This window comes from Esox lucius, chromosome 2 (assembly GCF_011004845.1).
Source record: "Esox lucius isolate fEsoLuc1 chromosome 2, fEsoLuc1.pri, whole genome shotgun sequence".
Taxonomy (NCBI): domain Eukaryota; kingdom Metazoa; phylum Chordata; class Actinopteri; order Esociformes; family Esocidae; genus Esox; species Esox lucius.
In genome coordinates this window covers 36631862-36692827 of record NC_047570.1, presented here as the reverse complement: position 1 = coordinate 36692827, position 60966 = coordinate 36631862, and the positions used below count along the sequence as shown (strand labels likewise).

General features: G+C 43.9%; 1 protein-coding gene and 2 long non-coding RNA genes across 6 annotated transcripts; 2 read left to right on the top strand and 1 right to left on the bottom strand.

The window, feature by feature from the left end:
• Positions 1-10793: 10793 nt before the first annotated feature.
• LOC105029582 (tetraspanin-18) lies at positions 10794-36264 on the top strand. 4 transcript variants are annotated; one of them, XM_029123808.2, is made up of 10 exons: positions 10794-11242; positions 19932-20044; positions 29361-29450; positions 29770-29964; positions 30671-30745; positions 31711-31809; positions 32330-32509; positions 34020-34103; positions 34344-34428; positions 35682-36264. In XM_029123808.2, the coding sequence occupies exons 2-9, from the start codon at positions 20042-20044 to the stop codon at positions 34392-34394; spliced, it is 777 nt and encodes a 258-aa protein (XP_028979641.2). In that variant the 5' UTR covers positions 10794-11242; positions 19932-20041; the 3' UTR covers positions 34395-34428; positions 35682-36264. The 4 variants fall into 4 exon arrangements, with proteins under 4 accessions (XP_028979641.2, XP_028979650.2, XP_028979640.2 ...); XM_029123817.2 differs by lacking the exon at positions 35682-36264 and adding an exon at positions 25156-25245 and having other exon boundaries at positions 19932-20028; positions 34344-34678; XM_029123807.2 differs by lacking the exon at positions 35682-36264 and having other exon boundaries at positions 34344-34678.
• A 6521-nt stretch (positions 36265-42785) lies between these two features.
• LOC105029580 lies at positions 42786-44955 on the top strand. The gene is made up of 3 exons (XR_004576606.1): positions 42786-42871; positions 44273-44314; positions 44473-44955. It is a non-coding gene; the product is annotated as an uncharacterized LOC105029580 (long non-coding RNA).
• Positions 44956-46739: 1784 nt separating this feature from the next.
• LOC105029581 lies at positions 46740-56928 on the bottom strand. Its single transcript, XR_004576607.1, has 3 exons — positions 56824-56928; positions 56126-56234; positions 46740-46854 (listed from the first exon to the last, which is right to left on the bottom strand). It is a non-coding gene; the product is annotated as an uncharacterized LOC105029581 (long non-coding RNA).
• Positions 56929-60966: the final 4038 nt, after the last annotated feature.

Sequence of the window (60966 nt, the reverse complement as noted above, 5' to 3'; positions counted from 1 at the left end):
GCCCCCTGGTGAGTGGTCCCAGTATAGGTCATAAACCCCGCCCTCCCCATGTTATTCAATGGGACGCGAGACCAACTAAACAATTAAATTACCCTTCAAATATATTTTTTCCGAAGCTGGTTTCTGTCATTTACTGTAGTTTGTATCACGCTAATGTAAATTCAAGGGTTTGTTTTTAAAATAAGTTTGTTTTTAGTTAGTTATTTAATGCTCTAAAAACGGTGGTGTGACGTCGTGATTCACAGCTGTGATTGACAGCTATCTGAGCCGAGGAGCCACTGAATCTTCGGAGGACTGAGGAGATTGGAACTTTACATTTAATCTCTAAATTTCTATAATTTATATAATTTCACACGGACATAATGGGTTGTTCTGCAGTACATTGTGCTAACCGATCTGGCATTTCCAATCGATCTTTGAATTTTTTTCGGTAAGTTAAATTTATAAGCTATTTAATTAGTAAATAAATGTAATGGGCTAGCTAACGTTAGCTAAAAGACAACAAGCCTCGTTAATAGCCATGTTAATAGCTAGCAGGTGATCGTTAGCTAGAAGTTACCAATTATTTTTGTATTAGGCCTATTCTAAATTAAGGTTAAACATGATGTAAGTTAGGCTATAACATATCGTCTAGGTTTAACAAGCAAAGGTTGTACTGTACTTGGACTTGCGATTGATTACGGTATGCGCATTCTGCGAGGGAGAGTGAGGGCGGGGCACAGGGGTGGGGCCGTTGATTTCGCGGCTTTACGGCTTTACTTCCTTCTCGCTACTGCGCATAACTACTGCGCAGAACTGGTCCCAAGATCGCTATCTGCGCAGACGCAAGTCCAAGATGTCAGCGCCGTATCAGGACACTGGTGGCTTCGTTTTTCACCAATGGAAAAGAGCGAAAGGGCGTCGTCCATTATTTTTACAGTCTATGGTATTAACTAGTTAGCTGACATTATATTGTAAGTAAAATGGATCTGGTGACATCAAAATGACGACAAAGGGTTTAGCTTCTGATTATTTGCCTTTTTTAGAGATTATATCTTGTTTTCACACACACCCAGTATATACACGGATACACACACACACACACACACACACACACACACAAACAGTATAACACACACAGTGTTGGAGGGCTTTAGAAGGGGATTGAGGGATGCTAATGGGCAAGGAGAAGAGGATAGAGAGGGAGGCATGGTTGTCTACACATAATGAAATATAACACTGAATTACAGGATCTCAGTCTATGAGTCAGTCAGAGGTTGATGGGGCTGAACACAGACACACACACGTGTGCGTTGTGTTGTAATGTGTTGTGTTCCTCAGTCCTGTCACCAGGCTAGATGTGTTGTTTTCCTCAGTTGTGTCACTAGACTAGATGTGTTGTTTTCCTCAGTCCTGTCAATAGGCTAGATCTGTTGTTTACAGCAGTGCTGTCACCAGGCTACATGTGTTGCATTCCGCAGACCTGTCACCAGTGCTACATGTGTTGTTTTTCTCCGTTCTGTCCCCAGGCTAGATCTGTCCACTCAACGTTCCTGATAGTCAGTCCTCTAATGTAATGTATGTAACAGCAATAATTAACTCCAGGCTTGCGACATCAGCTTTATAGGTAATGACAATCAAGTTAAATGAATGGAGTTCATATAACCTTCATCAAAACCCGTTGTTGTCAAAGTGATGAAGCGCTAACTACATAAATTGATCCTGGTTTAAAGACGGCATGGTCAGGGTTATTAAAGGATCGTCTGGTTTACATTAGCAGTGAGGTCAGAAGTCATAGAGTTTGGAGTGTCAAGGTCAGTTTGGCATATCTCCCGGCTGTCAAACAGACCCATATGTACGTGTGTGTTCACGTGTGATGTGTGTGTTCACATGTGATGTGTGTGTTCACGTGTGAGTGCACGTTTTGTGTTTTACGTGCGCCTGAGATATCAAACTGACTAAAGGTTTCAGTATGGTGCATGCTTCCCAAATGCAGTGGTCTTCTTTTCTGGTGTTTGAGCGCCACATGTTTCCTTGAGTCAACTTGGAGTCTAGAACCAGAAGGCTGAGCCCTTTTATCGTAATTGGTTAACTTTGACAGTGACGGCAAAGATTCTTGATTCCTGTATGGCTACCTCCAGCTCATCGCCCTTTACTGTCTCAGAGTAAAACTGACAGCCTCCAAACCCTGTTTTAGTTTTTGGAGTAAAGGACGTTGGGGGGAGTTTGGGAGCAAGAACAGCCAAAACAAAGATGCATACTCACTTAACCCACCACTTACAGCCTGATGGGTGTTCTCAGACTGCCCTAACTGGCCCTGCCCTCCAGGAACATTATGGTGTGACTGCTCCTATCTGGCCCCGCCCTCCATCAACATAATGGTGTGACTGCTCCTATCTGGCCCCGCCCTCCATCAACATAATGGTGTGACTGCTCCTATCTGGCCCCGCCCTCCATCAACATAATGGTGTGACTGCTCCTATCTGGCCCCGCCCTCCATCAACATAATGGTGTGACTGCTCCTATCTGGCCCCGCCCTCCATCAACATAATGGTGTGACTGCTCCTATCTGGCCCCGCCCTCCATCAACATAATGGTGTGACTGCTCCTATCTGGCCCCGCCCTCCAGCAACATTATGGTGTGACTGCTCCTATCTGGCCCCGCCCTCCAGCAACATAATGGTGTGACTGCTCCTATCTGGCCCCGCCCTCCATCAACATAATGGTGTGACTGCTCCTATCTGGCCCCGCCCTCCATCAACATAAGCGTCAGTTCCAAATGGCACCTACATCCTGCAGGGCCAGGGTTTGACACTTCACTCAGAGTGTAAGTTGATACACCGTGAAATTCAAGGGCTGCGGAGGCCTTGGAGTCAACAGGCAAATATTTGCAAAATAAATAATTATATCAGGAAGATATTCGTTTCAGCAAAGTGAAAGTCTAATCTGCTTCTAGTCTGTGCCGATTCAGTCGCGGCTAGAAACGTTGCTCTGTCCTTCCTCTATCCATTCTCTTTTGTCCTGTAAACTCCAGTAGCCACGGCGACCTGCCCCTCCCCTGTCCCAGAGTCCTTCATGCCTCCAGCTCCTCCACCGCTGGGCTGGCCTGTCAGGCCTGATACATCACAAACTTGCAGAATAGGACGTGCGTGTGTCCGCGGGGGGGTGGGGGTGGAGGGAGCGCAGGCCGTCACTACTGACAAGGGAGTAGTGTGAATAAATGGGCCGAGACAGACCTCTGCCTGGACACGCACCCCCCCCCGTCTCCGTCTCCGTCTCCTGGCTCGCTGTGCATCCTGGGATGCCGCTGATCAGGACAGGCAGTTTTCATCTCTAAATGCGTTTGTTAAAGGACGGGGAAACTTGGGCATGTTTCTCCACTGCAGCCCTGATAGATGAGGTGATATTGTGCTGGACAACGATTCCTGGTGGGATTTGGCGATGGCCATGTTCTTTAAAAGAAGCAGACAAAACAGTAGCTTTTTATTCCAAGTTTATTTATGTGAGTTATTTCCTCACAAATTGCTTCGTCTGACACAGTATACTTTTCAATACGACTCTCTTTTTGAGACACTACACACACCACACACCTTTTTAATCCACCTGAAATTGCTTCTCTCCTTTTGCTGTCTCCTGGTTTTTGTATGCATTTGGTTGCCAAAGTAAAGCTGCTTATGGCCATCTGGGCTTCATTCAGTTTCATAAGAGCCTTATAATATCAAACACAACAAAACCTAACGAGAGAGGGAGAAAATGAAAAACGGAGAGGGTAGAAGACAGAGGAAAGAATGAAAGGTGGGTCAGGGAGAGAGGAAGATGAGGCGATAGAGATCAAGATGGTGGAAGGGAAAATGACAAAAAAGATGGGGTGCAGGGAGTGGAGAGAGAGAGCCCTGGGACTGAAAAGGGTTTAATGGGAAGAGGTATTTCATCATTTGCATTCTATATGCTCCATTGCATCTTCACCAACCGCCCTGCATCGAGAATACAGCCAGACGTCGTTTCTCACACGTTGTGTAGGTCAGGTGTCTGAATGCCTGTGAGGTGATTGATTTGAACCGTACACTCTTGCGATATTATAACTACTTCATAGACAATAATCGATGAAAAGAAACTGGGACATCTGAATATCAACTGCCCCAATTTAATGGTTGATTTTTAGGGCAACCAGAAGGTTGAACTGAGAGAGACAGTGTGATTGATGGGGGGTGAGAGGGAGGGGGGGGGGGGGGATATTTATACAGGGGGGAGAAAGGGCAAGGCAGTGAATGTGGAATAACACCTCTGACCACAGTGACTGAACCTCTAATAAAGGAAAGTAGGACCACAAGCTGGAAAATGGAACCCATCAGAAGTCCTGGACAGACCAGCCTACACACCTGTTTCCCTGGTCAAATTCAACCCCACAAACTATCCTCTGTTCTCCAAACCACTTTAATGTTTAACCACCAAGGCCACTGATTCATTACGGAGCTCATGTTGCTCCTTTGAGATGGTAAAGAATCGAATTAGCCAGATTGATGTAATGTTTAGTACAGCGTCGACGCATCCCAAATGGAATCCTTTCCCCTGCAAAGTGCACTCACTTCTGACCAGAGCACTATAGAGAAAAGGGTGTCTTTGCAGATGGTGGGAACTGATCTTTTCAGGTCTTCCTGTGGTGGTCTCCCAGCTCAATAGGAGGCAAGGGATGAAGTTCTTGCATTATTTAAAACCACCCTAGCAGGGAGGACAGTTTGCAGTGTGCTTGTGTGTGTGTGTGTGTGTGTGTGTGTGAGAGAGAGAGACAAAGAGCGATGCAGGCCACTTCCTTTCTCTGAGTGCATTTGTATCATCCCAAATGAACACAATAACAATAGACACTAAATAAAAACGAAAACACTTAATGTCTGCTAGAATACTCTTCCATTTATGTTTTTCTAAATGTAGTGGTTTTGTGGCCATTTAGGTGTCTGAAGGACATCCATGCCAAATTTACGGAATTAAAGTGCATTTCCGGAATTAAAGTGCAAGTCACGTCTAGCCAATCAGCAACAAGTATTCAACAATACTGTGGTGTAAGAGCGCCATATTTATGCATATTCATGCAGTGTAAGTCAGTCTTTGCGCGTGTCTGTGCGCATGTGTGAGTGTGGTCAGAGGTGGCCCAGGAGGCCAGTCGTGTAGGCCCAGCTTCTGTCTCAGTGGAAGCAGGTGGGAGAGCTAAGATGGGGTAAACAGGATCCTCAGATCAAAGACAAACAGAGTGATAGTCATTGGCAGATAGACAGGCAGACAGAAAGATAGACACTTAAATAGGAAGGCATACAGAGAGACCGGCAGAGAGAAAGACAGACAGATAAATGAAGAGACAGACAGCCAGGAAGGTATGCATGAAGACAGACTGGCACACAGACAAGGAGACAGACAGATAAATAGACAGGCTGAGAGACTGACATTTAGACAGACAGATCAATAAGGGGACAGACAGGCATGAACGCAAACAGTCAGGTAGGCAGGCAGACATGTAGACAAACATAAATAGGGAAAGACAGGCATATAAAGAGACCTTGACAGGCAGACACAGACATATAGAGAGACATACAGACAGGTGTGGTCTTGATTTGGAGACGTCTTTGATTTCTGTGCGTGTCTATGTGTGTGTGTGTTTATGTGGTGTATTTGTGTGTGTGTGTGTGTGTGTGTGTACAGTACTCTGTCGATACCAGGGCTAGATATGGAAGATGGCCCCGACATGTTGAACGGTATCCAAGCAACTGAGGCAACTGTAATATCCCAGAAAACACTTGACAATTTGACTTGTTTTGGGGTTGTGAGTATTTTACTGTTCATTTCCCTGAGACTTTGTTTGGCGCAGTGTGTATACCGTCTAATCTATAGAGTGATATCATCATCAATATTCATTTTATTCACTTCACTCTCCAGGCTAATGCATGATTGATCGACCAGCAGGCCCCTTCCGGGAACAATGGAGAGAGACATCTAGAACTAGTTAACCTTCGTCAGTGCAGAACACAGACTCCCAGAATGCATCCTGTTCACTTTGTGGTGCATTACGTTTGACCCTCAGGCTTATCATGAAAGGTAGAACACTATATATGGAATAGGCTGTTTTTAACGCATACGGCAGTAGCCTTTATACCTTGCTGAATAACCTTTGACCTTCTCTCTAACCTGAGAAGGTTAGGATCTTGTGTATTCAGCCAGATGCTTAGGAGCTGGAGGGAAGGACATTCCCATCCTCATTGTATTCGGCAACTTCTCTTTGATGTCTTTATTTCTGGACTATGCTTTAGATGTGAGCGGCTTTCCTGATGGGATTTTCCCAAGGATGGGCGAGACTGGAGAGAAGGAAGAACGGGGCGAGTCGGGATACCGTAAGTAAATGTGACACGGTCAGAAGAGGATGAAAAGGCTGGAAAAGAGAGAGAAAAGAAGTGGTGAGGAAGGATTAGAGTAGGAAAAAGCGAGAGAATGTGAGAGAAATGAGGACACGGAGAAGAGAGGGAGGGAGGAAAGAGATGGAGAAGAGGAAAGAGATGGAGAAGAGGAAAGAGATGGAGAAGGATCAGAGAGCGAAAGACAGGGGTGAGAAAGTCAGTGTATAATACAGTAAGACTGAAACCGAGAGAGACAGGGCAGGGAGGAGGGGGGAGGGGAGGGATGAACCTGTAGCCTTTCAGTCTATACCTATCAGCCTGAGGGCTCTAACAGAGCATGTAATTATGCCGAGTCACCTTGATGCTCTTCTCGCCTACCGTCATTATTATCTGAGGTCCAGGCCATTCATTTTTTAGTACATTCCGGTTACAGCAAAGTTAACATATGGAATTGTTTGAAGATGTTCTTTTCAAAGATCATTTGGCAAATGCATGAGGAGTTGGAGGCCCTTGGTTAGTTTCGCCCCACAAAAAAACAATGGACTATTATTTATGATTTTTCAATTATAATCACATGACAGTGAAAACATCCCAATGGCCAGTGTGTTCCCTGGCTGTGTGCTAACTCCATCTTCTGGCTTTTACCTTTTGTGACAGTTCTGCCTCCGGGTAAAACTTGTGATTCAGCCCTGTCCGGGATGTGAGCAGAGGGGAATCAGACACATGGGGGGTTAACAGCAACCCTCCCTCTACATTATAAAGAAGGTTTCGGCAATACTGGGGGCAGTCAGCACTCGGCAGAAAACAAGGGGCAAGAGGACAGGGACAGTGGAGATTCTACTCATCAGACAGAAGACCAGGGGGATCAGGGCATTATGTTTGGGGTGCATATTGTAAAGAATGTGGGGCCTGTTAATATCTAAATATAGGATGAATTTTGTTAGTTAAATTTTTCTCATTGAAGTGTCGCTTGACCTGTTCCCTCTTTTGTTCATCTGTATGTTGTCCTGTTATTCTTTTACCAAAATAAACTATATAAAGACTGACTCTGGGCTCACGGCTTGTTCATTTCTCCAACATCCTGCTCTGATTAAAAGGCTGCATTACTTTTACGTTTTCAAATGAAGCATACCACTGTTTTGTAGCGCAAATGGTTCAAAATGTACAGATGTGTACATTCAGAGGGATGGCTTCATCAAATTCACAAGAGCCTGATGCACACAGTGAATATACAGTGGGGAGAACAAGTATTTGATACACTGCCGATTTTGCAGGTTTTCCTACTTACAAAGCATGTAGAGGTCTGTCATTTTATCATAGGTACACTTCAACTGTGAGAGACGGAATCTAAAACAAAAATCCAGAAAATCACATTGTATGATTTTTATATAATTAATTAGCATTTTATTGCATGACATAAGTATTTGATCACCTACCAACCAGTAGGAATTCCAGCTCTCACAGACCTGTTAGTTTTTCTTTAAGAAGCCCTCCTGTTCTCCACTCATTACCTGTATTAACTGCACCTGTTTGAACTTGTTACCTATATGAAAGACACCTGTCCACACACTCAATCAAACAGACTCCAACCACTCCACAATGGCCAAGACCAGAGAGCTGTGTAAGGACATCAGGGATACAATTGTAGACCTGCACAAGGCTGGGATGGGCTACAGGACAATAGGCAAGCAGCTAGGTGAGAAGGCAACAACCGTTGGCACAATTATTAGAAAATGGAAGAAGTTCAAGATGACGGTCAATCTCCCTCGGTCCTGGGGCCATGTATCGTGAGATCTTGGCCAACAACCTCCTTCCCTCAGTAAGAGCATTGAAGATGGGTCGTGGCTGGGTCTTCCAGCATGACAATGACCCAAAACACACAGCCAGGGCAACTAAAGAGTGGCTTCGTAAGAGGCATATCAAGGTCCTGGCGTGACCTAGCCAGTCTCCAGACCTGAACCCAATAGAAAATCTTTGGAGGGAGCTGAAAGTCTGTATTGCCCAGTGACAGCTCCGAAATCTGAAGGATCTGGAGAATGTCTGTATGGAGGAGTGGGCCAAAATCCCTGCTGCAGTGTGTGCAAACCTGGTCAAGAACTACAGGAAACATTTGATCTCTAATTGCAAACAAAGGTTTCTGTAGCAAATATTAAGTTCTGCTTTTCTGATGTATCAAATACTTATGTCATGCAATAAAATGAAAATTAATTACTTAAAAATCATACAATGTGATTTTCCTTATTTTTCTGAAAAATTACAGACTTCTACATGCTTTGTAAGTGGGAATACACTGCAAAATCGGCAGTGTATCAAATACTTGTTCTCTCCACTGTAACTGCTGCCAGCACAAACACACTAAGAACTATGGGTAAAAGAATGTCATAATGTTATTCTGTCTTTGTTTACAAGACAACAAACTCCTGAGAGTTATAAGAAGGAAATGTTCCTTTGATGCAGTGTCTTCTCAAACTCAATTAATTCTTCCTTCTTAACCTTCTTTCATCCTCTACTTTTCTCAGTCTCTTTCTTCAACTCTCCCCAAAAACTCCCTTTTTCCCAACTCTCATTCCCTCCATCCTTTTCGTACCCAGAACAATCAGACTACCAGTAGGCTCTGTGTGCACCTCAGAAAACACAGCCAATAGCAAGATTGCATTTCCAAGACCGCATGTGTCACACTTTTTATGTTCCCCTTTAATTCATTTCTATGGTCATTGCCTGTGGCCCACGGTTTACGTAACTAGCATGGATCTCCAGGTAATCACAGGAGTGGAAAATCATTGAAGCTACCATGCAGACAACACTATAGAAAATGTCAATCAATTATTAATACATTTCTTGATTAAGTATTCACTAAGTGAAAAGGGATTTAATATATTTAACAATGACAACTGCATGTAGAACGCTGGCATTTATAATGGCACAAAATTAGACCACACCTCCATCAGTATCCTTCTGTCCACCCAAGAGATTAGGATTAATGCCTGTTGACTACAGGCGAGGACTGGGAGGGAGAAATGTCATTTTATGGTGATAAAGCGAAGTCTGAAAGCCCTTCTTTTCCAACATTTTCTTCCAACTTCCAACTTGTGTAGTCCCCTTTCCCAACTTCCCATCAACCCCTCTGGTAGAATTTCCAACCCTAAAACCACAGCATGGCTTCGACTGTCTGACCTACCCAAGCCAAAAAAATAGTGTATTTTTTTGGAAGCAAGTTGTACTTTAGTACACTAAATTGGATGAAAATAGTATTACTTATGAGTATACTTATGTGTATTAAAATGGACACACTCATTTCAATACGTTTGACCTGGTTCCTATAGATTCTGGACAAACGTAATGGCAATAGGCAATATTAATCATTCTGGGCTTAGTCTGTACATTTCATATTAACCACAAAACACGAAGTCTGTGAGAATACTCTGTATTGTCATTTTAATGTTGCCATGTGGGTTGGACCTCGAACCCTGGTTTTGACATGACTCCAACCGGATCATCAGGAAGGAACAACCAAGGAATCTGCAAGCCCCACGTAGTTGATTATGTTAAAATGCCAGGTGACTGGTGATGTCCATGCTAAAACAGCTGCTGTCCTCTATTGTCTCATCTGTTGACCTGGGACAACGTGGAGAGTAAGAAGCCATTCTTGTGTCTGCCTAATAGCCACTGAGTAAGTTACCATGCTATTATACCTGGACTAACACTGTCTCTGTATACGAGCATCTGCTAAATGAAAATTTTTCGTGCACAAGACAGTAGCTTGCTGTGCATTGTTGTATAGGCTACATTTGAGGTATGAACTATCACACGTTTACAGAGAAGTGACAGTCTTTCTTTATATGGTAACTATAAAACAGCAGGGCTGTGTTAAACCCATCCATAAAGCATTAAATCCTCACAGATGTGACGGGAGTGTGACTGAACATGACAGCCGTCTAGCACGCAGGGAGACAGACAGGAAGGGGAGACAGACAGAGAGACAGACAGACAAAAATAAAACATTTGAAATGCCTCCATCCTTTACCTTTTCCCTTAGATTTCTGTTATTCTTTCAATTTTTGTTGTGTTATTTGTTACGTTTTTCTTATTTTCCACATGCTTTGACAATGTAAACTAATGTTTTCCACGCCGTAAGGGATTCTGACAGGAAGACAGACAATGCTCCTATCCCAAACTCTATTCCCTGTAAAATTGCACCACGTTTGACCATGGATGAATAACAGGTTGCTATGTTAGTGTATTTTATTGCTCAGGGCAATTAGTCTAGATTAGAGTGGGAGACCGGAGTTAGACTCAGGGGTGAGAGGAGAGGGAGGGGGAGGTGAGAGGTTAGACCAAATGTCATGACCTGGAACGAATAGGGTGTCATAAAGCCCATCCAGCCTGTCTGCTGACTGCCCATCTGTGCTTAACCTGAAAACATCCCCACAAACAAAAGAACGCAAATAACAAGCCTAATAAGTTTTGCTACTTGCTAGTTTTTGCTACTTGCTAGTTTTTGGATTAGCTACCAAGAAAAGCATTTTAACACGATTACAGTCGCATGTCAGTCCAAATAGCAGTTAAACTGAAATGTTCTTGAAGAGAAAACCGTTTCATTCGAACCTTAAGAATTCTGGTATTTATGGGGGCGTGAGAGTCAAGTATACTACCCCGCCTTTTGGGGAGTACGGACCATTCCGAGGCGCGTGTGGAAAGGTGGTACGGTTTTCTCCAAGCGCAGAATCAACCTCTCGGTGAAGAATGAGCACTGATTCATCGGTGATTATTTCTGATTTCTGAGCGCAGGGCAAAATAGCATTTTGGATTAATCTACTGGATCGTATTAACCACATTTAGAAGTTGTGGAAATAAAAACTAATTTCACCGCCGTTGTTCACAGGGTAAGTACACGCTCGCTCCCATACTCTGTCTACACATTTCAAACATGTCATACAGTGCTACAAAGTTGTATTGAGTTTAACGGCGAATTTGTTTATCTTAACTTCTTCATTGTAGTGTCACTGTTGCATTCAGAGACCCTGCTCAAGTAATTATTTGGATTTGGAACTGAATTTAACATAACGTTTAATATAAAGAAAACACCCCTCGAAGTTCTGAAGTGAAGACCCATTGAAAACGACAATACAGATCTAAATGTGTGGTTTGCCAGTGGCGGGTAATTAATATAAGTCTCTTTCAGATATATAATACATTGTCAATAATAAACACACTCCTCACTCAAAACATAGCTAACGGAAATATATATACCTCTGCTTCTGCTTAAATTAAAACTGTGGTTATAACATGTAATTACATCAGTTAGGCTACTGTATTACTGGAGTGATAGCAGCGACGTGGTTTTCGAACTTGTGTGCTGGGTTGTCAAATATCCCATACAGACAGCGGTTGGTAGAGTAATATACATTAAAAGACGACTTAACCGTAATGTCGGAAATAAACCTTTAAACCAAAGTATACACGGGTATTTATCTATTTACTGTTGTGATGCTGCCTGCCACCCAGGGGTAGTCACAAACACACACATACACACACTCTGTCTCCACACATACATACCCACCCATCTGTCTACAGTAGAGCAGCTCTCTGGGGGTCTGGCTTTATGCCGGCAGGGAGAGACAGTTAAAAGGAACTGGCGTGCGGAGCAAGGGATGAATGACAGGTGAGGGTGGAGGAGAGAAAACAAGGGGATTACTGGAGGTTATCTGGGGGAGAGCGGGAGAGAGGTTAGGAGCAATAGAGGAAATAGAAGAGAACAATAGAAGTGGTCGAGAAAGGGAGCAGAGTTGACATAAGATAGTGAAAGGAAGAGAGGAAAAGAGGAGTTGAGGGGTGGTATGGAGGAATAGAGGATGAGAAAGAGAAGAGTGGAGATAGAGCTGAGGCTTCATTGCCTCTGTGTGATTTAACAGATTGCCTGACTTTTATCAGAAGACAAACCATGAAAAGGGGGCAAGAAGGGATGAGAGAAAGAGGAGAACGAGAGGGTGAAGAAAGAGAGAATTAGGGAGACCGAGGGAGAATGCCAGAGACCGTTCCAGGGTTGCATGCCAGTAGCCAGCAGCTGCACCTGGAAACTGTAACGTGTTCTGATTCCTGCCAGTTCGACAGCTTTGTCTGACAAGTTGCAGCGGCCTGCCTCTTCCTAAACCCGAGTTACAGAGTCCCTGCATGCTTCTCAATAGGGCACTAGTTTTGACCGCAGCCCTGAGTCCGCCTGGTCAAACGCAGTGATCCAAATGGGGGAATAGGGGGGGCAGTCGAGTTTGCGAGCTCCACCTGGTGCTGTAAGACTGAATGGGCGGTCGAGCCTGTTGGAGTAATTAGACGGTTTAAGTCAATTAGGAACCGTGTCATCGCTTGGAACTCAACAGAACTCATGTATGGGAAGGAGACCGCACAGGGAGAGAGACGTGTGTGCGTGTGTGTGTGTATATATATGCGTCTGTAGGATAATCAATCAGTTAAATGTATATTATAGCCTTTTTTACATCAGCAGTTGTCACAAAGTGCTAACACAGATACCCATCCTGAAACCCCAAAGAGGAAGCAGTAAGATGCATCGTGGCTAGGAAAACCTCCCTAGAAGGGTTTGAAGCTAGGATGAAACCCTGAGAGGAGCTAGACTCAGAAAGGTGTGTCAAGTGAAGATTATTAAAAGTAGATTAACTATTAAGGACATTTATCAGTATAGTGTTTAGGGCTGTGGGCAGTGACCACAGAAATTGTCCAGTGAAACTAGATCTGCAACATAACCAGGTGGAATTGGACTGGAGCAAACAGGAGGGCTGTAGGCAGCGAAAGGTTGGGTAGAGGTGGTCCAAGGGCCCAGAGACATGGTCCAACGGCCCAGAGACCTGGTCCAAGGGCTCAGATGGTCCAAGGGCTCAGAGACATGGTCCAAAGGCCCAGAGACATGGTCCAAGGGCTCAGATACATTATCCAAGGGCCCAGAGACATGGTCCAAGGGCTCAGATGGTCCAAGGGCCCAGAGACATGGTCCATGGGCTCAGATGGTCCAGGGGCACAGAGACAAGGTCCAAGGGCTCGGATGATCCAAGGGCTCAGACATGGTCCAAGGGCCTATAGACATGGTCCAAGGGCCCAGAGACATGGTCCAAGAGCTTAGAGACATGGTCCAAGGGCTCAGAGACATGGTCCAAGAGCTCAGTGACATGGTCCAATGGCTCAGAGACATGGTCCAAGGTCTGAGATGGTCCAAGAGTTCAAAGACATGGTCCAAGGGCCCAGAGACATGGTCCAAGGGCTCAGATGGTCCAAGGGCTCAGAGCCTCCTGATGGAGGAAACTGTCTGATGTGTGTGTGTGAGTCTTCGGCTTTAATGGCAGAAATACCAGCAGCAATTAAACCTTGCTGTTTGAAAATGCATCCGTGTTGAAACCTTAGAGTTTTTTAAATATTTAAATTTATTTTATTTTGTTATTTCAGCCATGACTGGTTAAATGGCTACGCTAATACAGTTATGTGAAAAAGTAATTACACTGGGACGTTTTCTATTTTAACATGAGATCTTCATTTTGTACTTTGAAATAATTTCTTCATTAAAAATCTACAGAATTACGTAATGCTGGAAGAAAAAAAAATAGCCCCCCCCCCTTCATGCATGCATAGCACTGCTTCAAATCTCCCCACAGCATTTTGATAAGATTGAGATCTGGGTTTGACGGCCTTTCCCTAACCCTCATTTCTTCTTTTTGAGCCTGTCCTGTTACAAGATCCTTGTTTAATTCAGCTTCAGCATTTTTACCTTCTCAATAATTCTCTGGTAGAATATAAAATTCATGGTTGACACAATGATGGCAAGTTTGCCAGGTTCTGTAGCAGCAAAGCAGACCCACACCATAATGCCACCGCCTCCATGAAAAACTGGGGTTTTGTTTTCAACAAACATGGCATTGTGTTCAAACTACTCCACCTTTGACTCAGTTGTCCGGAACACATTTTTCCAATAGTTGTGGTCTTTACCCAGGTGTTGTCTGGCAGACATCAATTGTGTCTTGATATGCTTTTTGAGAGCAAAGGATTCTTCTTGACCTCTGATGTAGGCCAGATTTGAGCAGTCTCTTTTTTCTTTTTCTTTGAAACATTGATTGTGCTGAATTACATAAAAATGGCTTTGTAACCACTCCCAGACTCAAGGGCATCGATAATCTTTCTGTCTTTTGATCTTGGCATTGTGAGGCGTTATTACACACCCATATGGTTAAGACTCAACCAGACCAAGTGATTCAAATTTTAGACATTTGATGTCATGGTAAAGGTAGGTAACTTTTTACGCATAGGAAATTACATTCCTGTTTATTTTCTTTGTATGAATAGTTTCAAAGTATATTTTTTTGTAATTTGTTAAATTGGGTTAGCTTTTGCCTTTCTCAAATAATGTGGTTGGAATTTAGCTGAAATATGTAAAATAAAATAAAAAAGTTTTTCACATGACTGCATATATTTTTAAATATGATTATTTAAACCTAACATTAACCTGACTTGAATTGAATCTTAATCACACTGCCAATGTGCAATATAACCCAAACCTTAAATGAGTACAGAAGAATATATTTTTGTTCATGAATTTCTACAATTTAGCCCTTTTTTGACTTTTTTGTCACAATATGATTGTTGTTGGTGAATCAGACTGGAGGTCCTCCAATAACCCACAGCCTTTCCAGAGAGCAGTGACACATCTAATTGGATGTGTTCTGAAGTGCCATGATGAGTCTGAGTTAGACTGAATGATTGACAGTGTCATTTCCTTTGAGGGCTCAAAACACATTGACTGACAGTCGTGGAACAGGACATCCATCAGTTAGTACTGATGGGAAAACAATAAGTGAACATACATGTAAAAAGCCTGCACAACAGTTATTGTTCTTTATTAGATGAATTGAAAATGTGTCTGTGCCTATGATGTTTAGCGCGAGGATGGAATGATCTTCTCCTTTCTGTGAAATCTTTTATAATCAGAATCCTCTAAGCAGCTCTGTCGGTCATAATTGCTTTGAAATTGCCACGCGCTGGTTGATATTGTCTAGTGGCAATTGCCGTAATTATGTCAGTGTCGTCCCATTAAAATAGCATTTTCTTGGCCCATAATTTTCCACTAGAGAGCCATAACATATTTTTTAAGTAGTTTTTGTTTAACGATGAGTACCAAGTTACAACCAAACTTCACACGATACTGGTTAAAGGGATAAACTACAGTTGAAACAGCGTCAGAGTGTGATGTGAAACACTGGTGGTTGCCAGACTCAACCTTAAAGCCGGCCGGGCCTTTGTGTGGAAGCATAATAAGGCGGGACAGAAAACCGCCACAGGTGTCGGCCCACGGCCGTGCCTCTCCACTGACAAGGCCACCACTTCCAAGGGATCTTCAAGCTGTGTCGGGCCTGGCCCCAAATGGCATCCTGTTTAGGGCACTACTCTTAACCCGGGAAAGGGCGTAGCGTGCAAGGAAAGGGTTGCCATTTAAGACGCACTCGAAGTTGCAGGGAAAGAGGACAGGGAGTCGTGGTTGGCTTCAACATTGTGTGTGTGTGTGTTTGACATAGAGGGACACATTTCTCCACGTAATATACTAACTATGGTAACGTAGCGCGTCCAGGGGTAGCAGCTAGCTCGGGGGGCCAGGGGGTGTGTCGGGTCACATGACCAGTCCATCTGTCCCTCTTCTTCCTGTTGTACAACAACCACATTCTGCCCACAACACACACACCCACACACACACACACAAAGTACATGGGCCCTTGGTCAATAGCAGCATCTCTATAATGAAAGGGAGTCTTTGTGACACAGACTGCCAAGGCTGGGTTCTATTCTTGCATCACAGCATGGTCTCACTCTGACATGCTGAACCAGGCCGGTGCAATTCCACAGGGGGGTCATTGCCTGAAGGGCCGACCGAACGGCTGACAACGAGGCCAGGCTGGTGCCGCGAACAGGCTCCCGCTATGCTTGCTGATCCATCTCGACCGCTGAGCTCAAACAGGATTATATATATTTTTTGAATACCTGAACCAGATGTACAGGGTTCTTAGTTTGCACCTTTTGGCACTGATTGGTTGGTTTAAGTGTTCCAGGAATGCTCTAGTCTAGCTCAGCTAATGCGTAGAAAACAGAGACAGATTGAACCCAGGTTTGGAGCAGGTGCAATTCCAATGGGACATGGGCCAGTTTGGACCCCGCCAAGGCTGGGCCAAGCTGAGGGGTTCAGGGGTGAACTTGACCTGGGAACCTGGTGCTGACAGTGAAAGACTTGCTGGGAACAGCTTCCTAGTTGGCGTTAACTTTATGTAACAGGTGGAGACGTGAAGCAGGTTTTCAAGTGATGGTTCCTCCACGGGCCCTTTCGGGAAATTAGTGACTTGGAGGTTTATGAGAGTATTTGAGAGTATTTGTGTAAGAAGGTTTTTGAATCCCAAATGTGTATTGCGTGTGCATACTGTTGAGAAAAGTTTATTTTCCAATGCCATGGAAAAACTTTGGTTTCAAAGACTGTGAAAAAGAAATTGTGCAAAACATCTTACAAAGATTCGGCAAGAACCTGTTCCTGATGAGGCAGCAGGCAGCCTAGCTCTTCTGACAGTGTGCTCTTGAATGGCAAATGAAGTATCCTCTCAAGGACAGAAAGCTATTTAATCTCATGTCTCTGTTCATTGCCCAAGTTCCTGGGCTTTAACCAGCATTAAACAATGTTGTACTGACCATTTAGGTCAGAGTGAATTGGAAACTGCCGACGGCCAAACCTATCGCCAATATCTGCCGGGGAAATCACTTAGGTTCTAATGGTAACCGGTAAACTTGGATTCTTGTGTTGACCAAAGGGCAAGGAACATTTCATTTAGCAGAAGCTTTCACCCAAAGGAACTTACACCAGTGAGTTCAATCATTTATATACAGACTCCCGTGGGAATCAAACATACAACAAATGCAAAAACGCTGCTTTCGCTTGTTCATAGTACAACATGTTGTAATCACCTTAAATCAGTTCAAAGTACTAACTGCCTTAGATCAGAAAAACGTTGAGTGAAGAGCCATAAGCACTGTATTCTGTTGAGTGAAGAGCCATAAGCACTGTATTCTGTTGAGTGAAGAGCCATAAGCATTATATTATTTTTTGACTCTGATGAAGAAGCTCCTAGTGCTGCCTTTGTCAGTCACAGGTCAATAGGTATTTGATGTACAGTATTTTAATAAACTTATCATCATTAAATGGATAAATCAATTATCTCCCAACTAACAGTGCGTGAAGGTTCTCTCTCTATCTGCTAATGAGAAACTGATATGACAGAATCTCTATCCCCCTCTCTCTGATGTGTCAAAGCTAAGGAGGGATGTGTAAATGGAAAAACCAGCCACCCCTATCCTTTAGATCCTGTTGATGACATCTGGGTTCTGCTTTAACTCGGCAGTCCATTGTTATGCATATGATCTTCCTGTACCCGCGTATTCTGTGCAACTCATTCAAGTCTCCCAAATGTAATGAGATTAAATTCATCCAAATCAAATTAAAAGCAGATGGTCACCCCTACCCCCTACAGATACAACTCGCTTTGACCCCCATGGAGGTACCTCTTGACCCCCCCCACCATACACCCCTACCCCCAATCAACAGTGCCCCCCCCCCCCCCCCCCCCCCCCCCCACCCACTGTCCTTCCCAGGACAGGCCTTGCATTGCCATAGCAAAACAACAGAAAAATTTAAAATGAAATAACTTTCAGACAAAAGGCTGTCTCTAATGGCTGTATTACCATTCCACCCATTAGATTCAGAACACCAGGTAGATTCAGAACACCCGTTGGATTCAGAACACCAGGTAGATTCAGAACACTCATTAGATTCAGAACACTCATTAGATTCAGAACACCCGGTACATTCAGAACACCCGTTGGATTCAGAACACCAGGTAGATTCAGAACACCCGTTGGATTCAGAACACCAGGTAGATTCAGAACACTCATTAGATTCAGAACACTCATTAGATTCAGAACACCCGGTACATTCAGAACACCCGTTGGATTCAGAACACCCGGTAGATTCAGAACACCCGTTGGATTCAGAACACCCGGTAGATTCTGACCTGGTAGATTCAGACCTGGTAGATTCAGACCTGGTAGATTCAGACCTGGTAGATTCTGACCAGTAGATTCTGACCAGTTTCCATGGCCCAAATGGCACCCTATTGCATGTGTAATACACTGTCTTCACTTCAGCTATTCCCCCCAATACAGGCAATGCAGTTGGAGGGAAATAGCAGAGTCTATATGTTTCCTCAAATTGAGTCGGAAGGAGCCAGCTGTCAGGGATGTCATTACAGCCGTCTTATAGCTCCCTGTGTGGTCCTCATGGGGCTGGAGCTGGAATGCTCTGTGGTTGAAGTTGTGGTTAATTTACCATCCCAACAGTGCTTCCCTCACCATTATGGCATAGCTAGGCGTATTTACAGTAAATACAAAAACCAGATGGTATAATAGCAACTTAACTGTTTTTTATGGGCATGTGCTTATGCAGCATTTTTCTCCCGTTTTGTCACTTATGAAGGAATTAAAGGTTGTCCATGTCCAAGAGAGTTAGAATACGAAGGAGAGACAGAGACAGAAAGACAAGCTGATAGACAGACAGGTAAAAAAGACAGATAGAAAGAGATGGACACTGTAAAGAGAGAAGGAGCGAGAGGCTGTTGGCACGGTTGTCCGTTCTCAGGCTGAGCAGCGCCACACAGCTCAATAGTGTTATGAGAGTCACTGAGGGAAGGAGGTGGTGTTCTGGGCGTTCTGTGTGGGAAGCAGCAGCACTGACTGTTCTGATGAGTCATTGCATCATTCTTACATCATTCTATCTGTCAACCTTCTGTTGAACAGCTCTGTCTCTGTCAGATCTGATCACTCTCTCCCTCTTCCCTCTTTTTTCTCTCCCTCCTCTTCCTCATTTCCCCCTCCCTCGCCTCTCTCTCTCAGTCTGTCTTTGTTCCGTCGGTGACAACTTAAATCTGCTCGCGCTGCTGCGCCTCTGGTTCTGGCTAAGCTTCAGCAATATGCATTCAATACAGATCACAATTCCCGTGATCTTGACTTAGAGGAACTATTAAAAGGGGTTCTTTAAAGAACATACAGGAACATAGTAACAATTTAAGAACTCCCTGAAGGACAAGTCATATTTATTTTTTGAGTGAAATGTTTACATAACAGGCGTAGGATTTTTCTTTCTCCAGGAACAGGAGTATTTGGTCTATTTGTTGATTACTGTACAGTACATAACATTAAAGAATACAGGAAAATGTATCATGATATCATGACATCATCGTGATAGAACATAGCATAACCGTTCCTAGCCCCGCCCTCTGAACGCTTGTGTGAATATTGGACGGGAAAGTGGTCAAAAGTAGAGAACACAGCCATTAGCTAAAGAAGAGCAGTGGGGCGGATTCGAACCCGCGCCACAGCAGCATGTGTGCACTTGAGCTAGTGGCCAGGACCACCGGTCCACCCCAGCATAGCGGAGAGCACCGTTCTGGCAAGGAAATAACCCGGTTTGAAATGTTAATTCTGTCCCCACAGTCGGTGGAACGTGTCGTGAGGTTGGAACATTGAACTCTGACGGCGCCGCTCCCTCCCGAACGCCCTCCAGAACCCGGCCAACCGGAGTCCATAACAGGTACAGCAACAGGATGGTACGCGGCTGCTATTTCTGTTACTTTATAATCAGCGTGCATCCCACAGCGGGGCTTGGAGCATTCCTCCTGACCACATGGGGCGTGATGAGAATTCACTGATTCATCTGCCTTTTTACATTTATAGTTCACTGGGGGTCCTTTCTTGCTTCGCGGGAAATATACACTAAACATTTTCATCGATCCAGTTGTGTATCATATAGATCACTGTCATTTCGCTGTCGCTTTCACTCCTCTTCTCGCTCTCTTCCTACTTTCTGCCTCTCGCTTTTTCTCTCACACCACTTCTCTCTCCCTCACCCGTTCTCTCTCCCTCACCTGTTCTCTGTCTCTCATCTTTCTCTCTCTCTCATCTCTCTCTCTCATCTTTCTCTCTCTCTCATCTCTCTCTCTCTCTCTCTCTCTCTGAGATTGACTACATTGTCAGGCAGCATTGAACAACTGTCTCCCTGCTAGATCAATACACTTAAGAATCAGAGCGAAAGGACTGCGCTGCTCATCGCCGTCTCTCGGCTAGTCAGGGGGAATAATGAATAGAATCTTCCATAGGAAGCACAGCCTTACCTCTGAGTGGTTAACAGGGTAAAGACTGGTCATTTAGACTGTAGAGTACTGGAATGAGAATGGCTGTCAGCCATTACAATGAACAGTGTTAAAGGAGAGAGAGACAGAGAATCAGAGAGTTGGAGAGAAAGACAGACAGGGAAAGAATGACAATTAGAGACAGAGAAAGAAAGAAGTTGAAAAAAGACAGGGATGTTTCTCTCCTCCTGTCAGCATGAATCAGTAGTTAGTGTTTACAGGCCCGAAGGACCCAGCATTGGGAGGACCTGAGGCCAGGCCCCAGACAAACCACAACCTAGAGACATTCTCAGACTGCTAGAGAGAGATTAAACCAGAGAGAAAATTAGGTGGGGTTTTTTCACATGATATTTCAGATACATAGAGAGAGTGAGATACATAGAGAGAGTGAGATACACAGAGAGAGTGAGACACACAGAGAGAGTGAGACACACAGAGAGAGTGAGACACAGAGAGAGAGTGAGACACACAGAGAGAGTGAGACACAGAGAGAGTGAGACACAGAGAGAGTGAGATACATAGAGAGAGTGAGACACACAGAGAGAGTGAGACACACAGAGAGAGTGAGACACAGAGAGAGTGAGATACACAGAGATAGTGAGATACACAGAGAGAGTGAGACACAGAGAGAGTGAGACACAGAGACTTCTCAATGTCTACTGTCCAGACCTTTTTCCATAGGTTACATTAGGTAGTCTATATAATGCACATATTTGGCTTCACAAAGACATAATAACAGTCTGCTTTTCATTTCTTTGCTCTTTATCCACCTCAGTCACTCTTGACTTAAGACATTTCAATAAGTAGCCTACACCATACATATCAATAAGAAGCCTACACCATACATTTCAATAAGTAGCCTACACCATACATTTCAATAAGTAGCCTACACCACACATATTGATAAGTAGCCTACACCATACATTTCAATAAGTAGCCTACACCATACATTTCAATAAGTAGCCTACACCACACATATTGATAAGTAGCCTACACCATACATTTCAATAAGTAGCCTACACCATACATTTCAATACGTAGCCTACACAATACATTTCAATAAGTAGCCTACTCTATACATATCAATAAGTAGCCAACTCTATACATTTCAATAAGTAGCCTACACCATACATTTCAATAAGTAGCCTACACTATACATTTCAATAAGTAGCCTACACCACACATATTGATAAGTAGCCTACACCATACATTTCAATAAGTAGCCTACACTATACATTTCAATAAGTAGCCTACACCACACATATTGATAAGTAGCCCACACCATACATTTCAATAAGTAGCCTACAGTCACCATACATATCAATAAGTAGCCTACACCATACATTTCAATAAGTAGCCTACACCATACATTTCAATAAGTAGCCTACACCATACATTTCAATAAGTAGCCTACAGTCACCATACATTTTCCATCACACTGCATGGCTTTCCAGAGGGCAGCCGTTTAAGATTTGGTTACATTTATATTGCATTTTAGCCGTTTAGACGCTCCTACACAGTTATAAAATAATCTATTGTTTTGAGGATCCTTTGTAGTGTAAATAGACCAAAGGTGGGAATGATAGAGTAAAGCCGGTTCTGGAATAACTGCAGAAATTCAACCCCCTCTGCAGCAATGTCTGTGTTCTCCGAGGGCCTGGATCACTATACCATCCGGGGCCACAATTATATAGATCAGACTTGGGCAAGATAAGGCCCTTTAATCTTTGGGTAATTTCATTGCGTGATACATCCAAAACTTTAAAAATAATACAAAATAAAAATAGTTGACGAGGTCTGCAGATTACGTTACTTTATTTACTGCTGCATATTTATTTTATTTCAAATTAAATGTCCTGTGGCACCCCAGTAATAAGTACAGCAAAAGATTGCATTAAACTTTAAAACTTAGAACATTTTATTGAACACATGAAATAGAAAGCCTCAAAACCCTATGATTCCCTCGTGTCACATAGAAGCTTAGTGCTCCCAAACTGAGGTAATTTCATTAAAAAAAAAAAGATTTGATTCAAAGATGCGTTTCGTTATCTTTCTCAAAATGCATCTCTCATGAAGACAACCAAAGATGCAGGCAGACTGAAGTTTTAATCTCCTTGAAACTTCCCACCTTGGTTCTGTTTTCAGAGGAATGTAAGTAATACATCATTTGTTTGAAGACAAAGATACTTCCATGTTCGTATTAAGCAGCTTGTTGTGCCGTGACTTGTACTGGATCAATGGATCACACCGTCTGGCAACGAGATTAATTCTGAAGCATGTAATATCGCTCCCATTGAGTCATCGTCGACATTTGCAGGGAATTCATATGTATTCATAAGGTCCATTGTTAACATAGCTCAAAACAGAGCGTTAATCAACCCAATTGACCTAAATCAACCTAATCCAACCTAAGTCGACATAAGTTCATCTAAAGCACCCTAAATCCACTTAAATCAACCCAAATCAACCAAAACCACCCTACATCCACCCAAATCCACCAACATCCACCTGTTTCCACCTGAATCAAATGAAACTAACGATATCACCCAAATCAACTTAATTCCACATAATCATGGTCAACGTGTCAGAAGACAAATCAACACTGTCTATTCAATGTCAGCCTGTGTTCAATGTATGACCCGGCCCAGCCCTAAGATTTCTGAAGAGTGAGGCAACAACCAGCACTCCTCCCAGAACACTGTTTAAATCACCATTCCTGATCCAAACGAATGAACCGTTGTTTTCCGTGACACTACCCCCTCGTCGGAGGGGTGGCGGAGAGAGGAGAAGGATTTCACAGTTTGATTAACAGTGTTATAGGCAGGGATTAATAAGCGATCGATCTCTGTGTGTGTGTGGGTGTGTGTGTGTGGCTGTGGGGAGTTACAGTCAGCAGGCAGATGGAAGAGCTGAAACAATTAGATGCTGAGCACCGTTTCTGCCTCCTCAGTCCCTGCCTGTGATTATGAGGAGGTGCTTCTTCAGCGTCTGGCTCGGGGTCTGTGCCTGTGCAACACTGTCCTGTGGAGAGGAGGTGCTTCTTCAGCGTCTGGCTCAGGGTCTGTGCCTGTACAACACTGTCCTGTGATTATGAGGAGGTGCTTCTTCAGCGTCTGGCTCAGGGTCTGTGCCTGTACAACACTGTCCTGTGGAGAGGAGGTGCTTCAGCGAAGCACTCATTGACCTTAAGGTTGCCCACCATCTTGTCCCTCTAAACGTGAAGTATCTTAATATAATATTGTCAGGAATTGTCCACTGCAGGGTTTGGACCGTTGGCGTCACATCTGTTTGTTATTAGGCAGGTGAGAGGCTGTTACAGAGCTGTCAGTATTGAGTCTTGATCCTAGGGTTTGGATTTGCATTTGGAGTCCGGCGACAAGAACCAAAGAGTCAAGTGATCTTAAGCTGCACTGCAGGAACATTTGGTGTATTCTTGGTATAAAACCCTCAAAGGGTTTTGATTTTACACTTCAAAATGTCAGACTTGATGTGCCCGAATGAATAATTAAAAGTTACTGTTGCTGTAGGTTGTTGCTACTTTATATTGCAATTTGTCTCGAGCCAATCTCCTCTCTGTCACCTTCTCAAAGGCCTCAAAAGATTGTGTCTGTTTTGTATCCTTCTTTCTCCATCTAATTGGTATGCATATAAAGACCTTACTGCTTAAAATGATATCTGGCCTGCTGTGGTCTATTTAATGTTCATAAAGCGTGACGGTCTGGTGGCGGACCAGGGAACCGGCTGTGACAACACACTCAGGTGGCTTGCAGAGAAAGAGGAGCAGGACAGGAGGTGTAGAGAAAGAGGAGGAGGGAGGGAGGGAAGGAACAAGGGAGGGAGATGTAGAGAGAGTGAGAGAAATGGCAGATTTATAACAACAGGCTCAGGTGGCTTCCAGGGGGAGGTAAAGAATGAGAGAATGAGAAAGAGACAGAGAAAATTAAGGCAAAGGGAGACTTATAAGCAGCACATTAAAGGCTTCCCTGGGGCTTGTAGTTTATCAAAACATTTAATCTGTTCCTTAAATAGGTTTGAGAGAGGCTAAGAGAGAAAGTAGAAAGGGGGACAGAGAGAGAAAGCAGAAGTGAGAGGACTGGGGAGATAAATAAATAAGAAAAGTTTAACAAGGCATAGGCTTTGGATTTGCATTTGGGGACGTTTGCTGTTTGCTGTCTGACAAAATTAGGACCAAAGAACTGTCATTGCTGGCCATGATAATGCCGTTACATCATTAATAAATTCAAAGCACTAAGCTTGTGAGAACTCTACTGTTCTTTAAGAAAAGATGGAAAGCACTAGTGAGCTCAGCGATGGTAAACTTACTGCTAGTCAAAGACAGACCTCTTCAGTGGACGACCAAAGAATGCTCACCATCATGAAAGAAAAACACAAAGATCACAAATACAGCCGAATGTCTGTAGAAATATGCCTGGCAGGACACTTTGTAAACCAACTATGAACCAAATCAAATCTTGAGGGTTTTCAGTATTTCCGTCGCATTGAATCCATTGCCTCTCTCCTCTACACAGCTTTCAGTCTCCAACCGCAACCCTCAGTTAAGAACCAGCTGCCAGCACGGTGATGTGAAGGAGAAGGAGAAGCTGAAGGAGAATAATAAGGTGCGGAACAAAAGGGCGAAGGAAGATAGACGAGCAAAAAGGAGGAGGAGAGAGGGAGCAGAAGGGCAAAGGGGGCCAGGGGGAAGAGGATGGGAAGCCTCTAAGAGGAGGTGAAGAAGGAGAACATTTGTCCTGTCGGTGAGGCAGTGACCATTTTTCCGGTGACAGAAGCTACACAGACCACTGGCTTCCGTGGCCTCTCAAATGTGCGTTCAAAATCATTCACTATAGGGTGCCATTTGGGATTCACCCGCAGGCTATAGAACGTCAGCAGACAGGGTTCTCCTACCGTGGCTCCATTTGCCCTCCTGCTGGCCACGCAGTGCCGGACAGCTGTTGTAGGGACGGTGCTATGAATACTGGAGCTGGACAGGTGTCTGTCTCATTGAAGAGGTCTGTTGTCTGCGACTGTGGCCCGAGAACAGCCTTGGGGTGATGAAACAGCGCAGAGAGATTGTTTGACTGTGCTCTTGGGGATTTCTTTGGAAAACAATTGATTAGAATTAAAAATGTTATATTTGAACCTCATCCCTGATGGCAACTCCTAAAATCCCAGGATAACCCTAACCCTAACTCCAAGCCTAAAAAGAGTTACATAAATGGGGACCGGCAAAGTTTCAAGGTTTATTTGACAAATGCATCGAACAACACAGCGTCATCCTGCTCAATGAAATTCTTCTGACATGGCACCCGAAAACTATGTAGTGAGAGTTAAGAAAAATAAGATATAAGCAAAAATATAGCCTGACAAAAAAATTAAGAAATAATATACATAACACTGTGCACTAGCAGCAGTTTAAAAAGAGTACTGTAAACTAGCAGCAATCTGGGTAGTATTATTGAATAATATAGATACACATGAGTGTAATAAGCTTATAAAGGGTGGCATAGCACACTACAACTACATAGTGAGAAACGTCCTCACTGGTCACGATTTGCTGTGGGTTGACAACAGTACCCGTGCACACACACACACACACACGCACACTGCCTACAGAAACAAGTCCTCTCACTCAGGGGACCCGCACAACCTGTTCCTGCACACACAAGACACCCGGACAGTGGTTTGGGTCGATGGAGCGCTCCACATCACAGACCGCCAGGACTGAGCTACAGGAAATTGCCTCAGGGAACCGCAGGCTGCAGGATTATTGAAAGACTGCTCTCTGTAAAGAAAGTAGCAGAGAGTCACAAGGGAAGAGGTGAGAGGGAGGACACTGAGGGGATTTGCAGAGGAGAAAACAGAGGGAGAGGAGGAGCGAGAGAGAGGAGGAGAGAGAGGAGGAGAGAGACGATGGTGAGGGGAATTAATTGTGGCCATCTTCTATTTGGCTGTGTTAAAATGGTCCAGCTGCTCCCTGTGCTATTTTAGAGAAGACACAGCTGCAGGGAGATCTGTGTGTGTGTGTGTGTGTGTGTGTGTGGGAGGGGGGGGGTGTGTGAACCTGAAGTCCCCATACACTTATGAAAATGCCTTGGTTCATTACCCCAAATCCCCTCTAAAGGACAGCAATTACCCAGAGTGCTCTTCTTTCCGCTGCCCAGGCACGACCAGTCATAGAGGCAGCATTTGACTGCTGCAGTCGTGGCCTCTGCATCACACACACACCCATGCACACACTCACACACACCCCCACATACACACACATACACACAGACTCACATACACTACCACACACATCCACATACACACACACACACACACACACACACATACACACACCCACACACACATACACACACACCCACACACACACACACACACACACACCCACACACACACACACACATACACACACATACACTGACCCCCGAGTACCAACCTACCTGATCCTCCAGTACCAACCTACCTGACTGTCCAGTACCAACCTGACGCTTCAGTACCTACCTGACTGTCCAGTACCCACCTGACTCTTCATTACCAACCTGACTCTTCATTACCAACCTGACTCTTCATTACCAACCTGACGCTCCAGTGCCAAACTAACTGTCCAGTAACAACCCGACGGTCCAGTACCAACAAAGTAGTGCCCTAGGTCCAGTACCAACAAAGTAGTGTCCTAGGTCCAGTACCAACAAAGTAGTGCCCTAGGTCCAGTACCAACAAAGTAGTGCCCTAGGTCCAGTACCAACAAAGTAGTGCCCTAGGTCCAGTACCAACAAAGTAGTGCCCTAGGTCCAGTACCAACAAAGTAGTGTCCTAGGTCCAGTACCAACAAAGTAGTGCCCTAGGTCCAGTACCAACAAAGTAGTGCCCTAGGTCCAGTACCAACAAAGTAGTGCCCTAGGTCCAGTACCAACAAAGTAGTGCCCTAGGTCCAGTACCAACAAAGTAGTGTCCTAGGTCCAGTACCAACAAAGTAGTGCCCTAGGTCCAGTACCAACAAAGTAGTGCCCTAGGTCCAGTACCAACAAAGTAGTGTCCTAGGTCCAGTACCAACAAAGTAGTGCCCTAGGTCCAGTACCAACAAAGTAGTGCCCTAGGTCCAGTACCAACAAAGTAGTGTCCTAGGTCCAGTACCAACAAAGTAGTGCCCTAGGTCCAGTAGCAACAAAGTAGTGCCCTAGGTCCAGTAGCAACAAAGTAGTGCCCTGGGTCCAGTACCAACAAAGTAGTGCCCTAGGTCCAGTACCAACAAAGTAGTGCCCTAGGTCCAGTAGCTAGGAAACCCTGTTCCTGAAGGGTCACAGGCATTACAGGGCTTTGTCCCGACACATTCAGACCTTAAAACAGGGTGTGCCTGCAGACCTCCGGGCCTGCCTCTGGGCTGTGTTGGTTCCATTTGGGTCCGGCGGTGAGTCAGTGGTGACAGGTGGCAGCAGGTGGCTGAGTCCTTGTAAACACCATCCTGGCTGGAAAAGACAGTTGGTCCTCCTCACACTAACCCTGACACACACACACACACACACACACAAAATGCACACACACACACTGACACAAACGTGTACCGCCAGCGAAAACAAGTCCTCCTACTCCTCCGGCCCACTCAACACATCCCCTTATGACACAGAGTCAGACACAGAGAGGTTGGTAGTTACAGGTCCCAGCTATCCACAAGATAGAAAGACAGACTAGAGAGAGACTAGGGAGAGACTAGGGAGAGGCTAGGGAGATGGTGGAGACTACAGGGAAATGTGAGAGAGAAAATAAGAAAACAAGAGAATAAGAGAGACCTACTGTATCACATCTGTACTTCTATCCCTGAGGAAAGCAAATATGACTCCACCTCAGCTCTCTGACGAAGGCAAACTGTCTCTTCTAACTCCCTGAGGGAAGGAGACCTTTTTTAACTCTTTTTGACAAAGTAGACATGTCTCTTCTAACTACTTCTTAAGGAAGTAGACCTGTCTCTTAACTTTGATGAAGGAGATCAGTCAGTTCAAACTATCTCAGAGGGAAGGAGACCTGTCTCTTAACTCTGATGAAGGAGATCAGTCAGTTCAAACTATCTCAGAGGGAAGGAGACCTGTCTATCTCTTTTAACTCCTTAATGGACGAAGAGACATTTCTTCTAGCTCTCTGAGGGAAGGAGACACGTCTATTTTAACTGAATCTAACCGGAGGAGGCGCGTGCCTTCTAGCTCTCCGAGTGAAGGAGACATGTCTCTCTCCGAGGTGATGATGTAACCGCCGCCAGGTGACGTGATTTCTCGAGATTCTCCAAATGTTTGTTGAACTTAAATCTCCTACCCGGGTGTTCACAGTGGCGGCGTGACCATTCATTTTAATGAAACCCTGGCAGCCTGGCCTCATTTGACTCAGATACAGCAACACTCAACAGGGCGAAGCTGCTAAACACCTGCTGTTTCCATGACGCATATGTCACTCGCCGTGGAAGAGTGTGTACGTGTGTGTGTTTGTGGGATTGTCTGTACTTGGGCACACAGCTGGTCACTAACCTGTGTGTGTGTGTGTGTGTTTCTGTGGGGGTTCTGGGCGTCCCCCCCCCCCCAGACTACAGTCATGGAGGGGGACTGTCTCAGCGGGTCAGTAACCGTTGTGTGTGCCTGTGTGTGTTTCTACAGGGGGAGGCGTCGTCCCAGACTACAGTCATGGAGGGGGACTGTCTCAGCGGGTCAGTAACCGTTGTGTGTGCCTGTGTGTGTTTCTACAGGGGGAGGCGTCGTCCCAGACTACAATCATGGAGGGGGACTGTCTCAGCTGCATCAAGTATCTCATGTTCATCTTCAACTTTTTCATCTTTGTAAGTAAATACTGCTTGTTTACACTTCACAGGTCTGAATGTTTTCCCTGTTTGCGACTTTCAGTGTGTGTCTTGACTTTCAGTGTGTGTCTTGACTTTCAGTGTGTGTCTTGATTTACGATATGTGATTTGACTTAGGGTATGTGACTTATGATATGTGACTTGACTTAGGGTATGTGACTTGACTTTTATGTGATTTGACTTAGGGTATGTGACTTATGAAATGTGACTCGACTTAGGGTATGTGACTTGACTTATATGTGACTTGACTTACGGTATGTGACTTGACTTTCCGTGTAAGACTGTTTGTCTGGTCCAGCTAGGGGGCTCCTTCCTGCTCGGCGTGGGTGTGTGGGTGCTGGTGGACCCTATGGGCTTCAGGGACATCGTAGCGGCCAACCCCCTGCTCTTCACCGGGGTCTACATCATCCTGGCCATGGGGGGGATGCTGTTCCTGCTGGGCTTCTTGGGCTGCTGTGGGGCCATCCGTGAGAACAAGTGTCTCCTGCTGTTTGTAAGTCACCTGCGTTATAAACAGTGCTATAAGGTGTCCTAAAGTCTGTTACGAGGTGTTATAAACATTCCCGGCCTGCTGTGGGGCCATCCGTGAGAACAAGTGTCTCCTGCTGTTTGTAAGTCACCTGCGTTATAAACAGTGCTATAAGGTGTCCTAAAGTCTGTTACGAGGTGTTATAAACATTCCCGGCCTGCTGTGGGGCCATCCGTGAGAACAAGTGTCTCCTGCTGTTTGTAAGTCACCTGCGTTATAAACAGTGCTATAAGGTGTCCTAAAGTCTGTTACGAGGTGTTATAAACATTCCCGGCCTGCTGTGGGGCCATCCGCGAGAACCGGTGTCTCCTGCTGTTTGTACACCAGTGTGTAGTTTACTTGCTGGTCGGATGTTTTCACTGGTCGTCTGTAGTGTAGATGTGTGTGGCATGTTGGGCTTGAAGATTGGCGGATGTTAGCGCATGGCTTTAGGGCCACCTAGTGGGCTAAAGTTTCAATTGCATCACTGGTTAAAGTGGAGTAAAATTGGTTCATTCCTGCTTTGGTCAGAACAGAAAGTGGAAGTTCAAGATTTCAATACACATTGTTGCCCCTTTTTTTAAAGGTGTAGTATACAATATATTTGGATTGTAAACCCCTCTTTCTGCCCCTCTCCTTCACTCTCTCTCCCCCGTCTCTCCCTCCCTCCCTCCCTCCCCCCTCTCCTCAGTTCTTCATGCTCATCCTGATCATCTTCCTAGCAGAGTTGGCTGCAGCCATCCTCGCCTTCATATTCCGGGAGCACGTGAGTCCTTTGTTTCCCTCCGTGATTGGGATCAGGTAACATCGTCCGTGCTGTCGTCCGTGCTGTCAGTGTGAGGACAAGTCATGACCGTGGTGACGCAGTAACACGCTGACAGGCAAACAAATCTTCTGAGGAAAGTCTTTAGGGGAAATGCTTCTTAGACCCGGAATAATCTCTCATCGGAGGAATTGTGCGGTACCATTATTTTAGACCCAGCCATTGAGTACTGTTAGTTGGTCTTAATTCAGTCCTGCCAAACATGTCAGAGTTTACTGGTGATTTATTGAGGATGGATACTAAAAGGATACAAAAAGATATACAAGCATGATTGCCTCATTTCTCTCCTTGAAGTATGAACCAAGAACAGGTTTGACACACACACACGTTTTATGTGTTTACAGAACAACTCTTAGTCCAATCAAAAGTGTACATTTCATCACTTTTGATACAGGATAAAACAATGAAAACAATCTGTTCCAGTTTTTGGTTTTGTACGCAGCAGGGTAGCCTAGTGCTTTCAGAGCGTTGGATTGACGTTCAAACGGTCGCTACGGTCGCTTTTACCGGAGTGCTGAAGAGAGAGGACTAGAACATCAATCAGTCAATCAATCAAAGTCTTTATAAAGCCCTTTATACATTAGCAGTTGTCAGAGTACAAAGACAGACAGCCTAGGAGCCCAAAAGTACAGCACAGTAACATCCATGTCTGTGTTACAGCTGACCAGGGAGTACTTCACCAGGGAACTGAAACACAGTAACATCCATGTCTGTGTTACAGCTGACCAGGGAGTACTTCACCAGGGAACTGAAACACAGTAACATCCATGTCTGTGTGTAACAGCTGACCAGGAAGAACTTCACTAGGGAGCTGAAACACAGTAACATCCATGTCTGTGTGTAACAGCTGACCAGGAAGAACTTCACTAGGGAGCTGAAACACAGTAACATCCATGTCTGTGTTACAGCTGACCAGGGAGTACTTCACCAGGGAACTGAAACGGCACTACCAAGGACACAACAACACAGACGTCTTCACCGCCACCTGGAACGCCATCATGACCACTGTAAGACAGCCGGCCCGCTGGTCCTTCCTTAGCCGTCTCCCTCCGGCAGGTCCAAACTGAACGCTACGGCCTTCATAATGACTAGGGAAACACGGTGTGTAGGGCAGGGGTGGGCAAACTGAGGCCATTCCATCCAGCCCGCGGTAGGTAATGAAATAGTTTTGAGGGGAAGTAAAAAATAAGTCACCAGCTGACTTTTGTACATCTGAATCTGGAATGAAATTCTTTAGACATTATTAGGGACCTGCTGTAGAAATGTTGTAATTACTGCTGCTTTCTGGCTCGCAAATCATTTATGATTAACAAATTACAAAACAATTGGCCCTCCATTTAATTTCGTTATGTGGCCCCCGAGTGAAAAGGTTCCCCTGGTGTACAGAATAGGGTTCCGTTTGGAACACACTGAGCTTCAACTGCCCTCCATGAGCCGTGTGTACTACAAGTCCTTTCTGTGTTACGTGTTATTTTGTGTTCAACGGAGGCTGGCAGGCCCTCATCTCCCACTCTCCCGTCCCCCCAGTTCGACTGCTGCGGGGTCAGCCACCCGGGGGACTTCCAGGAGAGCCTGTTCAGGCTGCTCAATCCGGACAAGATGGTTCCTGAGGTGTGTTGCCAGGGCGACGGTCACCCTGGTGACAGTGTGGACTACCTCAGCAGGGACGAGTGTCTGAGAGGAAGCATGGTGTTCCGCTACAACAAGGTTAGGGCGTGAGTGTGGGTAATGGTGGAGCCAAGACAAAGTGCTCACCCAGGTGCAACCTCACAATTCAGTCTGCAGAAAGGCAAAATGACATTTTCTGTTTAGGGTTTAGGTTTAGGGTAAAACAACTGGGGTGAGTGTTAGAACTGGGGTTAGTTTTAGAACTGGGGTTAGTTTTAGAACTGGGGTGAGTGTTAGAACTGGGGTTAGTTTTAGGGTTAGGCATTACAGAATAGGGTTATTAACACCACACTAACACCCAGCAGTTACATTATTGAGGTTATCAAGGTAAGGATTAGGTTAAGCGTTGGGTTTAGGGTTGGGGAGAATGGGTAATATCACATGGATAGAAAAACAAGTCCAGGTGCGAATAATTTGTCCCTGTATTTAACTGAAAATAGCACAAAGACAACATATCAAATGTTGAAACTGAGAATATGATGCCAGCAACACGTTTCAAAACAGTTGGGACAGGGGGATGTTTACCACTGTGTTGCATCACCTCTTCTTTTAACAAAACTCTGTAAGCGTTTGGGAACTGAGGAGACCAATTGTTGTAGTTTTCAAAAGTGAAATGTTTTCCCATTCTTGTTTGATATAGGATTTCTGCTGCTCAACAGTTCAGGGTTTCATAATGCGCCAAATGTTTTCCAGACTCTTTACTATGGAGCCATGCTGTTGAAATATGTGCAGAATGTGGTTTGGCATTGTCTTGCTGAAATAAGCAAGGCCTTCCCTGAAAAAGACCATGATTTCCCAAAATATTTCTAATTTTAATTAGTCAGACCACAGGACAGTTTTCCACCTCAGTCCATCTTAAATGAGCTGTGGCCCAGTGGAGGTGGCTACGGTTCTGGATCTTGTTTGTATCTGGTTTCTTCTTTGCATGGTAGAGTTTTAACTTGCATTTGTGGATGCAGCGTTTGGGGATCTCATCCTCTACGGTAGAGGATGAGATCCCCAAACTCTTTGCAATTTTACATTGAGAAATGTTTTTTGCCTGCGCAGCCTTTCACAGAGTGGTGAACCCCTCCCCATCCTCACTTCTGACAGATTCGTCCTCTCTGGAAGGATCTTTTAATACCCAATCATGTTACTCATCTTTTGCCAATTGACCTAATTAGTTGAGATGTTCCACCAGGATTAACGTTTTAGCGTTACACAACTTTTCCAGTGTTTTGTTGCCTCTGTCCCAACAGTTTTGACATGTGTTGCCGGCATAAAATTCTACGTGGGGATACATTCTTCAAGAAACAATAAAATGTCTCAGTTTCAACATTATTTCAAGATTATTCATGGGTTCATCTATTCTGCAGTTACCCTCATGATTATGTTTCCCCCTTGTTTCCCTCCCTCAATCTCCCTCACCTCTTTCTCTCCTCTCCCTCTCTCCTATCTCACTCTACTCTTACTCTTTTTCTTTCCTCCTACTGTCTCTCCCTCTCCTCCTACTCTCTTTCTCTCCTCTTTCTCTCCCTCTCCTTCTTTCTTTCCCTTTCTCACTCTACAGGGTTGTTACACAGTGGTAGTGGACTATTTTGAGACCTATATTTACATGGCAGGAGCGCTGGCCATTGTTGTCCTGACAATTGAAGTAAGTTCTTAAGTGTTTCTCCATTTAAACTTTTTCTCAAGGGAAGACCTATCAGGGGAAGACTAAATACTATATTTGACAATAGTGAGAGGTCTAAAAATAAGTACTTGCCAGGTGAAGTGAGTTCCTTATTAAGACCTAATGAACTCCCTGTACCTGATCAGCCAAATTATATGTACTTTTTAAATCTCTTGTGACAACCAGGCCTTTCCTAATCTCAAGCCTGTTTTCTGCCTCCAGCTGTTTGCCATGGTGTTCGCCATGTGTCTGTTCAGAGGAATACACCAGTAAACTTCACAACACAAGCCAAAAAACGACCACAAAGGTACTCAGACGAAGGATAAGAGTGCCTGGAGGAAAAACACCTGTAGATAAAGCAGATGTCATCTGTACAAAATAGTTTCTTTTTATCTGTTCCTGGAGGAATAAACAATGGATGTGATACAAATGACACCCATCCTATTCCCTCTGCAGAGCACTAACCTTCACAGGACCATGAAGCTCAATTCACAATGAAAACTAGACTTAAGTTGAAAAATATGGATTGTTAAAAAAAAAAAAAAAGTATATTAAATCAGAACCACAATGGCCACTTGACCATTGCTTTGACTTGCTACAATTGCTATATTGGTCTATTGTACTTCCAAAAAAGTACTGTATCTGCAGGTTGTTTAGGATTCAAACCTTCTTAAACAGTCTAATTTGTACTCTTCAGAGGTACTCTACTGTGTCTTGATTTTAAAATAATGCTTCAGAAACCTATCACGTCAGAGCAGCCTAACTGAAAACGGTATTTAGCACCCATCTTTGTGTTCAAATCATTTTTATATTATTTGGATGAACGTATGTATAATATATAGCCTTGGCCTATTGTAAATGTGAATTATTTTATCGTAAACGTTATGGCGAACATGAATACAAAAGTATGTCATTGGCAGTGCTACTGTAACCTTTAATTGGGTCTATCGGTTGATCTTGAATGAGGAGATGTAAATTACTTTAGCTAGCTGCAGTGTTTGTCCTGTTTGACAGTGAAATTTGGCTACTGCTAGCTTATCGTACCTTGGTCTCTGGAGTGAATTTGGCTATACTAGTAATGCATAAATCCATGGCATGCATTGTAAAGTGGTAGTGTCAGTTTGGTTATGAATTGAGGTAAACAGCTAAATGTAAGGAAACGATAGCTATACTGTAGCTACCGCGTCGTGGTCAGTTGTTGTCTGGTACTAGCTGACGTTAGTAAATGCCCCCTACGGGCACTGCAGATTTGTATTTAATATCACATCTACAGCTTAGTGCGTTGTCAACAGAAGGTGCGGATTTGCATAGACCTAACGGTAGGGAGATTTTCATTTAACATTGAACCTCAACCAGTACCTAATTTAATGCCTGATACAGTATGAGGCAGTGGTTCCCAATCCTGGTGCTGAGAACCAAAAAGGAATCCGGTGTTGGTGTTTGGCCTGACACTACACGTCTGATTCAATTTACCCAATTCACCTGAACAAGCTCTGACTATCTCAATTAACTGTGTGTTGCTATGGTAATAAATGTACCTCTTTCGGTCCCCAACACCAGGACTGAGAACCCCTGATAAAACCAATACGCTGCTTCTACTCGGGGACACGGCCGTTGTCAGGCCATTTCCTTGGTAACAAGAAACAAAGCTGCCCAGAACTCCAGCGCATCTGCGACCGCGTGCAGGGCGACCCCACTCCAGGTTGTTCAGTGTGAGAACAGCGGAGGCTGTATTTAGAAGAGGGGTGCCCTAATCACAACCGTGGGCGACTACTTTGATCGAGGAGCCTCTGCGTTTTTTTGTGCACCCCATATGGAACGGGGTTGTTTGACAGGTGCCCCCGGTCCATCGACAGAGCATTGTTCTTTAAAGACTTTTCAACGTGTGTGTGGGTGTGTGTGTGTGTGTGTGGGTGCGCGCATGTGTGTGTGAACGTGCATGTGCGTGCGTGCTGCTGTGCATATCTGCCAGGGGGCGTGCATTTTACCCATCTTGATTGTCTCATTATTGTGCATTGCCTTGTGACGTTCATTGCAACAGTGGTTATTTGAATGTTGTTATATAATGAAGTATGATATTATTACTACTCTATTATATACCAGTGTAAATCTGTACACGGCACTGATTAATATTAAAATGTTTTCTGTGAAATGTTGGTAAGAAGTGTTTCAATGGTATTGTTACAGAGCTCAGAAGTACTGTACCGTGCAATATTCTTAGGCACCTGAAAGTTACCCTAAAGCCATTTATTTGGGTTGTGTGTGTGCATATAATGCTAACCACACTGGAGCGGATTACTCAACAAGTTAAAGAGAAGCTAACAATTCCTAGCGGACTTTTGCTTATTATAATAAAAACAGCAATATATATGACATTTCATAAAAAGGTGTTCTGCTCCCCCTCCCAGGTGTAGCTCGTTAGGAGGTGTAGCTTGTTAGGAGGTGCAGCTGTAACTACCCATGCGTGCACACACCTTGGTGCAAAAATAGATGGGCAGTAGAGTGTGGGGGCAGTTAACTACAAGGTCTAAAAGTCTTGTTTGTCAGGTGCACTGAATATCATGCCTCATTCTGAACAATGACATTCTTGTGACATGACACAGTAATTAAGAAATACATAAAGCAAAAATAATAACAGAAAATACAGAATATACATAACAATAGAGACCAGACAAGAGAACAAACTGACAGTTAACCCTTACTGGGACATTTACAAAAGACACCATGACATAATAAAACAAACTAATACAAATGTACAAATGTTAAACAGATATAAAACAACCACTAAACAAGGAAAGTTGGGAGAAAGGCTGGGCGAACAGGGGGTCTGTACACCTCTATCCCTGCCTACAAACTAATACCTAGCAAACTGCCTGACCACTACAGAAATACAGGCATCTAATCTAGTGTATATAACTGGGTCATGTAAGGGCGAAGTATACCCCTGGGTATCTTACTTATCCTCCAGCTGGCAATAGGTAAGCGGATGGAACACAGTAGGACAAACAAGCAGGAACACAGAGGAAGGTATGTAAACAAACACTGGAACAAACAACTAACAAATACTCTTGACTAGGCTCTCGAATAGAGTAGATGGCGAGTTCTGTACAAATGAAGACCTGTATGTACACAGGGCTCGATCTGCGTGACTTCAAATTGTACAAACCTACTGGCTGATACAGACATGCTCTATGATAAACTATGTTCCAACTATTCATTGCCCCAATCAATTAAGTTTATTTTATAAAGCCCTTTTTATATCAGCATTTGGTCATAAGGTGCTTTTGCAGACACCTAGCCTGAAACCCCAAAAAGCAAGCCCACCACAGTGAACGCCCAGTGGCTAGGAAGAACTCCCTTGTAGGATCTGAGATCAGGAAGAAACCTGAAGAACAACCAGACTCTGAGGGGAGGTCGCTCCACACATTAGTCAGTTCAGCAGTTTTTCTTGGTAAGCCTTTTTTGCACCCTTCCTTTTCATTGTCTGCTGAAACGCAAAGCCCCATCTGAACCTTTACAGAAGATGAGATGTTTCACCTACAGGACCTTATTCCCAGAGTTCCATGCTCTGATGAAGAGTCTTCCTGAGAAATCACACACTGCGTAAGAGTAGATATGACAGGGTCTAACATCTGGGCCAACGTTGTAAAACGACACCCGTTTATCCAGATAATTCTCATAAACCCCCAATCTCTCCAGCACCATGTGACTCTTCTGATGATTGCCCAAGGGGACAAGGGTGCCAACATGAATCCAATGAGTCCAAGCATCATGTCCATACTTTATCTTCTTCATTTTGTCGATGGACTCTCTGGCCACTCCCACAATCCATGATCCCTCAAACTTTACCTCAAAGTAAAACCGATTCGCCGAGGACGCAGTATTCCCATTCTGACCACCGTGCCCTGCAAACATGCAGAGAACTGGGACAATTGTAGCGCACTAGTTCGCCCTCCACATGAAGACCAGAATGTGTGCTGCTGGAATCTGGAGTGACTGACTCTGTGGACATAGAGACAATGTCAAGACAATGTCAATACGGAAAGCAAGAGCTTTCAAAAGCTTTAGAATGGTAAGTAGCTCAGGGAAGTGTTAACACACTCACCTCTGTTTTGAATTACACGCTCATTCTCTGTACACAGAGATTTAGCACAGTTTACACTGCGCACTCTACGCAGATTGACAAAGAAGACGCTAGTGATGTAATCACTGTCTCAGGGTTTCTCCTGCATATAAAACTCAAAGGCAACCGCCTTCCCAAAGTCTCACACCGCCTCTGTCAGCATGGTAAAACATGATTTCCACATAACCTTTTTTTATAAGAGTTCCTTGACAGACTGTGACGGTGAGGTGACAGACAACTCCGTCATCTCCTGCTTTTCCCGGGTTTCCAGTTGTTCATGAACTCACCCCGGACTCATTCATTGTCGTGTCTCCAATCATCACACACACCAGGTCCCTATTAAGTCATCAGTATGTTTAAATGTTTCTCCTCTGCTCACTTGTCGGTTATTGTTCCCTGTCTCTGTATGTTAATGTCTGTGGTGAGTGGTTCGGTTTGTTTAAGCCTTTTGTTTTCATTCAGTTTGTTTAAGAGCGCTGTGTTTATTTTTATTAAAATATCACATTGAATGCTGCTCTGCCTGCGCCTGGTTCCTCCTCTCCACCACTACACAACCCTGACAGAATAACCGACCGAAAGAAAAGGAACCAGCAGGTTTAAGAAACCCCACTGTGGTCATATGGACACCCACCTGTGGCCGTGGGAGAAGCCGGAGATGCCGAGCTTCCTCCTCCGGCTTCTCCCACGGCCACAGGTGGGTGTCCATATGACCACAGTGGGGTTTCTTAAACCTGCTGGTTCCTTTTCTTTTGGTCGGTTATTCTGAGCTTATTTCGGCTACTCCCCTCCGAAGTCGCCGACGAGAGGCAGAGTACACCTGGAAAGGAAACTGGGGATCGGACTCCCTCTCGTCGGACGACTCGGAGGCGGATGAGGACGCTACAGAGGGGGTGCTGATATGGGACCATGTTCGGTGCCAGCTGTTCCCAGCCTTCCCTGAGGTTGGCGCGGGGGTGCCAAGCAGCCAGCGCGGTCCCCAAACCCGGGTCCGCGGCGTGCCTCCGTACTTTGTCCTGCTGCACCCCAGAGGCCTCCCCCTCACTTGTCGCTTTTTGTTCCCTGTCTCTGTGTGTGTACACGTCAGGGGTGAGTGTTTCGTTTTGTTTAAGCCTTTTGTTTTCACTCCGTTTAAGTGCTCTGTGTTTATTTTTAGTCACAGACGAGGATGACTGGTGAAAAGATGATCAGACATAATGAAGAGGGAGTGATATGCTCGGTTGGTAGAAGCATTGTGGAGCCAATGTGATTGGGGGCATAGCAAAACAGCCAAGCAGAAACTATAAGTTGGATGCACTTAAATCCCATTAAATGTCTACTAGTCATTAAAATATGGTAAAAACCTATATGTTAAAAAGTAGAAATATTTATAAAATATGTAACATGTTAATATGTGAAGAATAAATATATTTAAGAATAATTATATTGCTTGTATTTTGGTTGCAGTTAAGGAGGACATTGTAGTGTGTATTAGCTGTTCAAGTGGACATGGACAACAGGACAGATTTGACATTATAATATGTGTACGTTTTTAGTCCGATTAAGTAGGTCAGAGAGGTGTGTGCGGTGAAGCACGGCGGTTGGGGTTCCACCTTGGCCTAATTTTGAGCCTGGAAAAACCCTGCATCTTACTATACTTGCTCAGGGACTATTTCTTGTTCACAAAAACTGAAAACACAAAAATACAGTATATTATGACATTCTAGCATGTAGTGTTACCAATACCATGGTTGTTAATGTTGATCAATAATTACGGAAATGCCTGGAGCTCCTTACTGTAACCTTTGGCTGCCATTACAGGCTAGCTTTGTATTTGCTGTATAGGATGGCTTGACACCATCCTGTGGCCCAACAAGTGTAACTACAGTAACCTTTAACGTGTGTTTATTTCATCCCACAGACTAATCAGAGTGCCCATAGAAAATAAGTTCTGGTATGTGTGAGGTGGTGTGGTAAATGGCCAATATACCACGTCTGAGTGCTGGTGTTATGTACGACGCATTGCGGAGGGCCTGGATACAGCACTTAACTGTGGTATATTGGCTGAAAACCACGTGCCTCCAAGATGAATACTGTTATTGAAAAACTCTTCACAGCCAATCAGCATGTAGGGTCTCATACCTCTTGGTTTGTAATTTCTGATATACTACCACAGCTATCAGACAATTAGCTCCCAGGTGCCATTTTTACATTTTAGTCATTTAGCTAACGCCCTTTCCTAGAGCGACTTACCACAGTGAGTGCATACATTTCTGACCCAAATTGTAAATGAACTTGCCTGAAATTTTGATCTCAGCCTCTGTTGTATGATTGTTCTGTTGGAGATGGATTCTGCTGAGGAACCTGTAGGTATCTCTCTTCACAACAACGTCCCCTGTCACAGTATAAAGGCCCTCAACAACAGTGTAGCTAAATTTTTACCAGCTTAATTGATGAAGAAATTATAAAGGAACACCTGTCCATGAAACAGCTTTTGAGTCAATTGCCCAATTACATTTGGTTCCTTGAAAAAGAGGCTGCTACATATTAAAGAGCTGTAATTCCTGAACCCTACCTCCAATTTGGATGTGAATACCTCAAATTAAAGCTGAGAGACTGCACTTCAAGCACATACTTATTATTTAACTGTGACCTGAATATATATTTGGTAAACAGACAAAATAACAAAACTGTGTCCAATTATTTCCGGACCTAAACTGTATGTGTTCATCATCTATTGTATTTGTGTGTCAACATTGTGTAGAACTCAGTGATCTGGCATGCCTGCAATTCTTTTAACAAATTACATCTCAACAATCTCCAGATTTTGACAGTCACATTGTTTCGGGATACATTTTTTTTTTAAAGACATTAACATTCCCCCGAAATTGGAAACCCTAGTTTTTTGCATCGCACGTGATTGAATTACAACCCAAACTTTCGGGACATTCCTCTTCTTTGGGGTAGCTATGGATTTGGTACACAATGCCGACGGTCACGTCTGGACAGGTCAACAAAAGCAAAAGTGATATTTAACTGACTTGTTTTCTGTAGTCACTCAGTAGGTCCTTCACAGGAATTATGTTCTGACTTCTAACCTCTGGTCAAGTCCTAATCCTGACAGTTTAATGTGGGTCAACGGGTTAACTGTTACTGGCAGGAGGATAGCAGCACTTTCTCTTGGACTGATGTTGTCAGACTTGATAGTTAGAGGTAAGTCTCTAACCCAAAATCCCTGCATTACAAATAATTCAAATGAGAATATACAGTATTTATTACAAGTGTTTGACTAATTGTGACACAGTTTAAAATTATGACTAATTGTGACTAATGACTCATCAAACATGGGTATTCAAATCTCCTCCAACGAGAGCCGGAGCCTGCTGGTTTTCTGTCCTACCTAATCATTAATTGCCCCCATCTGGTGTACCAGGTTTAAATATGTCCCTGATTATGTGGTTGCAATGAAGAAATGGAGTGGAACCGGAGGGCCAGATCTGAATACCTCTGAAACAGGCCATTGCCATGTGATTGAGTTAAGTAGTGTCATGACCACAGTGTTTGTATTTTTCCAGAGAGCTATCAGTCTGTGTGTTGGGCCTGTATCTCACTAGGTAGTGCAGGAAAGGTCCTGTCCTGGCCCGAGGAGACAGCGACGTTTCCATGTAACTACAGCTACGAGGACCGACAGAACATTACCCAGCTGTCCATACAGTGGAGAGGACCTGGAAACAAACTCCTGTGTCACTACATCAAACACAAGGTAGGGAATGTTATATGGTGTGTTTATTAACTAGTAATGTTTCGTTTTCATTGAAAGAAAATGTCGAGGTGCTATACTGAGGGCATTACAATTAATCAATCAATCAAATGTATTTATTAAGCCCTTTTTACAACAGCAGTTGTCACATAGTACTTTTACAGAAACACCCGGCCTTGAACCCCATGGAGCAAACAACAGTAGTGTTGAATTTCAATGATTTTTGTTTTATATTTGTATCCAGTGGCCAGAGTACCAAAGAAGAATTTCCATGTGGTACAAACGTAACAGATTTGTTACATTTGTTTGACCTGTTATTGTGTAATTAACAGCAAACAATACTATCTCTAAGGTCTGCGGAGTGTTTCTTGGAATTCATGGCTTGGTTTTTCTTGTGAAGTGTGGGTAATTATATAGACAGCATTGTTCCTTTGTCTATCATGTATTCAATTGAATTTGCCACAAGTGGACTCCAATCAAGTTCTAGATCTCATGTATGATCAAAGGACACAAGATGCATCTGAGCTCAATTTGTGTGTCACAGCAAACTGCCTAAAAACGTATGGACATGAGATATTTAAGTTTTTCATTATGACAACATTTCAAAAAACTTTATTAAATTAATTATAAATTATGTTCATAACACAAAAACATTTGGAGAAAGTGAAAGGGTCTGAATACATTCAAAAGGCACTCTACATTCTACATTGTTGTGATTTTATCTTAAGGCCTTCCTGAACTGCAGCCAGGGTTACTCACTGGACTATAAACCAAAGAAGATCACTCTTACCATCACAGAAGTTCGGACAGAAGACTTTGGGTCTCATGTTTGTACCGTGAGCAAGAGACATGAGTTCTCTGACTGTAACATTGAGCTAGCCATGAAAACAGGTGAGTTTCACTATGGTTGAAATATGTTTGTCAGGTTGTATTGAAGTACGTGAGCATGTGATTTGGCTTCCCTTTAGCGAAAGAGAGAGTGGAGAAGTGCAGTGTCTCAATCCATGAAGGACAAAAGATATTGTTTCCCCTTTTTAAACTATTCGGGTAAACTAAAAAAAAAATTTAATCTACGATTTACAACAGTTTCAAAGATATCACTTGGAGTTAGTGACTGGTACAGTTGAAACTGGGTGAGATGCACACTACTTGAACAAGGCTTCATGAAAGATGAGCGGTGGTCTGTTACAGTGGCGAACTTCGGTCTGGACAAAACCCTGGTGATGATGGTGAATATGCAGATGAGGTTCCCTGAGGTGGGGAACAGTTTCTGCAGTAATTCTTCAGTTTTTTGCAAATACAAAGTCTAATCAGCCGGCCAGTTGGTCGGTTTAGATGGTCCCACAAGTGGAGACGCTGGACATGGAGGTCTGCGGTCTGGCGTGGTTACATGGGATCTGGCGTGGGTACATGCGGTCTGCCGTGGTTACATGCGGTCTGCCGTGGTTACAAGGGATCTGGCGTGGGTACATGGGATCTGGCGTGGGTACATGGGATCTGGCGTGGTTACATGCGGTCTGCCGTGGTTACATGCGGTCTGCCGTGGTTACATGCGGTCTGCCGTGGTTACATGCGGTCTGCAGTGGTTACATGCGGTCTGGCGTGGTTTCATGGGGTCTGGCGTGGTTTCATGGGGTCTGGCGTGGTTTCATGGGGTCTGGCGTGGTTTCATGGGGTCTGGCGTGGTTTCATGGGGTCTGGCGTGGTTACATGCGGTCTGGCGTGGTTTCATGGGGTCTGCCGTGGTTTCATGGGGTCTGGCGTGGTTTCATGGGGTCTGCCGTGGTTTCATGGGGTCTGGCGTGGATACATGTGGTCTGGCATGGTTACATTCTCTAAAACTAATAATAGAGAAATCAACATTCAGTCCACGGGCAACAGGGTCAGCATGCCAACTGCAAAACCCCTTAAAAAATTAGACACTGTATCAATAGCATTGTGTTGGGACAAAACTGAACATTTTATTGTCCACACCACTAGTTGTTTAATCAGCTTCTTGATGGACCACACCAGTGAAATAGATGGATCATCTTGATATCTGAAGGGAAATGTTGGCTAACAGGGATTCTAAAAAAATCTGTGCACAGCATTTGAGAGAAATTAGCTTTGGGAGAACGTTTGTGTTTTTAAAGATACATTTTTTTACAACTAATGAAAAATGGGACCAACACTAATTCATACCAGTGTAAATCAAACACATTTTTAAATTTATATTTTAGCCTTCAACACATGCTTAAATGTTTAATAATGAAGTTGGATAATGGTCTGACGAGAATGTTTCTGTTTCTGTAGATCCGATCACTTCCTTTCCTACAAACAGGTGGGATCGAACAGGTACGTTCAGTTAACAATAAGAGTCCAGGAAAAAATGTTGGTTCCACATTTATGTCATCCTGTGTGAGTGGAACTATTGAAGAATAGAGTGACCTTGTCCTTTCAAATTATATTATTTCATAAGACAGCTAATTTCTCTGAATGTGTTTTTCTCCTAGTGCTTCCTGAACGTCATCTTGTTGTCCTTGCCTGCTCAGTGTTTGTCAGCACCTGGGGCTTATGGTAGAAATAATAAAATATCTATGAATCTAGAAATATGTTATTGAACATAACAGATTGATATGTCATGTTTCATAAAAATGTTATATTTTAAAATGGCAAAGAATACAAGCTTTCTACATGTATGCAACAGACTCATGGGTCTAATACTTGTGTGAATAAAACCTAACAGATGAGTTAGTATTAGCACTACAATCATGTTGTCTGGATTCCTCAGAATTCTTGCCCCTGTTTGGTTTTTGCTAAGTTCATACATACAATAGTTTTACAGTGTACATTAATAATAGGGATATTTTCCTCACAAAGATAGTAATAACATAAAATAGGGCTCCTGGGTTACTTTTAGGTGTAGGCATTCCTGGTTAGATTAGGGTTTAGGTGTTATGGTTAGGTTAAATGTAGGCACATTAGTCAGGTTATTCTTGTGAAGGTTTAGATTAGGTCATAGGGATAGGGAATCAGGAATATTGATTTCTGGGTCTGGGAAAGAAAGACAAATTACAAATGTTCCTGTTTTGAAAAAGGCAATTGTTTGGCTTAAGTGTTATGTCGGGCAAAAGTTCCAGGGGTTAGATTTGGAATTAGGGTTATGGTTAGTGTTTAGTGTTAGAGTTAGTTTAGACATGAATATTAGGTTGTTTTGAGTTTAAGGTAAGGGTTGTGTTAAGGTGTAATGGTTAGGATTAGTTAAAGGGGCATATAAACTGGCGGACATATTCCCCCTTTTAAACTTTGTCGCCTGTCCATCTATCAATCTCCATAGACTCGTATTATATACTCACAATACTATCCTTCCTACCCTAAACCGCTCTGGACTAGCTAGTACCATCACTCAGGGGGAAACCGCTCTGGGCTAGCTAGTACCATCACTCAGGGGGAAACCGCTCTGGGCTAGCTAGTACCATCACTCAGGGGGAAACCGCTCTGGGCTAGCTAGTACCATCACTCGGGGGGAAACCGCTCTGGGCTAGCTAGTACCATCACTCAGGGGGAAAACGCTCTGGGCTAGCTAGTACCATCACTCGGGGGGAAACCGCTCTGGGCTAGCTAGTACCATCACTCGGGGGGAAACCACTCTGGACTAGCTAGTACCATCACTCGGGGGGAAACCACTCTGGACTAGCTAGTACCATCACTCGGGGGGAAACCACTCTGGACTAGCTAGTACCATCACTCGGGGGGAAACCACTCTGGACTAGCTAGTACCATCACTCGGGGGGAAACCACTCTGGACTAGCTAGTACCATCACTCGGGGGGAAACCACTCTGGACTAGCTAGTACCATCACTCGGGGGGAAACCACTCTGGACTAGCTAGTACCATCACTCGGGGGGAAACCACTCTGGACTAGCTAGTACCATCACTCGGGGGGAAACCGCTCTGGACTAGCTACTACCATCACTCGGGGGGAAACCGCTCTGGGCTAGCTAGTACCATCACTCGGGGGAAAACCACTCTGGACTAGCTAGTACCATCACTCGGGGGGAAACCACTCTGGACTAGCTAGTACCATCACTCGGGGGGAAACCACTCTGGACTAGCTAGTACCATCACTCGGGGGGAAACCACTCTGGACTAGCTAGTACCATCACTTGGGGGGAAACCACTCTGGACTAGCTAGTACCATCACTCAGGGGGAAACCACTCTGGACTAGCTAGTTGTAACGATGTTCTTGTGGTGTAGTGTTGGCAAGGGAACCAGGCGCAGGCATTTCTCTCGTTCGTGGGTTTTAATGAAAACAAACAAACACACCGAACACGAACGGAAAACGATACTAAGGACTGAATGAAAATAAAGCGCGCGACAATGCGTCTTAACAACTAACATTCAAACAGTACATCAAACAACACTCTCCGGCATGCGAACAGACATAACCGCAACAATGATCCACAATGTGGGGAGCAGAGGGGAAACATTTAAACACATACAAACGATACAAATTGGGACCTGGTGTGAAAGATTGAAAACATGTGACAGTCCGGGATGTGTTCGTGTGATATGGGAACTTGAGAATATATGGCACGGTGGCGCTGCTGCTCACCGCACCATGACAGTACCCCCCCCCCCAAAGGCCCAGCCACCGGACGGGCCAAGACGAACCCCACCCCAAGGGAGGGGGGGCGGGCCAGCGCAGAACCCCCATCGGCACACACCCCCCGAGGGGGCGGAACAGCCGAGACTAACCAGGGTGGCGGAGCCGTCGGGACAGGCAGGGGAGGCAGAACCGGCGGAAGATCAGGAGCCGGGAGAGCCGGAGGGTCAGGAGCCGGCGGAGGGCCAGAGGGCGCCAGGGCGGCCGGGAACTTTTCTATACCAGTCTCTTTCCGAAAGGGAAGATGAGGAGACAACTTGTGTTATTGTTTAGAGGCAGGATTCTACAACCTGCCTCTTTAAGGACAGTCAACTTTGGTGTCCCCATTTAAATAGCTAAAGAAATGTGTGTGTGTATGTGTCAGAGAGATCCAAGTCTTGTACAATCGATGTACAATCTTTTGAAGTGTACATCAAAGAAACTGAAACCTTTTTGACAGGTCCTCACTAGTTTAGGTTTAGGGTAAAACAGACAATAGGGCATATTGTTAGAATTGGGGTTACTCTCAGGGTTAAGGCATTATGGGTTAGGGTTAGCGTGTTCATGTGTGAACATTCATATGTATATGTGGATTTATTCACGTGAACAAAGTGTGGGTGTGTGAACATGTAAACGTTTACATTAACTTGTGTCCATCATTGTGTATGTGTGGATATGTTTGAGTGTGCATATGTGTGTTTGTTCATGTGGTAATGTGTGTAGGCGTGTGCATGTGTTTAGTTCTACGTGTATGTGGGAGCATTCATGTGTGTGATGCATTTAGTCTAGTACCGATGACATAACACACTCCTGTCACATGCCTTTCTATGACCTCCCTGCCCCCAGTGTATCCTGTTGCACTCTGGGATCTGAGGCAGTATCAACTGCAGCCAGACCTTTATGGTCCACCAGTTTCAGTGAGTGTGTATATATATGTGTGTGTGTGTGTTAGCAGACCATCAGTGTCTGTGGGGATTGTGTGTGTAAAGGTTTTGGCTGACCCATGCTGTGCCGTACGCAAAGAGTCCAAGTTCATGAAACCTCTGAACATTGTTGCTCTCTGAACATTCCTGACAGGCACAAGGCCACAAAGACATGTACGTTCCAAACAGAACTCTATGTCTGTTGAAGTGAACTACTTTTGACAGGTGTTAGTCTGTCTTGCTGGCCGGCATCAATAATCTGTAGTGCCTTTTGACTGGTTTTAATATTTCATTTCCTCACAGCTCTAGGCTACAAGTAACCTAGTGACATTATGATGATGCTCTACCTGGCCTACAGGTAACCAAGTGACAAAATGATTTAGCTCTGCCTGGGCTACAGGTAACCATGTGGTATTGTACAGTGATGAAGCTCTGCCTGGGCTACAGGTAACCATGTGGTACTGTACAGTGATGAAGCTCTGCCTGGGCTACAGGTAACCATGTGGTACTGTACAGTGATGAAGCTCTGCCTGGGCTACAGGTAACCATGTGATACAGTACAGTGATGAAGCTCTGCCTGGGCTACAGGTAACCATGTGGTACTGTACAGTGATGAAGCTCTGCCTGGGCTACAGGTAACCATGTGGTACTGTACAGTGATGAAGCTCTGCCTGGGCTACAGGGAACCATGTGATACAGCGATGATTTGCCTTGGCTACAGGGAACCATGTGGTACTGTACAGTGATGAACCTCTGCCTGGGCTACAGGTAACCATGTGATACAGTGATGATTTGCCTTGGCTACAGGGAACCATGTGATACAGCGATGAAGCCCTTTCCCTTCCAGGAACTGCTCACTGCATCATCACACAGGGTTCCTGGAAAGACTGGCAACGGACAACTGCACAGATCAGACCATTACTACGCTATTTCTGTTCACAGGGAGGGGGGAGGGAGTCCTGACTGCACAGTATATGACGGGTGTGTTTCAGGAAGTACATCATATGAATCTTTCTGATAGTAATTGTATTAAATGGACATGGTGCTTTTCGTCTAATACCAGCTCGCATCAAGAGCAATAAGCGCAGGACTTTCCACTCTGTTCTGAAAGAAGTGAGTCCATCGCGGTTCTCCTGCTCCTTGTTTTTTCCCAAACCCGCATGACCTTTAAATGCCTTTTATTTTTTTAAACCGGCTGTCACATGTTTTGGACCACCTTTGTTCAATGCCGGATCTTTACGGGACAGCTATTACACTGAGCGCAGGAATGTGGCCGCTGTCTGACTGCCTGCTTGGGCTCACATGTGGCTAAATGGTAACATTATGTAAGGCTTTACGTAATCAGCCTTAGAGCACAACAGCAGCAGCCCAGCGAATGACACCCTGAGTTATGTCTAGGAGGGATACTGTTTTTGGTCAAATTGTGCTCACGAGGTGGAGAATTCAGGCAGCACGTTTGGGATAATAAGGCTGAGGTTAGTAAAATAGTTTAGGATTAGGGAAGAATAACATGCTAATTATTAACTTTTGCCGCCAGGACGCATCCTATCTGGACATGACCAACATCCTGGTCCTAGAGAGAAGCAGATGCCGTCAGTTGCAAATGGCCTAGCTACCATAACGCCTCTCTCCGCTGAAGCACAGCCGAGTGGCGACAGGCCTCTGCCTGCAGCCTCACATCGGCTAACCAGCAGCGGTGAATGGTCTGACCGGAGGCCCAAGCATGCACGCACTACCGCAGCTCACCACTAAGGGGCAGCAACATCATTAGCCCATTTTACACTGAGCCAATCAATTGTGCAGCTGACTGTCTCCGTGGGGCAAACTCCCTGAACTCTCCGTACATGTGAGAGCATAAAAGGCTGGTGTTTGTGGTGACAAGGCGTCCGTGATGCACCACTCTAGAATAGTCTGTTTTTGTTGTTACATTACTATGATCAGGGTCCAGTGCGGCCTACTCTTTAGCCAGTGGTAGATAACTAGAGGAAAACATTTTGAGAATCTGCTAGGTCAGCCCACTGGATAGACCTACACCCATAATTTGCGGAGAGCTAATCTTACGTCATGTGTTGACCCATGTGATGTGGCTAAAGGCAGAGAAAATACACACCTGGTTTGACGAGGTGCTGGCTTTTTTAACAAAAGAAATAGCCGCACACGAGGTGCTCCGATGCAATAGTTTATTACCAACGTTTCAATGAGTTTCAGGAGTAGCTGTCTTCATCAGGGTATCTATGACCCATGTGTTGTACCAAATGAATGTGGCAATACAGTTTAACCAAGACTGGCAATAACTAAATCAACAGTCATTCCTCTTATTACATGACACCAGTACCAGCTGTTCTTTTAAACATAGTCAGCTGTTCCCATTAGCACGTTGTTATAGCAGCAGCTATTAGCAGACCAGACCAAACTAGTAAACATAAAATGGCACCTTGTTCTACTTCATAGTACACTACCTCAGCCCAAAGCCCCATGAGTACTGGTCAAAAATAATGCATTATAAGGGAAAATGTGGCATTTGGGACAGAGCCTATGGCCTCATCTGAGTTAGTCACAAGTCATGGGAAAGGGTTAGGTATGCCTAAATACATTCAAGCTTGTGTGTGTCCACTAACAATGCAGGGCAACAGACTACGCAATAGAATATACAGATTTTGTGATATTGTTCCCATTACATTTTGCGGCAAAAGCCTTGAATTACTTACAAATATTTTTAAGACTCAACCAAAGATGCACGCTATAAAGAGTTTATAAGACGAACTGAAGAAATGAAAGTAGCTGTGACCGCTCAAGCTGCTCAAGCTTGTTGCGTTGCAGTGTAGCGCGCGAGCAATGCCCGCTCGAGCTCGGGTTCCCTGAGGACACTTGGAGGCCCGCCAGAAAGAGTTGTGGATTTATGTAATCGAGAGAGGGAGCATGGAAATAGATTGCCGATGGTGTGCGTGGTGCACGTGATCGATCTATATTTGTTGTGTATCACCGTGAGTCAGAGAAACCTTGCGCAATAACGCGCTACACACGTTTTTGTTGCGGCCCCTCCTATTTGGGCGACATTCTGGTCATGCCATGATAAGATAACTTCGACACGTAACGCCAGTCATGTTAAAGTTGTTATATGACTGCGTATTTAGCATATGGCTATGTTAAACAGGGGATAACGTAGACAAATGTGGACCGAATTAATTATTTGATATTATATTGTTGCAGAAATACAGTTTATAATGTATTTGTATTCACTTTAAAACATTCTCCTTCTATAAAATCTCTGGAGGTTTATCCATTTCTCTACAACAGCCAACGTAGTAAAATATATTAGATTAAATAAATATAATAAATGCCACCCCCGGTCTGCATGAGAACACGTACTTACACGTGTTCTGCTGAGTGTGTGGAAATGTGTCTGATACTGATGGGACCAAAACAATATATTTTAGCGAGTCAGAGAGATAGGCCCACATTTAAAAGGCTTTATACTGTTTAAGTAAGCATTCAGTAATGTTATTAGAGAGCTAACATGGCTGCTGAAGTGGCATGTGCATCATCACGCAGAAACCATATTGGCCCGACTGAATACATGATTCTGGAACTAACTGAGCTCATTTGCTAGAGGGACAGGGATTTCTGTTGCTGGGGTAACAGTCACTTTGCACCCAACTGTCATTATACTTGAACCACCAGGGGAGAACTGTACTGTTCAGAAGCGCTGGTGCAGCAGAAAAACATACCCACAGCGCATGCACCCGTACACACAACAAACACATTTACACAAACTGCACATGGTCAAAGTTCTCTTTCCATTAATGTCTGGATAATTGGAGTCCACTCTTAAGGCTATCCTCATCAGTGAGCAGGTTTCACTGATGTAAGGTACATTCTAACACTATTGTTAGAATGTACCTTAAGGCTTCGTCCATGAATCATCAAACAGAATGTACACGCACACGCAAACTACAAAGAACACTAAAACACGCACACGCTAAATCTCCTGAATGAGGTAATCTCTGTCTGGTTCTTTATCTGATGCGAAGACCATAGGCAGGGAAAAGATTTTGGCAGAAGGGCATTAAGTTGATAAGAGGTATTGTGTGTGTGCGCGCGTGTGTGTAAACTCCAAGTTCATCATATCACTGGAGTTTTGAAGTTTGGGCATTAAGGTAACTTTGGGTGTGGAGTTCTGTTCGTTTTGTCACAATACAATTTTTAACGTTCATTTTAGGAGTGATCTCCAACTGAGCATTCTATTCAGTTCAATGGGAAGTGATGAAGATTTTTTCTTAAGTACATTTCTAAGCCCTGAAAACAGGCACATTAGTAGCTAAAAATCTTGTAATCATTTTGATGTGACGATTGACAATAGATTTTTAGATGCAGTGTAACGTTAATTAGCTAGTTAATATTGAGCAGAATCCACCAAAATGTAGCTAGCTAACATTAGCATCCCTAGCTACTCTTGACTGATTTTGCTAAGGACAACGTTGCCACGTTAGATAATATCATTTTTATGGCCATGATATTATGGCCATGTTGTTCTCCACTAAATATTAGCCTACGTTTGCAATATTGTCATATTTCCACGCCACTATAGTGTAATTTAGACAAAACGGTAATTAGCCCTTGTCATAAACCCGAGTTCCACCTCTGGTCATCAATATGTTAGTACCATGGCAACGATAAAACCAAGTGAGAATTCTAAACCTTTATAGACTTGCATTCCAAAGATTCAAATTGCTTTCCACATTAGAAAGATTCTGTAATCTTGAGTCTATGATAACATCTATATGGAATCTTGTCACAGATTTTAATTGTAAAATTAAAAGTGTGTATCATAATTGTACATTTAACTACTTTTTTGTTTCATTTACTGTATGTAGTGAGTGTGTAGGGCCCTGTTCTTCCAAATGCCTGGTCACAATCTGTTGTGCTGCACATTGCACAAGACAAAAGGCTTTCTCTGCAGTGATAACGTCCCAAATTGAACCCTGTTACTTATATCACCCAGAGCACATAGTGCATTATTGAGAGAGTAATTCCTGTTTTGGAACACAAATTATGTCTCTGCTACTCTCCTCCTGCTAGTAGTTACTCTGGCAGAGGTGATCATAAAGCTTTGACAACAACAGCACAGTCTGAAATTGCAGGCGGCCAAGGAGAGGCGTTAGGGCTTGAATGGCACCTAATCCCAAAGTGCTCATCAAACTTAGTGCACAATAAAATAGGGTGCAATTTGGGACGCAGGCGTGTTCTAGTTCAGGCAGCCACAGAGGGAGTAGGTAGAAGGGCTCAAGGACATACACATTATTCTGTTTAGACTGGACAGAGCGGGCAGTTTACTTCAGCACGATAGCCAAACGAAGGGTTAGAAAACAGGCTTGAGCTACATAGCAAATTAGTTGATTAGATGGCTTTTACTCCAGCCCTTCTCACATTTAACTGGTCAGTCTCCCATTTTTGGTTTGAGATCAATTGAACAACCCAAGGAAGCATGTGTGTATGAATCTCAATGTCCAGGTTTACTGGGTGTCTCCATCCCTAGTGGCTCACATGGTAAAGCATGGGGGTTGCAATACCAGGGTGGGACTGATTCCCATGGGGGCCTGGTACCAAAAAGGTATGAAAAAGTGCTCCGAATGAGAGTGTCTGCAAAAACGAGACTGTGTTTATGAAACATGCGCAAATTCAGTATTGTCGTGACAGACATACCCTTCGGCAGCATGTGTGCGCTGAAGATAGGTGCAGCAGAATGGAATACGGCTTTGAAGACGGTGGCAGAGGAGAGAGAGACGGGCGAGTATCCAAGACCCATCATCATTAGGGTTTATCCAGCTCTGGTTGCAACCTTTCATCACTCACCCACTGTAAGGTTACTGTGGAGGCTCAGTAGAGTTCTATAGGCCGGAATTAATCCCAAATGGCGTCTTATCCCCTACAGCATTTCTTTTGACTGGAGCACCCCATTAGCCCTGGTCAAATGTTACATACTGAATAGGTATTAGGGGTGCCATTTGGGATGCATTTTTGGTCAATCATGTTGTTGGCTAGTTGGAAGCCTCAGTGTTCCCACAACAGGCCGTTGACTGAGAGACAGTAAAAGCCTCAGTCAGTGTAGCCCGAACGGCATCAAACAGGGACAGAGAGAGGATGGAACATTATGGTCCCACAATTGGCACTCTGAGATTACATCTTCAGTGGCGCGCTTTCCCCAGATACGGTATTATGTCATGGTGAACTCGTGAATGTTGACTTAAAAAAAAAAAAGGAAATTACTAATCAGAGAAAATCTGAAAGAAGGCACAATGTTTTTCACTGTAACACTTTTAGTGTGGAAGTCAATTTGCTTCTCGGCTTTTCTGTTCTGTGAACACTGGTGCCCAAAAAAACGAAATGGGGAGTAACTACATAGTAGCGTGATATATACATAACATGAGATATGTTATTTTTCAAAGACCCCAAATACCTCCCAAATACCCCCCTGAACCCCTAACCAGTAACGAGTCATTAGTGGACATACTAATCTCTTTCCTCTGTCAGGTCAGACCTAGTTCAATTGAAATGGGTTCTTTAGTACACACACACACACTCACCCAGAGTCTTATCCTCTTATCTGGATAAACACATTTCCTGCTTTTCTCAGAAATCATTAACCAATCGCCAGATGCCTGACGTTTCAATACTACGACAATGATGATGTTGACACAACGGGTCAAACGCAGGGCAACACAGATCAGATGGTCCTTTGCATTGGTAACATTAAACTTTACATATGTTTTTGCATTGTTACAGGGGGAGGAGTCTGTTAGAAGCTGTTGATGATTAAACAGCCATGGTGATATGGTCGGATTCAAAATGTACCAGCACATCAGGTTTAACACCTCAACTCTTAGGAAAAGTTTAATAGGTTCTTTAGTAGCCACAGAAAGTGCAGAATTGCACCAATCAGGCCTTTCTAGTAGTGGCCAGACAGAAGCCACTTCTCAGTATAAGGCACATGACAGCACACTTGGTGTTTGCCAAAAGGCACCTAAAGGACTCTCAGACTAGGAGAAACAAGATTCTCTAGTCTGATGTAACCAAGATTGAACTCTTAATCCTGAAAGCCAAGCATCCATTCTGGAGGAAACCAGGCATTGCTCATCACCTGGCCAATATCATCCCTACAGTGAAGCAAGATGGTGGCAGCATAATGCTGTGGGGGTGTTTCTCTATGGCAGGGACTAGGAGACTAGTCAAGATTGAGGGAAAACCGAACCAAGGAAAGTGCAGACAGATGCCTGATAAAAACCTGCCCCAGAGCGTTCAGGATCTTAGACTGGGCGAAAGGCTCACCCACCAATAGGAGAATGACCATAAGCACACAGCCAAGACAAAGCAGGAGTGTCTGAAAGTCCTTGAGAGGCCCGGCCACAGCCTGGACTTGAACCCGATCATACATATTTGGAGAGACCTGAAAGTAGTTTGCAGCGACATTCCCCATCCAACCTGACAGCTTGAGAGGATCTGCAGAGAAGAATGGAAATGTTCTCCTCCATAAGCTGCAAATTCAGTGAATTTACATCCATTCAAGGCATACCAAGTCCCCCTGACCCAATAAGTACCATTCGTCTGATTGCACACACTCAATTTAAATATGTTATTTAATTTAAACATTACAAAGACTGTTATGTTCACCAACACATTAGTATGGCTGCAATCAATAGGTCACATACTGTCAACCTAAGGTGCAGCTTCCCAAAGATCAGCAGAGACACAAACTGCATACACACACTTGAATTACTGATCACTTTTTTGTGGAGTATTCTCAACATCTCAGGAGCACATTCATTGTCAGGTTATGAGTCACTTCAAAGCAAACACCAGGCTGAGCCGTGTCCTGTCCTCTGTTCAAACAAGCCTGGGACTGCGGGGAAGCTAGCCAGGGGCTGTTTTGACATGACACATAACCAGAGGCCCAGTGCTCCGTGGGTTGGCTGGGTGGGTGGAGGCATGGGGCATGTTCCCGGGGTATTTGATCCAAAGCAGAGCATTTGGTTTTTGTAATCATTGGCAGGAGGGAATTTAAAATGTTACATTAAAAACTACACACAGGAAATAGGGTGAAGTCCCTGGTACATATACAGTACCCTAGTTACAGGGTCACAGATAGCCAGGTTTTTACTTAAGCCTCACTGATACCCATCCAGAAGACCAAGAGACCCTTTCCCTCTGTAAATGCCCTTAAAACCAGCCAGGATCAGCAACAAAGGCAGACATGAGGAAGGAATCACTTTTAGAAATAGACCTCTCAACTTTCCCTTTGTCATGTCCTGTGTTCTTAGAGGAGTGCACTATATTGCTGAGAACAGCTCTTCACCATGGTATACTGGCCTTCTACCATACCTCTTGTGCCTTATTGGTTATGGTGTCACTGTTGAAACTGGTCTTAACAAAGATCTTGTGATAAAGAACTTTGTACATTTACGTCAGCATTCCCTTTACATACATTTTAACTGTCCTAAAGTCAACCAACACACTCACCCATCTACTGGTCTGTTCACGTTTCCTGTCAGCATTCCCTTCACATACATTCTAACTGTCCTAAAGTCAACCAACACACTCACCCATCTACTGGTCTGTTCAAGTTTCCTGTCAGCATTCCAACGTTGTCTTCTGACCTTGACCTGTGAGGTGGTCACTCAAACTCACAACAGGAAACTACAGGGAACATTCCTGTTGGACACAAGTCATCATCTTCCCTTTTTAATTTTTTATGATTCTGATCAATTGGATCTCAGGGATTTTAAACACTTTTAAATAAATCAGGACACCAGGAATATGTGGTATGTTATTGACAATAGCCTGCTTTAGTAGGAATGTAAATACTGTATCAATGCAAAAATTAAAATTGCTAAATGATAAAATCCTGCACTATTTGACTCAGTAATACCAAATCAAATCCTAGTCAGGGTCCCAGAGTTAACTCTCATAAAATACAATCTGCACTGTAATACTGAGTGGGAAAGCATATTAAATCGAATTTCTTCCTAATCCTAAAACAAAAAAACGAAAACTCATTAATATGCATAAAATGTATTTGTCACGCGTAAACAAAATAAAATCAGAGCTGTACTGACAAACCTATTTTCATCCAGCCAATGTTGAGTCTGAATCTATTGGTAGCTTCATTTGTAGCTAATCCCAGCTCACCTGATTTTTTGTAGCTGGTAATGCCACTACCTTTAAATAGCTAGCATTTTGCGACTTCATTGCGAAAAGACAAAGAAACATATTGAACTAGCTTTAAGCACAAATTACTTACAGTGTACAATCAAGGTCTTCTGACCAGTGGATTCTGTTGCCAAGGTATTTAGACAGGGAGACGCTACAGCTCAAACAACTATAGGGTTAATCTGGCTTATCCAATGGCTACCAGGTGGAGAGAAAAGATCATTGCACTCCCAGCTCTGCACTGTAACAGTAAAGTTAACAGAAATAACTTAATATTCAACATAATTTGACAAAAAAATATATTTTCTATAACGTAGGTCAACGTACATAAAATTATCATATAAAGTTGTGTACAGACAATGTGACAGAAACCGTCAGAATCATAATACTTATCTTTAAAAAAAAAGGGTAATAACTAATAATAACGAATCATATTTACAAGCCACGTATAAAAAAATCAACTATATTTTTAGGGACTTCTGTAGCCTTGAACATGAAAATGTAAAAACTCAATCAAGGTGAACATTTTCCTTGAGGACTCAGTGGAATAAAGGAATGTGTAGTATTGATGAACAATTACCTCACCTAGAAAATATGATACATTAGTAAACTATTAGCTTCAAATGTACTCAGTTTAAGCAGCATGCGTCATTTATTAATGATTCACCAATGTACTGTACAGTATTACAGATAAGTCATCGTGAGTCGTTGATGCAAACAAGATTTATTCAACCCCTCCATCCAAATGTCAGAGCAAAAAAGCATTGTGTCCCAAATGGCAGCCAGAATCCTATATCGTGCACTACCTATGACCAGAGTCATAGGGCTCTGGTTAAAAGTAGTTGATTACATATGAAATAGGATGCTGCCATATTATCATTGGGACACAGACGTTTGGAAAGGCAGCTAAAGCCACACAGGACTGAGGCTGCCCCACCTGAAACCCTATCTTTGTAGTGCACTAGGTACTGAACAGGGTGCCATTTAAGACACGTCTTTGGTTGTTCTGATGAGGGTGTTAGATGTGGTTATAAATGGAAAGAGATCAAAAGGTTTCCACAGGATTTCTAACCAGTGTTCGTCATCATCCACCAGAGGCCGAAGGCTTGAAAATTGCTGTAAACATTGCCAGGAGGGAACTTCCAACTTTGTTACATCTATGATTGCAAACCGAGAAGGTCAGGAGACAGATCTGGTACATATCTAGACCAACAAGTTAATTCAGTCACAGATGGACAAGAGTTAATTCAAGACTACTGACCCAAGAGCCAGATCAAAATACCCATTTCCCTCTATTAATAAGCTTAAACCAACCAGGGATATTGTCTGTCTGGAGTTCAGAGGTCATATGGACACAGCCAGTTCATCGGCGAACATGACAATTACCTTTCGGCTTTGTTGTTCAGTCTTTTTACACATGTAAGAGTGTACAGGAACCTAGGCGGACATGAGGAAGAATAAATCACCTGACTTTCTGTTCTGTTCAGAGTCAGGGCTGGTCCTAGCTTATTGCGGGCCCTAGGTGAGATTTGGTCAGGGGGCCACCCATCTCAAACAAAATGTTACTGTCCTTTTAAGATTAATTTCCAGACATTAAAGAAATTGGGCTTAGAGAAAATGTTGTCATTTGAAAGCACGTTTTCTCAATTTCTACAATTTTGCCATGCCATGCCATGCCATTTGAATTAAATTCACCATAAAATCAACAGGGGTCTTTGGATGTCACAGCTCATTGGTGAAAGCCCTGCATGGTATTCTGACATACAGAACTTATTATAGGTTAAGATACAGTCTTAAAGTTGTTTGTTTCTATTGATAAATGACTTGCACCATAAGATTACTCACGTTTAGACAGCTAGTTTTTCGGGTATTTTCTTAAATATGACACATGATTTGTCTCTCAGAGGGAAGTCTTACATGACAAATGGTTATAAAACAACTTACTAAATGTATCATGTGTTCCTGTAGTATTAGAGTCTTTCTCCTTTACATAATATAATTGAACCCTTCAAAGGAACAGAACCCACCCACCCATCTACTGGTCTGTTCTTGCTTCTGATCAGGCTTTCAACACTGTCTTCTGACCTTGATTTGAGAGCTGGTCACTCAAACCCACAACAGGAGCACTTTCCTCTTGGACACCAGTCATCGTCCATCCTTTTGAATTATTGATGATTTCCGATCAAATGGTTATCACATTTGTAAGTGGTCCACCAGTATTCCATATGTGCGGTACCGCTGAGAATTCACTGTGAGATGTGTATGGAACCAACCCAACCCAACGCCCTACAGTCACAATCAAACTCAAAGCCTTTAGCACACTACTTCTAAACAGGGTTGTTGAAGTGTATGTTATGTTTAGTTTACAACAGACCTTCTGTTTATCCGTACCCAGGACGTCACGTTCATTCAAAGCGCAACAGTAAATAGCCAATGGACTTATGTGTATACTGTCTTGCGATGTCTATAAAACAGAGGACAACCGGAGGTTCTTTGAGAAAAGATTTAGATTGTAAGACAATGTGTATGAAGACCGAGTCTGTAACCTCATGAACAAGACCATCTAATGTTGCAATAAATAATTGAATTACTCTCTCCCTTGACGACCTGGTACGTGATCATTATTTCAACCACTGTTCGAAACGGCTGATTTCTAACATGGTCCTGGGGGTGAGGTTCTAACTATTATTAGAATAGAAAGTAGGTTCCCTCTAATGACAATAGCGCCGTACTGTACTTTTGACCGGAGCCCCACTGGCAATTCGAGACACGACTTTGGTTGCTCTGGTGTGTTTGATGTGGTCGGTGATGGAATTAGATCCAAAATATACCAATATTAATCATCATCATCCTACAAAGATTCACCAGATTTGTAGATTATTATTATTTTTTGTAACAATTTTTTCACAAATGATGGGCTAAAAGAATTTAAACGTTACCCCCATTTTCTCTGTAATTTCATGATATCCAATTGTACTGTACCTATCACATTGTCTCAATACAGCAACTCCCACAGGGGTCGGGAGAGTTGAAGATCGATGCACGCCTCCTCCGAGAGACCAAGTAATTCACTTTGTGTGTGGTCAAGGTAAATCTATTTACCAACACACATACTGGCAGAAATATTTCTTTGGATGTACTGTTGATAACAATGAAGTCAGGCCATCACACAATATTGTTTCAACTTTTTGAGTATTTTGAGTTTCTGTGTGTTCTTACTGTCTTCAATTCTTGTATTAAAAAGTAAAGAAACAGTATATTGACTTGTATGTGGCAAAGATTAACAAGAAAACATGTGTCTTATCCAAACTATACAGAAACAACTGTACTTCTACCATAAGTACTCCTTTAACATCTTGACTATGCATCAATCCAATGTATTTTTTATCAACGTAATTAGATTTATTGGTAAAATATCAATAAGTAAACAATGAGTTTATTTTCTTAAATAATTTAGCACAACAGAAAAGCACCTTTGTGGAAAGTAAGCTGTAAAATAAAATAGCTTTAAAAAATATATATAAAAGTATACACATACAAATGAGAGAATCTCATCCTAACACAGATTCTTTCTAGCCACCACCGTGTAAAACCTGCCAGCGATCCGCCCCACAAAGACTTATGCAACAACGTCCCTCCCAGTCAGCCGAGGAAGGAAGAGCCCCGTCAGATGTGGACCGCTCCACTCCTCCGCGTCATGTGCCCAGACGAGCACCGCCCCGCTCAGCCCCAGCTGTACGAGAGGGAGTGGCATCCGTGGGGATTACATAACCCCGTTGAAATATACCCCTCAGTCACGTGTTGGGAATACAACAAACCTAGCACGCCACAGCCGCCCACCTGGGGCCCACAGAGGGCCAGGGTGACAGGCAGGCAGGCAGGTCAGGCTGATGGGTGGGGGGGGTGGGGGGTGGGGGTTTGGGGGGGGGGGGTGCTTCAGAGACTAATGGACAGACGGGCAGAAAGACAGACTTGTGGCCAGAGGTGCTCACAGACAGACAGCCATACAAACAGATAGACGGGCAGGCCAGGCTTTAGACAGACAGACAGAAAATAAAATAAAGAGACAGTTATCTGTCTGGCAGCGGGCCAGAGGCAGACAGACCATCCCCCCCCCCCCTCCCTGTCCAGCCTCGCCGCCTACACTTCCTGACTTCCCATCCGAAGCGGGCGTCGGGGGGGATGAGACAGCGCAGAGATTCTAAGAGCTGAGCACGTGCCCGTGCCCGTCCCC

Coding starts and splice junctions, on each gene's coding strand:
- LOC105029582 (XM_029123808.2), top strand. Junction 30,746..31,710: donor CCTTCATATTCCGGGAGCAC/GTGAGTCCTTTG, acceptor TCTGTGTTACAG/CTGACCAGGGAGTACTTCAC. Junction 34,104..34,343: donor TTGTTGTCCTGACAATTGAA/GTAAGTTCTTAA, acceptor TTCTGCCTCCAG/CTGTTTGCCATGGTGTTCGC.